Source organism: Xenopus laevis, chromosome 8S (genome assembly GCF_017654675.1).
Source record: "Xenopus laevis strain J_2021 chromosome 8S, Xenopus_laevis_v10.1, whole genome shotgun sequence".
Classification (NCBI taxonomy): Eukaryota; Metazoa; Chordata; class Amphibia; order Anura; family Pipidae; genus Xenopus; species Xenopus laevis.
In genome coordinates, this window is record NC_054386.1 from 20,071,019 (window position 1) to 20,143,107 (window position 72,089).

General features: G+C 37.8%; 1 long non-coding RNA gene across 1 annotated transcript; it reads left to right on the forward strand.

Annotated features, from left to right (window-relative positions):
- Positions 1 to 34,392: 34,392 nt before the first annotated feature.
- Positions 34,393 to 43,804, forward strand: LOC121397679. Its single transcript, XR_005963827.1, has 2 exons — positions 34,393 to 34,707; positions 42,989 to 43,804. It is a non-coding gene; the product is annotated as an uncharacterized LOC121397679 (long non-coding RNA).
- The last annotated feature ends 28,285 nt before the right edge of the window (positions 43,805 to 72,089 follow it).

Sequence of the window (72,089 nt, forward strand, 5' to 3'; positions counted from 1 at the left end):
TCCTGGTCGAATATCGAGGGTTAATTAACCCTCGATATTCGACTCTTGATGAATCGGCCCCTAAAAGTGATTGAGTAACATGGAAATAAAAGGCACATTTTTTCCAACAACTTTATAATTTTTTTCTATCTGGCAATATTGGGACCATTAGCTCAACTTTAGGTGGCCATACACGGGCCGATAAAAGCTACCGACAGACCAAATCGGCAGCTTATTGGCCCGTGTATGGGGCCCTCCGACGGGCTTCCCCGAAAGTCGGCCAGATCTCGATCGGAATGGGACAAAAAATCCCGTCGGATCGCGGCCGCTTCTGTTCGCTGATGAGGTCCCGCGATCTGACCGCCGTTCCCATTAGTTAGGATCCGATCGTTGAGCCCTAGGGATCAGCCCGATATCGGAGAGAGATCCGCTCGTTTGGAGACATCACCAAACGAGCAGATCTCTCCGTGTATGGCCACCTTTACTCAGAAAATACGGCCATAGTTTTATTTTACAAAATACAAAAGTGCAAACTGGGGAAAGTTCAATAAATTATTATTCCATGGAACAGTATGGCATGAACCTAAATTCAAGATTCACATAGTTAACATACTGTATAATGTGCAATGCTGCATATTATGAATTGCTTTTGCAGACCTGTGTATGTAATGGCCAGAAGCATTATCACTACCGCTGCTTTTATTCACAAGAGGTGTGCAGTTTTACTGCCTTGCAAAATAAACTTTACTCTGACTCTGGCATTTAAAGCTGGCAGGATTTTGCTACTTTTTTGTAAATTACTTATCAATCTTTATGGGCTGCTACATGTGTAACAATCCTGCTCTCCTCCAAAGTTAGTCAGTCTTGTTGTAATAAACATTTTTCACAAAAATCTTTTAGGGGCCAATTCATTAACTTCGAGTGAAGGGTTCGAAGTGTTTTTTTGGCTACTTCGACCATCGAATGGACTTCTTCGACCTTCGACTACGACTTCGAATCGAATGATTCGAACTAAAAATCGTTCGACTATTCGACCATTCGGTAATCGAAGTACTGTATCTTTAAGAAAAAACTTCGACCCCCTAGTTCGCCACCTAAAAGCTACCGAACCCAATGTTAGCCTATGGGGAAGGTCCCCATAGGCTTGGCTAAGTTTTTTTGGTCGAAGGATAATCCTTCGATCGTTGGATTGAAATCCTTAATCGTTCGATCGAACAATTATTCCTTCGATCGTATGAACGCAGTATTTGCGCAAAATCCTTCGACTTCGATATTCGCAAAACGGCGAAAAATCTGGGAAACGGTGTCTCGTTTTGGACGCCGCCGTCCATTTTTTTGGCTGGCGAATTTTCATGGCAGTTTCGTGAATTTATTCGCCGGCGGCAAATCATGGGAATTTGGTGCAAATTTGCGCCTGCCGAATAAATTCGCCCAACGTGATGGGTTATACAACTTTATGTAACAAGCATACTAGATGATACTTTGGGTGTGTTTGCATGGTAGCATTTCAGATTTATTTTTGGGGACATAATATGATAATTTTGGACAATGATTATGGCTGAATGGTCCGAGCCAAAAGATTGCTCAGTAATGATAGTTACTACTTGGTAAAACATTATCAGAGCTTTGAAATGTAAAAATTGAATATGTATAAATTAATAGTTATTATTTCCAAACCCCTTCGATATGTATGCAGTTTGCATCTAGGACCAAGAATTCAGATACTGTAGGTGCTTTAGCTATATTTTAAAATAGGACAACCTGTTAGTAATGCTTCAAAATTCCCCAGATCTGCAAAGATCTAAGTCCTAGTTTTTAAACGTATATTTTCAGAGCTATTCTCCGTTTATGTTTTGGAAATTGCAGATACAATTGCATATAAAGATTCACCAGTTCACCAGTTCAAAAATATTATTTGTCTTCTTAAATACAAAAAAAAAAGTTACTTAGCAATAGAAAACAGACGTTTTCCTGTATAAATCCCTCTGTGCAAATGCAAAAGAAAGTCAACTGTCAGGGACAGAATTATTTATTTTCCACATTGTACTTTACCCTGAAATAAAGTTTAAATGATTCACACATTTTTTTAAACATGTGAAAAGAACGGAATATAACGAGGGTACAAATACCCGCACACCAGGCATATAGATAGATACATGATGATTCATCAAAGATGAAGGACAATTCAAAAGAATTCCCAGTAGTTATTCCCCTCTACCTATAGATTACTTGAATTTCCTGTCATTCAGGAGAGTATGAACAAATTGACGTATTTAGCAAATCTGATAAAACTGTCAGTTAATAAGAATGTTTTCTATCCTGTCAATGTGCACAATGTGTGCTGAACTTGGCTCGTTATGGATAATATAATTCTAAACATTTCCAAAGAAAAAAGTAGTTCACAAGATTCGCTTTATTAAATTGACAATATTAGGGGTCACTTTATCAACATTCAAATCCAAGTTTTTAATGCAATTCAAGATTTTTTTGTGCTGAAACTCACAAATTTGATTTAAAGCATCAGAAACTCAAATTTTAAGTGCAAAAAACCTGAAAACCTCAACATCTAAAAGCTGTCAAGTTCATGTAGATGTCAAAGGGCATTGTCCTAGACAAAATTTAGGTTATTTTTTATAGTTTTTCTAAGTTTTAAAAGCTGCTAACCAAAACTTTAATTTTTTTAATCAATCAAGTTTTTTTAAAAAAAAAAAATAAGCACACAATTGAGTTTGGTATTTTTTTTGAGTTTTTCTTCTAATAAAAAATAGAAAATGCACAGATTTAGTGTACTTCGACTTTCGAATATCAAAATTTATGATTTACTGTCTCTTTAAAACTTCGACTTCGACCATTCACCATCTAAAACCTGCCGATTTGCTGTTTTAGCCTACGCGGGACCTCTTAGAACCTATTTGGAGTAATTTGGTGGACTTTGAAAAATCGAAGTTTCTGGAGGTAAATCCTTCGATTCTAATTTGATCAAATGCAGTAAAACTTCGATTTGAACGATTCTAATACAGCCTTTTCACCCGAAGTTAAAAACTTTTATTTTTCAAATACATTTTTTTAATCAAATTTCGAGTTGAAGGGAGTTCAAAAAACGTCCATCACCTCGAAATTCGACCCTTGATAAATCTGCCCCTAACTGTTGCCTTAATATGCCTCCCCGTGTCTTCCATTTGCTGATTATTATTTTTGTAGCTATGGCACAGAGTATTAAAAAGACATTTCTGGAACAAATGTTTCTTCCTGCTATAAGTTATTGTAATTGTTTTTCAGTAATTTGAATTTTGAAGTATAGCAAAGTAGTTTTTTACGCCGGTGAATTTTCACGGCAGTTTCGCGAATTTATTCGCCGGTGATGAAATGCGGGAATTCGCCTGGTGAATAAATTCACCCATCACTAGTAATCATTGAAGACATTGAAGACATTGAATTTCCATGGGCTACTAAATTTATGGTTCTCTACTTTATATCAGTGAAGTAGATTTATTTACAGGGGATATCCACCCAAAAACTGTTATTTCATAATAACTCTAAGCACTTTTCCAATATAAATACATTAAAGATTGTATTGGTTTGATAGTTATTTGTAAATTGCAATTGAAATCTATATTTGTTGATCTCTTTTTCCAGGTCTTTTATTCAGCTGGGTTCTGCTTGGTTCAGAAGAGTGAGAGCCAAGAATGCAAAGAATATAAACAACCAGATGAATACTGATTTCAATATAAATTACATGTACAAATAACTTGACATTTTGTAATTAATGAATATTGGAAAGTTTTTCAGAATGATATTTTCTTTCATTATGCAAAAAACTGTTTTTGGGTGGAGGAACTCTGTAGCATTGATTTTGTATATCTAAAGTTGCAATTGTTTGGGATATGTTGATACTGTCCTAAAATGATAATTTATATGTGAGTTGTATATAAACTGGTTTCTTTAACATTTTCACTGAGAAAAAGTTCAAGAAAGCTGCTGTCCAACTTATACTGGCTTTAATTCACAAATTCACAAATTGGAGTGGAGATGAACTCATCCCCACAAAAAAGGCAAAAAAATCCTTCAACACACATATACACACACACTATGATTTTAAACTATCCACATACAGTATTTAACTTTTTGGTATATTAAAAGACAAGGAAAGTCATTCTGAAATGGTTTATCCCATTAATACTGTATGTAGAGCTTAGCCTAATCAGGATGTGCCCAAAAGGTAGATCGGGATCTTGCAGTAGACCGTTAGCTGGTGATCAGTAGATCTCAAGACACTGTGTCAGGACTTACCCTGGTGGTCTAGTGGGCAGCGGGGTCCACCGCCATTCCTTCGGCGTGGACACCCGCTGCGCAGCTCCTTCAGCTTCAAGTGCCAGTTCCCCTATGGCGCGCTATGGGGCGCTTCCGGGTTTATGCGCCGGCGTGATAAAAAGTAAATTTGCATTGTTCCTGGGTGTTTTATAACTTAAATCCTGATTGATCATTGATGTTTTGACCCCTGCCTGCCTGTTTGACTCTTCTGACCTATCCAATCTTGATCCTGCCTGTCTGTGACTATTCTGACCTCTCCAATCCTAATTCTTTGTCTGGCCACTGACTATTCTACATTCTCCAATCCTGATTCTGGTCTGTCTGACGATTCTCTGCTTGTGCTGGCCCGGCCTGCCTGTTCCTGGTGGTGTTCTTCCTTCCAGTATCCTGGTGAGACAATCGTGCCCAGGGTCGGACTGGGGGGTCCGGGGCCCACCGGGACTGGTGTCCAGGGCCCCCCTCTGGCCCCCGCTACCTACTTGTTAGGCGAATCCCTGCTCGGCGCCCAGGCGGCGCATCGCGCATGCGCAAACGGAAACGGCGCTCGGCGCGCATGCGCAAACGGCGCTGCGATGCGCCGAAATTTGTTTTATTATTTTTTTTAAAACTGTTTGGGAGAGGGGGACTGGCCCGGCGGGGGCCCACTAGGGTCGGGGCCCACCGGGTATTTTCCCAGTATCCCGCCGGGCCAGTCCAACACTGATCGTGCCCCTTTGCTCGTCCAGAACCGTTTGCTTTGCTCAGATAAGACCTGGCGGCATCCAATTAGCAGAGGGCTCCTCCCGAGGTGAAAGGCGGCGGTTAAAGGCAGAAGTGAGAGCCGAGACCAGGGAGCCTAGCTTGGGTTCTGGATATAGGGTGCCGAACGTGACACACTGTCAACAAATAGCTTGTCTAAATCACCCTCCTGTTTTATTCTTTTCATTCAGATATTTATGTTAAGGTTACATATGACATTGATTGTTAAAGATAGCAATATACATTTTCTCATAAATCAATATTTAAGTAACATTTTCCATGGAACAATGCTTTTATGGATGTACATCATAATGGGACAACATCACTAAAAGTCAACCTCGCATTAGTAAAGTATGGGCTCTCCTGCTCTAAGTTATTCTTTATAAAAGTGCCTCCCTGTCTTACATCCATTTGTAACAGTAACCTGTCCATTTGCTAAACCACACCGTCATGTTTCCAATGACATAATCAATATGGCCAATGCTCAGTTTTTGGGCATGCTACAAGTTACCCAGCGTCACTCTCTCTTGTTCCCTGATCTTAATATGTATGTAACAATAGATAGGCTGTGCACAATTAAAAAATTTCTAATATAGTTAGTTAGCCAAATATGCAATGTATAAATGCTGGAGTGACTGGATGTCTAACATAATAGCCAGAACACTACTTCCTGCTTTGCAGCTCTCTTGGTTTCCACGGAATGGCCAATTCTAAGCAACCTTCCAGTCGGTTTTCATTATTTTTTTATAGTTTTGTAATTATTTGCCTTTTTTCTTCTAACTCTTTCCAACTTGCAAATTGGGGTAACTGGCCACATCTAAAAACAAATGCTCTGTGAAGCTACAAATGTATTGTTATTGCTTTTTATTACTCATCTTTCTATTCAGGCCTCTCCTATTCATATTATAGCCCCTTATTCAAAGCAATGTATAGTTGGTAGGGTAATTTGGCCCTAACAACCAGTGTGCTGAAATTGAAAAGGGGAGCTGCCAAATAAAAAGCGAAATAACTCAAAAACTACAGTAAATAAAACATGAAAAGCAATTGCAAATTGTCTCAGATTATCACTCTCTGTATCACACTATAAGTTAACTCAAAGGTGAATAACCCCTTTCAGGTGCTCTTCTGGGCATGCTTTGTCATGTTCATAGGATCTAAAGTGCATGAGCCCAGACTTGGTCTTTCTCAGAGACTGCTGGATTATGATTTGTTCACAGGAAAAAGTCAGCAGTTTCTTTTTCAACGAACTGCTGCAGTTTTTAGTGTAGATAGCCATAGTAAAGGCTCCCCCTGTCTGCACCTCCCATTTGGGACCCATACCACAAGCTCTCTCTTACCACTGGATCTTCTTGTAGAAGGCTCAATGACTCTAACTGGCCCTACTGGGGGTTGGTTCTTCTGGCGGAGAAGGCCTGTGTGCAGTAGCAACCACTATTCTCCCAGTAGCTTCATCACTGTCTTAAAGTGGACCTGTCACCCAGACACAAAAATATGTATAATAAAAGTCCTTTTCGAATGAAATAGGAAATCCAATTTCTATTTTTTATTAAAGCATTCATGGCCGTTGTAAGCTCATTTAAAAATCTCAGCTGTCAATCAAATATTTTCTGCCCCTCCTCTATGCCATGGGCATAGAGGCGGGGCAGGCAATTACTTTCACTTTCCATTCAGCACTTCCTAGATGTCACTGCTCTCCCCACATTCCCCCGTTCTCTTTACCATTTCATTGTGTAGCCAGGGCATGAAGATGAACATCAGGTCCCCCATGCTGCTGCACAAACAAGAATTTGAGATGATACAAGGCTTGTCTTAATAACAGTGTCCACAAAATGGCTGCTGCCTGCTTGCTATAATAATGAATTCCCAGACTGATGGAAGCAAGATTCAAATAATTTATACAGTGTAATTAAAGTTCATTTTGCTTGCTAATGTGATAAAATAGGATTTTGAATAATTTTTTTTGGGTGACGGGTCCCCTTTAAGGTATTATGTTAACACTTTTATTGGTAACCTATATATTCCATAGGCTTTTATTTCCCTTTAAGAGTGAAATATATATATATATATATATATATATATATATACGATCCTCCAATGAAGAAGCCGCACTTACAGGTCTTGTCCAAATGTATAAACCTAACCTTTGACAAAGGCTGAGATGCAGCTGAAACGTTAGTTTCTTAAATAAATGGTTTATACATTTGGACAAGACCTGTGAGTGCGGCTTCTTCATTGGAGGATCGTATGTGTACTGGTGGCACGCACCCAGGCAAGAATATCTGCATTGTCATAAATGCTGTGATTTTGGGGAATATATATATAAATATATGTATTTGTTTTTAAAGGAGAAGGAAGGGTTAAAGGAAAGGTTAAAATGAAGTCAGCCTCATCAGAAAAGTCCACCTAAGTATACCAGTAAACCCTAAAAGTAATGCTGCTCTGCATCCTCTGTCAAAAGAAACACTGCATTTCTTTCCTTCTATTGTGTACACATGGGCTTCTGTATTAGACTTCCTGCCTTCATCTTAAACCTTCTTGCCCCGGGCGTGAGCATGCTCAGTTTGCTCCTCTTCCTCCCCCTCCCTTCTCTGCTGTTATCTGAGCCCAGTGCTATAAGTGAGGAGAGACTCAGGCAGGAAGTGGTGTCACACCAAGCTAATACAGCAGCTGATATCCTAAACAAATAGAGAGCTTCTAGAGCTTTTTACTCAGGTATGGTAAAACATTCTACAGAATAAATCTAGCTTGCACTAATGCAGCTAATCTATTGGCAATACAATGCCTCCATAGCTTTCCTTCTCCTTTAAAGGAACATTTTAAATATGCTATGGGTTATATTTATAAAAAGAATACCATAGAAACCATAATTTATTGCTTCTCAACTAAACAAGTGATTTGTGAGCTATTTGGCTTGCCTGTAAAACAACATCAAAAGCATTTAGTGATATTCCTCATTGAAGAATATAGCAATGAAGGACAACCATCCACAACCTTGAATAGAGATTCGTGACATCTAGTTTTTTCAGAACTTAAGTGGGCACTGACAAACATTCAATAATAACTTAATAAGTTGAACCATTCAAAAGAAAGTTGGACTGTTACATATGCTTATATTCAGCTTCATAAACCAGGAAAACAGCTGTGTTTTGCTCCTGTCATTTTATCTGAAATTGTAGCTTTAGATATTCAAGCATCTAAATTATTCCGACATCAGAAAAACAGGGGAACACTGGTAGATTGTTGCCATATATCCTGGGGTTGTTTTGAGATGTGGCCTTGTAAAGTTCTCAAAATGGAACCATTCTATAACACTTAGGGGATTATTTATTACAGTCCAATTTTTCTGGTCAAAATTTTAAAGGGAAAAACACAGTTTTTTTCGGAGATTTTTTGTGATTTATTAAACCCTGATGCTGCTAAAAGTCTAAATAAAAAAGTACTCCATCTCAAACCTGCTGAGGTCATGTAGAAGTCAATGGCAGACGTCCCGCTTACAACTGGAATTTATCATGATCGTACAAAAACGTTAATGTTATTTATTACCAAAAATTTTAATTCACAACGATTCTAATCAATTTGTTCTGAGTTGATCTAACTTTCATTTATCAATCTCCTTAGAGAAACTTTCAGGAAAGTGTATATGATCAGTATTAATAATGAGTGAACCCACTGCAAAAACCTTTATAATTTTGAATGATCTGGTAGAAAGAATCCCGAAGGCTCAAATTTAATTTTAGGGGCAGATTTATTAAGGGTCAAATTTTCTTTTTGGTCAAAACTCTCAAATTCAAATCGTGAATTATCCAAACTCAATTTGAGTTTTAATTTGAATCGAATTTCGAGATTTATCATACTCCGGCCCTTTTAGAACTCAAATTTGACTATTTGCCACCTAAAACATGAAGAATTACTGTATAAATCAATGGGAGAGGTCCATTGATCAATTTGGTGTAGTCTTCCTGACATTCGCGTTTTTTCAGAGAAAAAACTCGAATTAAATTCGATTCAAGTTTTCAGGTCCTTTAAAATCGTTTGAGTTTAAAAAAATCTATGTTGTTAATAAATTTCAACTCGAATTTATGGGAGTTTAGGGGAGTTTAAAAAACTCACATGAATTCGAAAATTCGACCCTTGATAAATGTGCCTCGTAGGGGCAAATTTGTCAAGGGTCAAATTTTTAGTTCATGGAAGTTTGGAAAAACTCACATAAACTCCCATGAACTAGAAATTAGCAACCCTTTATTTATATTCTGCCTGATAAGTAAGCCCAATCCTTGTCCAGAAAGCTCTGAAATACAGCAGTGCTAATTTTGAAAAACTATTTCTTATTTTTTATATGAAATATGAAATTAACTGCATGTTGCCATGTTGTGGTGAGTATCTCAGTATTTCATGTTTTCCTATTCATTGGCCAGATTATTGAAAGTATAAAGTTATACTATAATTATGCATACTTTCTAACTATCCAGTTTTCCGTTGGACAGTCCCGATTTTGACAGCTCAGCCTACAGTCCCGGGGTTTCTTACTGAAATGTCCTGACTTTCTCTTTGACCTCCTGCACTGACTCAAGAAAAAGATACAAAGTTTCTAAAATCTAATTAAAGTAAGAGACTTTTTGGCAGAGAGCCCAGAGCAGTCAATGGCTGCACTTGGATACTTTTGTAATAATTTAAGATACGCAAAGGAACAATAGTAACTATTTAAGATAAGCAGGTCTCGTGGGAGTACTGAGACTAGCAGTTTAAATGGCAATTTATTCATACCTCCCAACATTTTGGAAGTAAAAAGAGGGACAAAATTTTTTTTCCCGCACGCAGCACAGCAATTTTTTTGACCACACCCCTTTCTGTGGCCGCACCCCCTAATTACCATGTTTGTTTTACAAAATTTGGCAGGTTATGAAAGTTTGAAAATATTTCTCATCTAAACTGTGTTTTTGTGTCTCAAAATTGTTACAAAGTATCTTATTTGCACCTGTTAGCTGTTCTGGGCTCTCTGCTAAAAGCCAATTCAGTTTCTTTTTCTGGCTGTTCAGTGCATAGAAAAGAGGGACTTTCCAGTACAAATGAGGGACTGCGGGTTGAGCTGTCAAAAGAGGGACTGTCCCTCTGAAAAAGGGACAGTTGGGAGGCATGATTTATTTTCATTAGCAAAACTGTTATAACACATAAAACATTGCATTAAAACTCCCAGAAATGTGTTCAAACATTCATAACCTGCCAATCTTGTAAAATGGAGTGGCCCAACAAATTTTGCCACGCTGCGTGTGTCAGAAGTTTTTGTCCCTCTTTTAATTTTTCAAATGTTGGGAGGCAGGAATATGTAAGAGGTATAATGTTATTATCCACCCCCCTAATAGAATGTGTGTAATAGAACAAGTTCAGCCCTTACTTACATTTTGTTTCCTGTAAGACTGAATTTTCCAGGAACACTTCCTGCTCTGTCTAGGGCACCAATGGGCACGGCTGAGGGAGGAACTTTTACCTGATGCACCAGTTCCCATGGGAAGGATTAAGTGAGTGTTCATGTTGTGCTTCAGATAGTATCCTAAGCCTAATGTTTTATAAACTTAATGAAAGCTATTTATATGCCACTGCAAACTAATTTATAAACGAATAAACTAATAAACTAATGCAAAGTGACTAGTTGTCAGCGCATACAGCCTGTAGTGAGCTGCAGCAGCCAGACAGTTACACCTGCAGAATCAGTGCACATGTTGCACAGTAGTTAATGCTGATTACATACCCTTTAGGCAGCAGATATATGGACTGTTTTATAAAAGCCAAACTGTTTTATGTTCCTACACTCACTGAATTCATTCTCATATGTGCAACAATTATAACAGTTGACTGGGCAAGGGTAAGTAAATGGCTGAGCTGAAATATGAATGCTGAAGCTGATTTCACTCTATGGGGCAAATTTACTAAGCGGCGAAAATTCGCCAGCGACGGCTTCGCAGGCAGCTTAAAACTTCGCCAGGCAAAAATTTGTTTACGTGCCATATGTTAGGAAATGTAGGGGGGAAGCCGGTTACCCCCCAAAAAAATGTACACTCTTTTGCAACCTATCACCCTGAAAAAAGGAAAAGACGCCAACGTATTTTTGGACTTGGAAACATTTTCAACTAAATTTTGAGGAACTCCTATCTACTCTATTGCACTTCCTCTGGTCTGAGGTGGTGAAGGCAAGTCTGGTGCAGGTAACGTTCAGTAAACTTAATGAATTTGCAGAGTTACGTCCATTCGCCAGAGCGCAAATTCGCCTGGTGATTGTGTACGAATTTTCGCCAGCGTTAGTCACTTCACCCTTTAAAAATTCAACTTCAACCCTTTCGCCATCTAAAACCTGCTGAATTGCTGTTTTATCCTTTGTGGGACCTCCTAGAACCCATTTGGAGTCAATTGGTTTTGAAAAAACGTTGATTTGAATTTGCAGTAATAGCGCATTCGATTGAAGTAATAGCGCATTCGATCAAATTCGCTATTACTTCGATCCGAATTCAAATGAAAACGCCCTATTCACCCGAAAAAAAACTTAAATTTTTTAAATAAATTTCGGTTGGTCTTTTTTTTATAGAATTTCAAAGTTTTTTTTTATTCAAAATTCGACTCTTGATAAATCTGCCCCTTAATTTATTCAGTTAAGGAAATATTAAGTTCAGTCACCAGGTGACACCAACCCTTAAGGTTGGCCTGTAGGGGAATTCCCCTAATGGAGCCCATATACCTGCAGGAACGTCCTCTTGGCCTCCCACTTGGTCTGGCTCTTTGAAGTTTTTAGAAACTCCCATAAACTTGAAATTCGACCCTTGATAAATCTGCCCCTAAGAAGCTCATTTCTATAGCAAGTTCAAATCAAAGTGAGCACACATACATTACACATACTAATATTATTTATATGTTAATAGTTCAGCCAATATTTCTATAACATTATTATGACATTATGGGGGGATGAAAAATGTTGAACTAGAAATTGGGAGGGGTCATAAATAGTAATTGGAGAATTTGTCCTTTTTCGCTTCGCCATGAATTTCCTGCAAAATTCACAAACTGTCAAAATATTCCCAAAACGCAATTTTGATGTGGCGGTCAAAATGGGTGTTTGTGTCGAAAATGCTTTGACGTCAGTGAATTTAGCAGCAAATTCGCTAACACGAAACACGTAAATTTGCAGCGATTTCGCGCCTGGCGCATAAATACGCCCATCACTAGTCATAAACATGCTATATGTCTGAACTGCACAACTCCAGAACAGGGTATGTGGCTTTTAAAAATAATGTTCAGAATTGCAATTCCATTGAGGTGCCTATATATACACAAATCACTAATCCATGTCCTCAGAGATAAGGCTAAAGATTCGGCATGAATTGCATTTTTGTGCTCTCAATAGTTTTATGAATGTGAAAATTCCAAAATTGTGGAATATAGTATGTAAGCAGATATTATTGCTTGTGCAATTCCCAGTTATAAACTGTCGCTCTTCCAGGTTAATATAATGACTGTTACACTAATACAAATTTCAACTTCATTACTAGTGAAATGTCTTATGACTACCATATCATTTGACAAACTATAATAGTTGACAATTAATTCCAAATGAATTGGTGATTCATTTTACCCACCAGAATTTATTCTTCTAAGTCAAATTTTGTTTTAAATCTATAATTCTGTATTTTTTAGTGATCTAAGAATACTTTATTCCCGACGGGGAATAATTTTGATACAAAAGGGCAGATTTATCAAGGGTCGAATTTCGAGGTGATGGGAGTTTTTTAAAACTCCCATCAACTCGAAATTAAAATAAAAAATTTTTTATTAAAGAAAAGTTTTTAACCAGGTAAATAGGCTGTATTCAAATTGTTCGAATGGATTTTTTTCAAAGTACACCAAATGACTCCAAATAGGATTAATTACAAATTAATTGGTGATTCATTTTACCCACCAGAATTTATTCTTCTAAATAAAATTTTGTTTTATATTTTATATCTGTAATTTTTTTACTGATCTAAGAATACTCAATTCCCGACGGGGCATAATTGATATAGAGGGGCAGATTTATCAAGGGTCGAATTTCGAGGTGATGTGAGTTATTTTAAACTCCCATCAGCTCAAAATTTGAATAAAAAAAGGTCAATTGAAATATATTTAAAAAATCAAAGTTTTTAACTTCGGGTGAATAGACTGTATTCAATCGTTCGAATCGATTTTTCAAAGTCCAGCAAATGACTCCAAATAGGTTCTAGGAGGTCCCCCATAGGTGAAAACAGCAATTTGGCAGGTTTTAGATGGTGAATGGTTGAAGTTGAAATTTTAAAGAGACAGTACATGATAAATTTCGATATTTGAATAGTCTAAGATTTTTCAAGTTCAAATCAAATTGTGGACTATTCAGTAGTCGAAGTACACTAAAAATAGCTCGAAATTTGGTTTTTTAAATTCTAATTTTCACTTGGACCCTTGATAAATCTGATCCAAAATGTCTTAATTGGAAAGTAAGAAGCCTATTCAGGTTGCCTCTTTGTTGCCTTGGACATAACAAGGGCTGCCCTTGAGAGTTGGAGTCCTCTGGAACATGTCTATAGGGTGTAACATTTGGGGTTATAACCTAGCTAAAAAAAATTGGTATATAATTATTTAAAATAATTTCAAGAGAATTTACTTAACAACTAATCACATTAACTCAGGTATGTTCTTTGAAGAGAAATGGAAACTCAAAATAATAGACGTATTCATCGTCCTGATTTCTGAATAATAGCAATGGTGAATTCAAACAAAATCTATCTTGATATTTTGGTAACCTTTATCTTGTAATTATAATGTAATTTCTTTTGCTAATTATTCCAACTCACCGTCCCCTCCTTGTATTTTCTTAACACTCAGTTTTACTCGACAGTACAATTTAAAGGTAATTGAATAGGCCATTTTACTGTGATTAAACTTGGCAGCACCAGGTCATAAAAACATTCACAAAGGAAGGTAAAAGGGGAATTCTTTAGGCAGCCCTAAGAACACAATTGAGGAATCATTTTTCACCTCTTAGGTCAGAGAAGCTAAATTTTACATTCCAACTACTGCATCCTGTGGTTATTTCTTTCTGGTATGTCTGGGTATGGACCATAGTCACATAATTATTTTATAATTCATACATCATATATTGTGCTTCCTAGTTTCAAATGAGTAATCCGTAATCCTTCTAATCCCATTGTTTTTTAGCGTTTCGACTGTGTGAGCCTCCTGAAATTAAATAAATATATAAATATACAGGTAAAGGATCCATTATCGGAAAACCCATTATCCAGAAAGCTCTGAATTACGGAAAGGCATCTCCCATAGACTCAATTTTATCCAAATAATCCAAATTTTAAAAACATATTTCCTTTTTCTCTGCAGTAATAAAACGATACCTTCTACTTGATCCAAACTAAGATATAATTAATCCTTATTGGAAGCAAAAACAGCCAATTGGGTGTATTTAATGTTTACATGATTTTCTAGCAGGCTTAAAGTATGAAGATCCAAATTATGGAAAGATCCATTATCCGGGAAAGCCCCATGTCCCAAGCATTCTGGATAACGGGTCCCATACTTGTATATAATTCTGAACACTGAGCACCATTAAAGCTGGGTGCCAAGAACCAAAAGGTATAAGTACAATAAAGGTGCTCTCCAGTAGTGATGGGCGAATTTATTCGCGGCGAATTTGCGAGATTCTCCACCAGTGAATAAATTTGCAAAACGCCCGCGAAAATTCGGCCGAAAAATTTGCCAGCGTCAAAAAAATTTTTCGCCAGCATTAAAAAAAAATGGACTCCGGTGTCAAAAACGGGCGCCGACGTCAAAAACAAGACGCCGGCGCCGTTTCGCGAATTTTTTGCCATTTCGCGAATTTCACGCAACATTCGCTAATTTTTCGCCGAAGCGAAGCAGTGCAAATTCGCCCATCACTACTCTCCAGTCCTATATCCCTGTTAATTAACATTTAGGGGCAGATTTATTAAGGGTCGAATTTCATGGGAGTTATTTAAAACTCCCATGAACTTGAAATTCGACCAATTAATTAAAAAAATCTAATTTTTTGAACATAGGTGAATAGGCTTGACCCGCAAAGGGCGATGATCCATCATGCGGTACTCGATTTCTCCTCCCTGGCTATCTCCTATAGAAGGCAGGTAGGAGAAATCGAGCATCCGCACGATGGATCGTCGCCGTTTCTGAAGAGGAGCGCAAGCAGATAATCGGTAAGTTATTTCTTAATAAAGACTTTGCGAATTTAAAGTTAAATGTTTCTTGGTGGGGTTTTTTTTCGTTATGTTGAAACAAATTTTTTAAATTTTTTTTAATGTTACTGGTCTTTTAAGGTGGTGAATAGTCGAATTCTAAATTTATTAATAAAATCACATTTTTTAAACTTGGATGAATGGAATTCACCCGAAAACTTGAATCGAATTTGATTCGAATTTTAAAAACCCAATTTGAGTTTTTTCACTTGAATGTCAGAAATGTCAGGAAGGCTGCAAACAACTCAAAATTGATCCCTGGATGTCTCCCATTGACTTAAACAGAAATTTGCAGGTTTTAGGTGGCGAATAGTCGAATTTAAGTTCTTAAAGTGCAAGCGTATGATCAATCTTGAAAATCAAATTCACATTTTTTTAAAAAAAAACTCAAATCGAATTTGAATAAGTCCCTAGTCGAAGGGACAGTTTTGAAAACTCAACTCGAAAACTCAAATTTCGAATTTTAGATTCGACCCTTGATAAATCTTTCCCTTAGTTTATATAAATACTACACTACCCCTTTAAAGCTTGTAGCATATATCAAAAACTTGATCTGCTGCCTTGTAACTTTATTTGGAATTTGTTGCTGAATTCAAATTGTCACAGTAGGGCATATCTTATTCCATTGTTGTGTTCATGTAAAGCAATAACTTAAAAGCTTAGCTGTTGCTCAATAACTGTTAAGTAAAGTCATCATATGCATTTACAGAAAGCCCCTACCCAAATAAAAACTGTATCATATTGTATCTGCTAGTTCTTTTTGTTTGCATCCTTTACTGTACATAGTATGTAGGTTAACCTACTTCAGACATCGTTACAACTTGCTATTTCTTGATAAATGAAATGGCTTTGTGGAGTGTTTTTCTACGTACTGTAGATGATTTATGTCCCCTAATTAACAGCATTTTCTACAAAGCTCATTATTTTACCTATTTCGTAGCTTTTGAATTTCAAAGTTCATTGGATGTAATCCAAGTTTTTCCTGACTGATTTCAGAAATTAAATTTTATTATTTATGTGATCTTGACAAAGTATAAATGGTTTGACAGCTTAGCACATCTGGGGCAGAAAAATACATCAGGGATAACCTGCAGAATTTGGAAACCTGGTATTTATAAGGAAGCCGATAGCTGGCGGTGTCAGTGGTGAAACAGGACCGTAATGGGCATTGTGCAAGATACTGAGATACTGGTGCTGATATATAGTGATGGGCGAATCTCTCTCGTTTCACTTCGCCGAAAAATTTGCGAATTTCCCGCAAAATTTGCAAAACAGCAAAAAATTCGAAAAAATCGTGAAATCAGAAAGTTCACAAAAAAATCGTGAAATTCAAAAGGTTTCACGAAAAAACCGAGCAATTCTAATGTTTTCACGGAAAAATAGAGCAATACAAAGTTTTCACAAAAAAATCGGAAATTGACGTGGGCAAATTTTCGCGGAAGATTTGCGAATTTATTCACCAGCGGCGATATGCGGAAATTTGCCGCAAATTCTTGCCAGGCAAATTTATTCGCCCATCACTACTGCTATATATATGTATATATATGTATATATAGATATATATATATCTATATATATATATATATATATATATATATATATATATATATAGTATGCACTTGTAAATAATGGTACACTGGCTTCTATGAAAACATCCTAAATACATCGTATAATGAGGAGGAGAAGTAGAGGCATTCAGAATACATTAAATACAATGTGAAGCAGTGGGAACATTAGCCCCATGTACAATAAATACACGGAGAGTCAGTGGGAACTTTAGATACAATGAGATAAAACTTTAAATACAAAGAGGAGCAATAATTTCTGACATCCAGGAACCCCTTACCCTTTAAAAAAACTGGTTTCCTGATGACTGGAGAAAATGTAAGCATTGTAATAAAAATGAAGTCAGAAATTGTTTGCATTGCTAAAAGTGCTCCCATGCCCCACCTAGTGGTAGACACAAGGAAAGCACTCAAGCAGGAGAAACCCTGCTTTGCTACTACAGGTATGGGACCTGTTGTCTGGAAACCCGTTATCCAGAAATCTGTGAATTACAGAAAAGCTGTCTCCCACAGACTATGATATATTATGATATAATAATCAAAATTTTTAACATTATTTCCTTTTCCTCTGTAGTAATAAAACAGTACCATGTACTTGATTCAAACCAAGAAAGAATGAATCCTTATTGGAAGCAATACAAGCTTATTGGCTTTATTTAATGTTTACATGATTTTCTAGTAGACCTAAGGTATGAAGATCTAAATTATGGAAAGATAAATTATCCGGAAAACCTCAGGTCCCGAGCATTCTCGATAACAGGTCCCATACCTGTAAATGATTTGGGTCCTATTGAAATACAATGCAAAGGGGAGAAACAATAACTGTCTGAAATGCAACTCTTTTGTTTTAGTGCTGGCTCCATCTCAAAGCTCAGAATCAACCAAAATGACCTGGGATGGTGCCTCCTAACCAATATTACAGCTAAAAATTTGGTTCAAGTGTAAAATTTAAAATGGTAGAGTGAATTATTTGTAATGTAAACAAAAAAATATAAAACAAAATTAAACCATCAAAAATAATGAGATAATTGCTTTAAACATAATATTCCCCGCTATGACACTGTCTCTATATAGCAAATTCTGTTTCACTACTATATACTTTACTACTTATTGAAGTTTTTTTTTCATAGAGAAAGTAGTCTACTGTCTAATAAGCCAGTGCTAACTTTTAGCATTAGTGCTATCCTGTTTCGTCATACTTGATTGGCCTGATGTTCTAATATGCTTCATGCATTTGAACTTTTCACAATCACAACACTGTTTTGTACTCTATTCCAGTATGAAGGTGAAACATAGAGCACCAGAAGTAGAACATACCAAACGGGCCAGAGACAAGCACCTGGGGATATAGACCAAGCCTGTGATTTGTTTGGAGATGTATTTTGCTATATTTCCTAGATAAATAGCATCCATTTGCCATCAGTTGAATTCATGGAATAATTTCTATAAAAAATAAAAAGATTGTGCAGAATTATGAAGGAAAACATAAAGCGTAAAAATGTTCCCCAATCCAAGTAAGCATGGTGTCTAGAGACAATTAAAAAAACACAGCTGCATAAGAATCAACACTAAATACTCAAAACTGCATAACAATGAAAAGTTCAGAAAAAAGAAAATGACAATTTGACAGTGTCCAGATAATAAACCTTAAAATAAAGGAACTGATTGCTGTTAAGCAGCCAGGTCTTAGACCTTTGTTCATCCTATTTAAAGTGAGCATCCAAAAGTTTGTTTTTCACAGATCATCTACTAACTTATTATCAGTTCCGAATGTACAAGAATGTTCTCCCAGTGGCTCCATGGAGCCCCACAAGAGGACAAACATGTATTAATCTAATCGGATGTGAGCTCCGTTTATTGAAGGTGCCTGATGATGAAAAGCAGGAGACAAACATCTGCAATTAAAGTGTGTGATCTTCTAAGCCTCAAATCTGCTTTTTCTGTAGAAATGATATCTACAACGTCACAGGAATTGTACAGGAAACAAACAAACAAATAGGAGCATACATTTTGCGAATTGTCTCAGGATATCACTCTCATCATGTTAAAAATGAATTTAAAGGTGAACAACCCCTTTAACATGGCTCCATAATGTCCAGACCATTGGTGTCCAGGCCCCTCCATAAGTTTAAAAAAACTTTGGTGGCCAGGGTCCCCCATAAAAGTTAAATAAAACACTTTGGTGGCCAGGGTCCCCCATAAAAGTTATATAAAACATTGGTGGCCAGGGTCCCCCATAAAAGTTAAATAAAAAACATTGGTGTTAATCAGAATGTCTTTATTAGATATTTTCCTTTGTATAAATCTATAACATATAACCAGGGCCACCATCAGAATTCGAGGGCCCCGTACAACAACATTTTCTGTTCCCACCTACAGTAAAAAAAAAAAACATTGGCGGTGTGGCCCCCCTTCAAGTAAAAAAAACTTCTTGGTGACCAGGGTCCCCCATAAAAGTTTAATAAAAAACATTGGTGGCCAGGGTCCCCCATAAAAGTTAAATAAAAAACATTGGTTGCCAGGGTCCCCCATTAAAGTTAAATAAAAAACATTGGTTGCCAGGGTCCCCCATTAAAGTTAAATAAAAAACATTGGTGGCCAGGGTTCCCCATAAAATTTAAACACAAAACTATAGGCCAGTTAGTGTGACGTCAGTGGTAGGAAAGCTTTTCGAAGGGTTAATAAAGGATAAGATACTGGACTTCATAGCAAATCATAATACTATGAGTTTGTGCCAGCATGGTTTTATGCGTAATAGATCTTGCCAGACTAACTTAATTTCTTTTTACGAGAATGTAAGTAGAGACCTCGATTCTGGGATGGCAGTGGATGTGATTTACTTAGACTTTGCTAAAGCATTTGATACAGTGCCACACAAAAGGTTACTGGTTAAATTAAGGAATGTTGGCCTGGAACATAGTATTTGTACCTGGATAGAGAACTGGCTAAAAGATAGACTACAAAGAGTGGTGGTAAATGGAACATTTTCTAATTGGACCAGTGTTGTTAGTGGAGTACCACAGGGCTCTGTACTAGGTCCCTTGCTTTTCAACTTGTTTATTAATGACCTGGAGGTGGGCATTGAAAGTACTGTTTCTATTTTTGCAGATGATACTAAATTGTGCAGAACTATAGGTTCCATGCAGGATGCTGCCACTTTGCAAAGTGATTTGTCTAAACTGGAAAACTGGGCAGCAAACTGGAAAATGAGGTTCAATGTTGATAAATGCAAGGTTATGCACTTTGGCAAAAATAATATAAATGCAAGTTATACACTAAATGGCAATGTGTTGGGAGTTTCCTTAAATGAGAAGGATCTAGGGGTCTTTGTAGATAACACGTTGTCTAATTCTGGGCAGTGTCATTCTGTGGCTACTAAAGCAAATAAAGTTCTGTCTTGTATAAAAAAGGGCATTAACTCAAGGGATGAAAACATAATTATGCCTCTTTATAGGTCCCTGGAGTATGCAGTTCAGTTTTGGACTCCAGTCCTTAAGAGGGATATAAATGAGCTGGAGAGAGTGCAGAGACGTGCAACTAAATTGGTTAGAGGGACGGAAGACTTAAATTATGAGGGTAGACTGTCAAGGTTGGGGTTGTTTTCTCTGGAAAAAAGGCGCTTGCGAGGGGACATGATTACACTTTACAAGTACATTAGAGGACATTATAGACAAATGGCAGGGGACCTTTTTACCCATAAAGAGGATCACCGTACCAGAGGCCACCCCTTTAGACTAGAAGAAAAGAACTTTCATTTGAAGCAACGTAGAGGGTTCTTCACAGTCAGGACAGTGAGGTTGTGGAATGCACTGCCGGGTGATGATCTGATGGCTGATTCAGTTAATGCCTTTAAGAATGGCTTGGATGATTTTTTGGACAGACATAATATCAAAGGCTATTGTGATACTAAGCTCTATAGTTAGTATAGGTATGGGTATATAGAATTTAAATTAAAAGTAGGGAGGGGTGTGTGTATGGATGCTGGGTTTTCATTTGGAGGGGTTGAACTTGATGGACTTTGTCTTTTTTCAACCCAATTTAACTATGTAACTTAACTATATATTCGTGGCCAGTCCCCCATAAAAGTTAAATAAAAAAACATTGGTGGCCAGGGTCCCCCATAAAAGTTAGATAAAAAACATTGGTGGCCAGGGCCCCCCATAAGTTTAAAAAAAAACATTGGTGACCAGGGTCCCCCATAAAAGTTAAATAAAAAACATTGGTGACCATTGGTTAGCCTGTTAAAATGCAGTGCATACCATTTAAAATATTTTTATATTTGTTGGGTATTGTTGGGTAAACAGAACAATTTTTTTTTTAAATTAGAGCTAATTGTCTTGGCAGTTTTAATAACTGTTTGATCACATTATTATTATAGTACAGTTATAGCCTATAGGTTTGCAAGTCACTTCATAAGAACTAGTGATTATTTGTCCAATAAGCAGGGCAGGTGGAAGTGCTGTATTTATTTAACCCAATCTTTACTCATTTACATCATTTACTGTGTTGTCATACCTGCCAGCTACAGTCAGACTTAGTGCCACATTACTATAATTGTGTGGGAATCTTTTTTTCCCAAAAAGGCTCTCACATCTGCAGTTTAACTGCCCTTAGAGAAAAAAACAGTTCTTTATTAAAATAATCAGTAATTTAATTCATCTAAAAAAGCAGTCTCAGTGTGAGTATTATAGAGGATATTAAAAATAAATGTTAGTAGAGTGTGGTCAAATTCTGCCATATTAGATATTATCCACTAGATAAAAATAAAGATCCTATGTGACATGGACTTATTCAGTCAAACAGAGGCATTCTGGCCACATCCCAGCATCACCACATCATTTAAGGCAATTCAGCACAGTTCAGCAATCTGTGCTCATGAAAAGCACAAGGCAATCCCAGTTAATGAAGTGTACTGGAAAAGCTGTATGGCAAATTCTGTGCTGAAATTGCTTTAATTGTATGTCACACAAGCCATGCTCCTTATAACCTATCAAAAATAGCAAAAAAAAGATCATTTAAGATTTGAAGAGTGGTCACATTTATAGGCCGATCACTAAATCTAAAGGGAATTGCTCTCGAAGTAAAAAAAAACTATAAAAGATTAAGCTAGGTGTGAACAACAGAAAGCTCCATATTTTAACCAGTAATTGGACAGGTTTTTAGTCTGATTCCCCTGAAATCGTATAAACCACATAGAATGTCTAAGCCAAATTGTCTAAGGACATGAACCTCTAACCTTTGTTAATTGAATCCATTTTGGCAGGAGATATATCCTGCCGTTCACTGTGCCTGTTTGGGTTTCATTGTAAAGCTTTAACACTGAGGGAATGCAGGACTTAAGCATAAAAAAGAAGGGGACAACTAGATAAAGAATTTAAGTGCTTTAAAAAATACTCAGCTAAACTTTTTGTCCAGTAATAATTTTCTGTTTCTACTCAGGGTTTAATATTCATACCACACGGTATCAAATGCTAAAAGCAACCTGTCATAATAGATGAAAAATTAAAAGTTGTCTAATGAATATGTCTTTGGTTTACCAGCATGTGAAAATATAAACCATAAAAATCTCCTAGCTCCAGAGGTAGTAAGAGAAAGTCTAAAGAGTAGTCATGAAGCAAGAGGACCTGAATGAAGCTTGGACTTTCAATGAATGCTGCACATTTGCAAAGTTTGATAGTAGACCTCATGCTGGTCTTAAAGGGGAATGATTCCATAATCCATTTGACTTCTCAATGGACCTCAGACCAGATGAACTGCTAAAATAAAGCTAGATCTTCCTCAATCTCATGTCACTTACATCATGTCCTCTCTGCCGAAAATACATTAAAGTTTAAAAAAAACCCTGGCGACTTGTCCTCTTTCTAAGCGGGATTGCCTGCAAAAGTCCTGACTTGAACTTTTTTAGGTGGGCTTATGTGTAGGGCATTCTATTCTCTTTTGTCTTTAGTCATGTTCTTTGTATATTTGTGGCCACTTCAAGCATTTGCACCATCTAATAAAGACGTCTATACAACGTTAATGTACCTGCCCTATTCAAATTGACCTAAGCGTAAGATCACTAGCGACTTTTCGCTAGGCATAAATGAATGCTAGCAAATCTTTGCTGAAATACTCGCACTGAAGAAGTATCGCTAGTGAAAAGTCACCAACGTTCTGGCGCCCAGGACTCAACTTCGCATTTTAGTGAATTATCGTAGTGGTAACGAATTCGCACCTGGCGAAGTGGTGTGAAGTGTGCAAACCGGTTGCTAGTGACAATTTGCCCTTTAGTTAATCTGCCCCTTATTCTCAAACTAGTAATTAAATGACCTACCCCAAATGTAATAAAAGGCACTACATTTGCCCGGGAGCACTAACCCATAGCAACCAATAAGATGGTGACAGTAAATGCTACCTGCTGATATGGGTTACTATTCCTGGAGAAACGTAGGGGCTGATTCACTAAAGGTTTTGTGCATTATTTAAGACGCATTATTTAAGGAACAATTCATCAAAGTATTTTTGCATGCTCTAATAGACATATCGCAAGAGTTACTTCTACATTTCTGCACAGCTGTATTCTAATCGCAATGCAATACTTATAGAATAGAATTAATCTTAACGCATTATTCACTAACATCTTTTAAAAAAGCATAAAATAGTGCGATAATTACTATGAAATTTAACACCTCCTAGGAGTAGGCTTTACTAAACAACATCAAATGGATTAATAGAGGAAGATGTAGTGAGGAGCTGTAGGGCAGCAATTAAAGACCTTTATGAGTAACTGGAGCCTTACCTTCAGCCATTAACACATTTTCATGATACCAGGGAAAAGAATGACTAGAATACTGTAAAAAGAGACTTCTACTCTGCCAGTGGTATCCTGAATGTTTTAAGTGCTACAGATTGCACTAATAACGTGTGACTATATCAAATGCCCTAAAATATCGCACAAAATAACACATGCTATAAAATACCGCACACAATTCAGCTAAAATGAACGTAAAAATATCAGTTCTTAAGTTAGACAAGTCAACTTTTAGTGAATTCTAAAAATATAATTAGTGATAACATTTTTACGCCATGCTATAAATAACACTCACTTTATCGACCTTTAGTGAATTAGCCCCTATATCTGGAGCAGAGAAAAAAACGAAATGTTAGCTATTCAGAAAACAGATTTCCAGAGTCTGTAAGTTATTTTTACTGAGCTGTGTATCCTGTCAGCACAACACAGAAATAAATGATTATTCTTATTATAAGTGTGCACTTTCCAATCTGACATTTACTGAATTACAGTGCATTTTACTTAAAAGGGATTGTTTTTTATTTAATAAATTCTGTTGTTCAAAATATAAATCAGACTGCAAAGTACCAAAAAAAAATTACAGTGAATACGCCTTTATGGAATAAATGATAAGTCTGTAGTGAAACTTTAAGGCAAACTGTTGGTAGAGGGAATGGAGAGATTTACTGTTTAACTAATAGTTATTTAAAGCACATTAAATTACATGAAATATTGTCAGTATTCTATTGTAATTTATGTGATTAAATAGGACTCGAGGAATACCTTTGCTCTAAAAATGATTTATAAAGTGTTTTTATACTAAAAGCATCCAAAAGGTTCTTAGATGTCAAAGTGGGGCCATTAATCTTTCTATTTGCATTTTAGTAGAGCATATGTGTTGCTAGATTAGTGGGTATGTAGAAGCATTCTGCTTTTCTGTAGGGTATTATTACTTTGACCCCTTTTTCTGTGGGGTTCTGTTCTACTTGGACAAACAAATTTGGTGTCCAACGAAAATTTAGATGGAATTTGTGATTCACTTTCCCCATAGTATTAAAAAGAATTAAAAGCATTAAACCCATTTTTTCATCATGTTTGTAAAATAAATATGAAAATATGTATCATTTAAATGACCGTATAAAGAATTCTTTGTAACAGGTAGTGGTTGAAAGCAAATATTTCTTATAAACAACATGAAAAAGCATTTTAAGATACGTGGTTTTTTGCTTTTTTTTTAATCAATGTAGAAAAAGCGGATGCCCCAAATCCCTGCAATAGGGTAGCCATTACTTGGCTGATAGGTTAGCAGCTGCTCATTGAACTTTATGAAGAAAGAGCTCTAGTTTCAGAAACTTCTTCCATAAGTTCCATCCATATTTTACTACAGTTGAACAGGGGAAAATATCTGGAACCTACCTGTTAAAAAAGCCTCTAAACATCAACTTGCTTGAATTTTCAGATATACTCCTGCTGCTAAGGTTTTAGACATTGACAAATTTAGGAATTGTTATCAACAGGACTGGATTTCAAGACGCTGCGCCCCTGGCCCCCCCCACCACTTGCACCTCACTCCCCCTGAGCTTACCCCTGCCCCCCAATTTCTGCTACCCTAGACTTGCCAACGAATCTGGACCTGCTTATCACTACCCTCTAGATCAGGGGTCCCCAACCTTTTTTCACCAGTGAGCCACATTCAAATGTAAAAAGAGTTGGGGAGCAACACAAGCATGAAAATGTTCCTGGGGTGCCAAATAAGTGCTGCGATTGGCCATTTGGTATTCCATATGTGGACTGGCAGCCTACAGGAGGGTCTGTTTGGTTTTTATGCAACCAAACCTTGCCTCCAAGCCAAGAATCCAAAAATAAGCACCTACTTTGAGACCACTGGGAGCAACAGCCAAGTTGATGGTGAGCAATATTTTGCTAACAAGCCACTGGTTGAGGATAACTGCTTTAGATAAACTACCTCGATATCACATTCAAAAGGAGTCTATCGAAGGAGACTGGAGTTAAAGGAGAACTAAACTGACCCCAAGGTTTAAGCTGGCCATAAATCACAAGAGCTACTTTTTAGGTGAGGTTGCTTTTATTGACCAGTTTAGCCACCTTTAGATTCTCAACAACAGCCTAGTGCCTCCTGGTTATCCTCTATTTATGCCTATTCTAGTATCCAATAATCAAGCAGTATGAAAAGCTGCAGCAAAGACACATATTACAGTATTGGACAAACATGGTGATCAAGCTCCTGTCAAATATAGTTATAAAATATTGATAACATGGCAAGAAACAGTAATCAAGATTTTTTTTTACCTCCACCCATCTTGGTGAACTTTAAATGGCAAGCTCATCTGAATTAATGTGCATTTACTTTTTGAGAGATGAGTAAACGAGATGACATGACCGAGGTTGATTAGATGTGAAAACTGGGCTCAAAGCGTCTCATGACAATTGTTAGATTTATTGTATGTCACATAAAAACAATATTTGTATAAATAAAAACCATATCAGCTTCTTCTTGTTGACCATCAACTAATGAGAAACCCAAATGAATACATTGTCCATATCCAGTCACTATCAACTACATACTTCAAACTACAGGTACTCATGAAATTCATTTGTATAATTATTTTTGGCAAGCAGGATGTTTATATATAAAACAATCAAGAAATGCATGAACATAAGCTTCTGTACAATACAATTGAAATACTATGGTAGAAGTTATGATTTGTGCGAAATAAAGTGAGCACACTTTATGAACAAAGTTTGACATTTAGGGGCAGATTTATTAAGGGTCAAATTGAAAATCCGAATTCTGATTTTTGAATTTTTTTTATGGTCAAAACTGTCAAATTCGACTAGGGACTTATCCAAAATCGATTCGAGTTTTTAAAAAAAAATTCAAATTCATTTTCAAAATTTATCACGCTCTGGCCCTGTAAGAATTTGAACTAGACTATTTGTCACCTAAAACCTGCAGAATTACTGTATTAGTCAATGGGAGAGGTCCAGGGATCAATTTGGTGATGTTTGTAGCCTTCCTGACATTCTTGAATCGAGTTTTGTATAATTCTAATCAAATTCGATTCGAGTTTTCAGTTCGGTAAAATTCATCCATTTTTTCAATAAATTTCCCCAGGGTTGGACTGAGCTGACACCTGAAAAAAACCCGTTTGGGGGGGTGGCTGTTGGACGGGAGGCCCTGAGGCAGCAGCCCCGGTGGGCCCGGGTCCCCCAGTCCGACCCTGAATTTCCCCCATTTGAATTCAATCGAATTTAAGGGAGTTTAAAAAAACTCACATGTATTCAAAATTCGAACCTTGATAAATGTGCCTCCCACACAACGAAAACAATATATTTGTCTTATCTTGCTTACCACATGCTGTAATATTTTAAGGATGCACAAAGTCACAAGAACAGTCAGAGCTTGTTTAATTTTAACTCTCTGACAAATAACAGTGAACTTTAGTATCTGAAACATGTAATACAATACTTTGATTGCATTAAAGGAAAGAAATGCATCCTTTCCATATATTTGTTCTTATACAAACACTGGATGCCCCAACTGGTCTACTCCTCGTCTTCTATCCCTGGAGGCCAGAGTTCAGGCCTAGTTTAGGTCGTATTGACGTATTGAAGATAGTTATTGCTTTTTTTTTTAAGGGGAATGTAAAGTAAGCTTTCATTTCTTGTCACAGCAATTCCCGGACATACTGTATTTCTGGGTACTTGGGTAGGGGAAAGCTTTACAAATTATATATAAAAGTATGTAACGGCAAAAGCACAACTTTCCACAGTTCTCCTGTCCTCTTGGACCCTAAAAGTACATGTGTTTTGAATTATACTTATCATTTAATATTATTTAGAGCTTATATGCATTACTTATATACTGAAAGTACTAAAGCATCACAGGTTTGTAGAAAGTGCCATAATGTAATACATTCTTTTACTACAACTTGAGAATGTGTTGGTCAACTCCCTATGAATGGAATAGGTCACTAATCAGCCATGACATTCCAGCATAGAATAGCTAATTGTATTCCACTTTCTTCTATTGACTTTGACCAAATCTATGGTGAAAATCCGACGCGACACGAGAAAGTGCAAGCATCATGTTGGATGTGCCGAATTTAAGGTAAGTAATAGCAATGTCGGACGTTGTCGCAGCGTGAATATGACATGACACGACGGATGGAGATGCAACATGCAGAATTCGCATCCGAACGTCGTGTTGTGTCAGATGCACACGGCGACAACGTCCAATATAGCTATTGCTAACCTTAGATTCGGGGCATCCGCCGTGACACCTGCGCTTCCTCGTGTTGGAACGGAAGGTATCGGATGTCAAAAAGCCCGTGTAGTTCTACCCAATGCCATTCAAGATCTGAGAAGACATTTCAAAAGTTTGTGCACCTTCCTGTTTGTTGGTGGTCCACTCCAATATCCTTAACAGTTTAGTCTGGATGTACATTGATCTCCGAAGCCTAAGTAAAGTAGTTTGGTGAAACAGTTGTGCAAATCTACAAAAAATTATTTATATTCCACAAGATAATCATACTGTGTCAATACATGGCCACACATGCAATTTATGTTTTTCTAACTTAGGCCAAAAAAAAAAAAAAGCAAATGAAATTCACATGGAACAAAATCAGTTCTAATAACTTGCTTATTTTTTCTCCTTTCAGTTAAAATGAAGTGAAAGCAGATGATGCTCCAAATGGGAATTTAATGATGTCAAGTCTAATGAGACAGCCGGAAGTATATTGTTGACAGAATGCCATCAGAACACATCAGCTATAGTTTTGCTTGAGGAGTATGATCCCTTCTAAGTGTCCTTCAAGCCTGCTGATTGTTGCTACACATCAGTAATCACATACAGGTATGGTATTGGTTATCCACAACTGGTTATCCAAAAAGCTCTGAATTACCGAAGGGCCATCTCCCATAGACTCCATTTTATCCAGATAATTTAGATTTTTACAAATTATTTCCTTTTTCTCTGTAATAACAAAACACTACCGTACTTTATTCAAACTGAGTTATAATCCTTATTTGAAGCACAACCAGCCTTTTTGGGTTTATTTAATGTTTACATGATTTTCTAGTAGACTTAAGGTATAAAGATCCGGATTTCTTAGATTATGGAAAGAGCCCTTATCCAGAAAACCCCAGGTCTCGAGCATTCTGGATAACAGGTCCCAATCCTGTAATAATTAACAACAATGACTAAATTAGTAGTGTGACACATAATTGTTTGCTGCAGCACCTCTGTAACCCTGTGCATTTGGCTCCAAAGCAAGGCATTCCCCCGGGTCGTCCTCTTCTCACAGAGATGAACTGGGGCTCCCAACCAGTTGGATTGCTTTCCAGCCTGTAACTGAGCTGGATGATGTCACAGACAGAAAAACAGGGGAAAAACTTGTCTGATCCCCTACATATACTGTATGTTTCAATTTACGTATGTATTTGCCAGCTAAAGTCTAAAATCTCTATAGTTATTGGTAATATATAGATATTGTAACCCTTCCGATACCCCTTCAGTGTTACACTCTATGGGGCAGATTTATCAAGGGTCGAATGCATAATTCGAATTTGAAATTCAAATTTTCTAAATTTTTTATGGTCAAATCTTTCAAATTCGATAAGGGAGTTATTCAAATTCGATTTGAGTTTTTAAAAAATTTTGAATTCCATTTTCAAGATTTATAATACTTCAACCCTTAACTAAAAAAAACCCTACCACCCCACCCTACATAGGTTTTTTTTTTAGTTAAGGGTTGAATTCTCCTTTAAGAACTCAAATTTGACTTGGTTTCAGATTGTTCATTTTTCATGTCTTTATTTCTGGTGAACGACTGTATCTGAAAAAAAAACCCAGGACTGAAAAAAGTAAACTTTATAGGTTCTACGCACCATATTTTTGATGCAACTTATCAATATGCAACACCCCTCAAATGTGCATATTTATCATTTAAAAATCTCTTCTATGTGTCACAAGGGTTGCATCTGAAATTTCAAATGATGGAACATTATGTGCTGGAAAAGAATAAGAGAAGACTGCCATCTATCTATCAATCACACTTCTATTTCTCTGTATTTTTTCTCTTGCTTTGTTTATACAATTGTATCTATCAATATATCCACTGTGTCTATCTTTTGCTATAAGTAACAAGCAAACCTTTCCACTGTACTATATATATATATATATATATATATATATATATATATATATATATATATATATATATATATATATATATATATATATATATTCCAGAGCTGTTGTGCTGTACCCAAATTGGTACATACCATGCTCTTGAAAGCTTAGTTGTGACCTGACCCATGCAATCAAATTCTATTTTGAGTTCAGATATTGGGGATCAGGCTCTGTTCCCTATCCCTTGTTTGTCCCCTTGCCTTAGAGACTTGCCCTCTAATCCTTCATGAAAGATCTAGACCTTGGGGTCATTTCCAAAGGCCCCATACACCTAAGGGCAAGGCCAGACGTGGCGTTTTTGCTGCGTCTTTACGTTGCGTTTTTAAAAAAGAACAGCCAGGCGTAAATACGCATAAACTGCACTACCACTGAAACGAATGGAAAATGCACTATGGCAATTCACACAGGGCGCTTGCAAGCTGAAATCCGCCACAGGACTCCAGTATTGGCGTTTTTTAGCAGAAACGCCAATACGTCAAGAAACTACCAAATCAGTAGACTCTATGGGATCTGCACGTTTGAAACCACACTTTACGTAAATACGCAGCATATTTTAAATATGTCGTCCAAATTCAATGAGAACAATGAGAAGTGCATGTTGGGAAAATAATCGCACGTGCTGAAAAAGGCATGAAAAACGCATGTTGATGGTCGCGTGTGGTTTCAGTAGCGTATTTACGCCTGGCTGTTCTTTTTTAAAAACGCAACGTAAAAACGCTGCAAAAATGCCACGTCTGGCCTTACTCTTAGTGCTCATTCAATAAACACTTGGGTCTGGGGTGTTGCTGCAATTTGTACCTCACATTGATGCAGTGCGACCTGCAAACAACCAGCCCTCCCTAACTTGCACATCTGAATAATGTGCTTTTAACCTGCCATTCCTCACGATGAATACAAAGCTACTGAAAGCAGGCAGTGAATGAGAGCACCAAGGAACTTCAGAGTATAGTTACTGGCATACAGGCAGCTGTACTTCCACAAAGCAAGTTAAGCAAATCAAAAGAAAATGAGAGTTTTTACTATGTAAATTCTAGGACAGGAATATATTCTGAGGTCATTGCTCGTAAAAAATATTTTTTAGTCCAACAGATGATTTCAGCATTTGCTCTTTAAAGCTGGTGTTGGCTCAGGATTATTAAAACAAACAGCAGTAGTAAACATTTCTAAGAGGCTAAAAATAATTGTCCCTCTACGATCCCTCAAAACGCTTTAAACCGGTGTCTGTGCTTACACAGAAAACTGCTCACATCCAATAAACTAGTGACTGGCAAGTAACCATGTTTATAAGAGTTAATGAAGGATCATTTATTTAGTTTTAAAGCAAAACACAATAGCATTTTGCAGCTATTGTCCAAGCAAATGGTTTCTGTGTACTTTTTCCTGTTGAAGTAAAGTGCATGTGACTCTCTGTGCCAGAACAATTTCAAGAGAGAGCACTGGTCGAATAAACATTAGTGTAATCAGGGGTTGGTTTGAGAAGTTTTTTTTTAAGCATTTAGTGTATTCGTAAGGAAAAATGAACAGCCTGTTTCCTGGAATCATCTCCATAATCCTTCACCATAGAGAATAAATATGCAGAAATGGTTCCAGGTTAAATGTATCCAGTGAGAAGAACCTGCCACACACAAACAGATCTGTAAGCAATAAGACACTCTTGTGTGCAATTTTTAGACAAAAAGACAATGGCAGAGAAAAGACAATCGCAAGTTCATCTTTCGAGTTTTACAACAATTTCTATCAGAACCTGACATACATTATCACCCCACATTCCCAAATCATTGTCCAAAAGTCACTATTTTTGAATATCTGTCGCCGGAATGTTTCCTAAAACGACTGCCAGCAAGATCACATTAACTCCCTATTAAAAGGAATTTTTTCTAGGCACTTAACTGTGGCAAACAGTTCTATCAGCGAGGTGCTACTTAGACCTCATTACACACTCCTATACCTTATTCCTTTGAAGAAGTACAGTACATGCTGAGGCCTCTATATCACAGAAAACAACAAAACTACCACTCAGAAGGAATACTTACACATAGTTTATATCATATTTAGTGGCCTATTAAAGAATCGAACCAAAAATACTGCAGCTCTAAGTGTAACAGGGTGAAGCATGGGAGTAAAGGTGGCCATACATGGAGAGATCCGCTCATTTGGCGATGTCGCCAAACGAGCGGATCTCCCTCCGATATGCCCACCTTGAGGTGGGCAATATCGGGCTGATCCGATCGTGGGCCCTAGGGCCCAACAATCGGATCCTAACGATGCCTAACGGGTGGTCGGATCGCGGGAACGCATCAACGAATAGATGCGGCCGCGATCCGACGGGATTTTTTGTCCCATCCGATCGAGATCTGGCCGACTTTCGGCCAGATCTCGATCGGTGAAGCCCGTCGGGGGGCCCCATACACGGGCCAATAAGCTGCCAACATGGTCTCTCGGCAGCTTTTATCAGCCCGTGTATGGCCACCTTAAAAGATAGAACAGTGTCCATTAATTAGCTCATGTGACTAACACACCCTTAGGGGTGGCCTTTAGTACTTTGAATGGCAGTTTCTATTTAGGATTACACAATGGCACAAACTACAAAAAAGTATTTTTATGAAAATGGTTTATTTAGATGAAGCAAATACAGAGCTGCTTATGCAATTGACTCTGGGTAACATATATGAACATTTTAAATCCGAATTTAGTTCTACTTCGCCTTCTTCACTTTTGGAGCATAGCTCAAGCATTCATAATACATTATGCTTTTGCCGCTAAGTTAAGGAAACACAGGATTGGGTCTCTTAAAGGGATTCTGTCATGATTTTTATGATGTCGTTTTTATTTCTAAATGACACTGTTTATACTGCAAATAATTTACTCTACAACATAAAATCTCTAAACGAGCAAGTGTATTTTTTTAGTTGTAATATTGGTGTGTAGGTCATTTTGCCTGGTCATGTGCTTTCAGAAAGAGCCAGCACTTTAGGATGGATCTGCTTTCTGGCAGGCTGTTATTTCCCCTGCTCAATGTAACCTGGATTTTACTATTGAGTGCTGTTCTTAGATCTACCAGACAACTGTTATCTTGTGTTAGGGAGCTGCTGTCTGGTTACCTTCCTATTGTTCTGTTGTTAGGCTGCTGGGGGGAAAGGGAGGGGGTGATGTCACTCCAACTTGCAGTACTGCAGTAAAGAGTGACTGAAGTTTATCAGAGCACAAGACTGGGGGCAGCTGGGAAACTGACAATATGTCTAGCCCCATGCCAGATTTCAAAATGAACTATAAAAAAATCTGTTTGCTCTTTTGAGAAATGGATTTCAGTGCAGAATTCTGCTGGAGCAGCACTATTAACTGATGTGTTTTGAATAAACATTTTTTCCCATGACAGTATCCCTTTAAGTTAAGATTTACAATGACAGGTAAGAGCTTAGCAGACTTGCAGCAGAATCTTAAATAGCAGCCCCAAAGAAAAATGTAAATATTTACACGAGCAGGTAGGAGCAGGATATTCAGAGGCTGATTTTGATGGACTCAATCCACTACTTTGGGATTTGGCTGAATCCTATGTGAAAGATTAGGGTGAATCCAAACCCTAATTTACATATGCAAATAAGGGGTAGGAAGGTTTTAAAAAAAAAGCAAAATCATTTTTTCACTTCCTTGTTGTGGGATGAAAAGTCACATGATTTTAAAGGAAAACTATACCCCCCCAAACAATGTAGGTCTCTATTAAAAGATACTGAGTAAAACAGCTCATGTGTAAAACCCTGCTTCATGTAAATGAACCATTATCATAATAATATACTTTTTTAGTAGTATGTTCCATTGGGTAATCATAAATAGAAAATTGCCATTTTAAAAAATAAGGGCCGCCCCCTGAGATCGTAAGATTCAATGTGCACACATACAAACCACATGTAAGGTCACATGAGCCAATTAACAGACAGAGTTCTGCCTTTTGCTTCCTCACTTCTTCCTGTTACAGTTACTTGTGTTGTAGTATATCTGGTCAGGTGATCTCTGAGGCAGCACAGATAGAGTCACGAAATGGTGGTTCAAGGCAAGAGATGTAAAAGGGCAATATTTATGTAAATATATATTCCAGTTTGGTAAGATTCTTTAATATGTCATTCAATTTGATATAAACTATCTGTTGCTTAAGTATTCATTTTTGGGGTATAGTTTTCCTTTAAGGATTCAAATTTGCTGAAAAAGGCTGAATCCTGGCCGAGTCCCGAACCAAATTCTGGATTTGGTGCCTCCCTAGAAAAAATCATGATGAAAATAATTCTTCACAAAACTCATGCAACTATTTTTCCCCAATTGGATAGTTCTGTTGCTTCTTAACATTTTTATTGAAGACATCCACCACAATGGGAGAAAACTTTTGATATTTAGATTGCGATGTGGTATTCACTAATTGGAAACATTTTCACAATTTAGTTTTGCTACCAGAGGCACTGCTTTATTCTGCAAACCACCCATAACTGCCTAATATTATTAAAGCTCAGGTTTCTAGAGAATATTCTTAGTTTAAGCCAGGGGTGTCCAAACTACGGCCCGCGGGCCAAATGCGGCCCGATATCCATTTTTAATTGGCCCGCAGCGTGCAAAAATCCCCCCCCCCTAAAAGTCTTTCAGCATCCAGAAATTTTTTTTTCCTACCACACGGCGTCATTGGGGGGCGGAACCTACAGTGCTTCAGTGTAGACTCTGAGAACTTGTCCTAAACTCCGCCCTCCCCTCCCCGTGACTGAAGTTTAGTGAAGTGCGGGGAGGAAGGGGGGCGGTAAACAACTGAAAGCATGGCTCCATTCCCCTTCTACACTGCTGCCTAACCTGGGCTGGATTTCGTGCATCTGATCTGTGAGTAACTGCTTCGTGCTTGGCTTGGGGGAGGGGTGGATTTAGTGAGGCTGCAGCCGGGCAAGGGAGTCAGTTACAGATCCAGTGTGTGAGTTAGTGTGTGTGTGTGTGTGTGTATCTGTTTGTATGTGTCACTTGTGTGTGTATCTGTCTGTATGTGTGTCACTGTGTGTGTGTGTATCTGTGTGTGTGTGTGTATCTGTTTGTATGTGTCACTTGTGTGTGTGTATCTGTTTGTATGTGTCACTTGTGTGTGTGTATCTGTGTGTGTGTGTATCTGTTTGTATGTGTCACGTGTGTGTGTCTGTATGTGTGTCATTGTGTGTGTATCTGTTTATATGTGTCACGTGTGTGTGTGTGTCTGTGTGTCACTGTGTGTGTGTGTCTGTATGTATGTGTCACGTGTGTGTGTCTGTATGTGTGTCATTGTGTGTGTATCTGTCTGTATGTGTCACTGTGTGTGTGTATCTGTGTGTGTGTGTATCTGTTTGTATGTGTCATGTGTGTGTGTCTGTATGTGTGTCATTGTGTGTGTATCTGTCTGTATGTGTCACTTGTGTGTGTGTATCTGTGTGTGTGTGTATCTGTTTGTATGTGTCACGTGTGTGTGTCTGTATGTGTGTCATTGTGTGTGTATCTGTTTATATGTGTCACGTGTGTGTGTCTGTGTGTCACTGTGTGTGTGTGTCTGTATGTATGTGTCACGTGTGTGTGTCTGTATGTGTGTCATTGTGTGTGTATCTGTCTGTATGTGTCACTGTGTGTGTGTGTATCTGTTTGTATGTGTCACTGTGTGTGTGTGTCTGTATGTGTCACGTGTGTGTGTGTCACTGTGTGTGTGTGTCTGTATGTGTGTATCTGTCTGTATGTGTCACTGTGTGTGTGTGTATCTGTTTGTATGTGTCACTGTGTGTGTGTATCTGTCTGTATGTGTGTCACTGTGTGTGTGTATCTGTCTGTATGTGTCACTGTATGTATGTGTGTTTGTATGTGTGTGTTACTTATTTACAATTTGTAAAATGAACATGGTAATCAGGGGGTGTGGCCACAAAATGGGCGTGGCCACAGTGAGTGGCCCGGCTGTCTGTGTATTTTACCGCATATGGCCCTTGGTGAAAAAAGTTTGGACACCCCTGGTTTAAGCCAACCCAGCCTCATAGCAAAAACAGTAAAAAGTATAAAGCCATTGGTCTCTGCAGAGAGATTTTTCCTCTTTTAGTGTTTAATAGGGAGAACAGGAAAAAGGGATTTACATTGTGCCTGAAAAGTACAATCCAAAAATAACTTTGGTTTAGACATAATTCTCACCAAGGTATTTTATCCATTGTAAGTGTTGCACTAATTTATATTAGCAGGAAAATGTATCTTCTTATCATGCAATAACTAAGAGGGATAATTTTGAGAAAAAAAAAAAGTTGTTGCACTTTCCAGTAATAAATTAAAAGCAGTACCATTAGCAAAGGACTTCTGAGTTGAGCCACATGCACTGCAAAGTCTCAATAATAAAATGACTTTATATAATGTATATACTGTAATTTCAGGAGCAGAATGGTTTGTGTCAAATCCAGAGCAAAATGTTTTTTTGTTATTTCTGGAGCAAAACAGCTTTGTATTAGGTCTGCAATGAACCAATTTTTATAAAATCACTCTAAGACAAATCATTTGTCTCACTGTTCCATCATTAGGGGGGTTGTTTAACAAGGTCCGATAATATCCAATAATATCCAACTCCGAGCAACTACAAATTCCCGAATGGACCTTATTTGTGAAAAAAAAAGCCCGAAAAATTAGAGTAGAAAATAGGAAAACTTCAGAGCTTTCCCGGAAAACTCCGAATTGTTCAGAGTTTTCTGAGTTTTTTTTCACCGAAACAATGAAATTATCGGATATCGGTACGGACATCAGCGCAGACACTGGGACCTTCCCCATTGGCTTATACAGGACCTCGAGAGCTTTTAGATGCCAGGGTTTCAGATTCTGAGTTTTTAGACCATCGGACTTTAATAAATCTTGAAAAATTCATAGTTTTTTTTCTCCGAAAACTACGAATTATTCGAGGTTCGGATATTCGGAGCTTGATAAATAACCCCCCCTAGATATCTGCTACAGGTCTGGGATCCTTTATCTGGAAACCCATTATCCAAAAAGCCCACAATTATGGAAATTATGTCTCCCATAGACTCCATAATATCCAAATAATCCAACATTTTAAAAATGATATCCTTTTTCAGCTGTAATAAAAAATGGTACAGCTATGATATAATTCATCCTTATTGGAAGCAAAACAAGCCTATTAGATTAATTTAATGTTTACATGATTTTCTTGTAGACTTCAGGTATAAAGAGCCGAATTACAAAAAGATCTGTTGTCTGGAAAACTCCAGGTCCTGAGCAATCTGGATAATAGGTCCCATACCTGTATATGTATCTGTATATAATAATATTGTACCCTCATGGATCATAGTGTTTCTGCTGCAGGAGAATACTGTTCAAAAAGTAAGAGATCACCACAGTCCTCTAGAGTGAAATTCCTCCAATCTCCATTCATTTCTATGGAATTTGTAAAGGCGTATTTATTAAACGGGGAACTTTCACCCATTGCTGACTGTTCTTCATTTTTTATTTTCCTATGATTCTTTCCAGCTTTCAAATGGGGGTCACTGTCCCCAGCAGCCAAAAACTATTGTTATTGTTACTTTTTATTTCTTATCTTTCTAGTCAGCCTATTTATATTCTCGTCTCTCCTTCAAACCGCTGCCTGGTTGCTAGGATAATCCAAGCGAACAGATAGGTGCTGAAACAGGTGCTGATAGATATTACAATTCCAAACTGGAGAGTTGAAACAAAGAGGAGAAACAAACAATGGAGGGCTTGGGTAAATGCTTATGCGAATAAACCCTACTGTTATACAGGTATTGGACCTGTTATGCAAAATGATCGGGACCTGGGATTTTCTGGCTATGGGATCTTTCTGTAATTTGGATCTCCTTACCTTCAATCTTCTAGAAAATTATGTAAACATCAAATAAAACCAATAGGCTGGTTTTGCCTCCAATAAGGAATAATTATATCTTCGTTGGGGTCAAGTACAAGCTACTGTTTTATTATTACAGAGAAATAGGAGATCATTTATAAAAAATCTGGATTATTTTGCTTATAATGAAGTCTAAGAGAGAAGGCCTTTCCATAATTCGGATCTTTCTGGATAACAGGTTTCCGGATAACAGACCCCATACTTCTATCTAATTCTGCAAAACAGTTGTGAAAAACCTGAATAGCTGGGAAAATATGTGATTTGTAGTTTATAAATACTTCTGAATGAAAGTTGGTGGATGAGCAAGTAAGAATGCTTTACTATTAACAAAAAACATTATAAAGTCTATGTCAGAAATCCGAAATTGGGGATTTGTGTTTTCCTAAGATTGGAAAATAATGACATGAAGGGCAGCAATAAAAGTTATTTAGCTTCAGTCCTAAAGAACGGCTTCAAGTTTAAAGGCAGCATTGAGTCCAACATCGCAGCTCTTACATTACTAGAAGGTGGTCAGGTGATACATTTTCAGAGAAATTGTTGATAAATGGCTTGTTACTTATGAATGTGTGCCTCTCTGAGCCGTCATGCTTGTCACTGATGAATTATAGTCTCATCCTAATTCACTCTATTTTTCATGAAAAGAAATAAGAAAATGTCCAGTAGATGTAAATATACATACCTTCTTTATATGTATATATACATGTATATTTTTTAAATTCAGTTAACTATTCAATAATCCTAACTGTGCAGTTTTTTGGGACATTACAATGGTTAAGGCTAGGGCACACAGTGGGGCTCATTTATTAACGCAGCGCAGCGCTAAAAAGAGCGCAGCCAGACATTTGCCCAGCGCATGCGAGTATTTAATAATGTAGCGCACGATACCTTAACAGTGCGATTTGTGCGCTAATGTAGACACAAGACAGGTGCGACGTGTGAAACTGCGTATCAGCTGTCGCAGTGCTTATAATAAATTGTGCGCACAGGAAGATACCGCAAAGGTAAGGATTAGTTGTGCTCATGTATGAATGCGCTGCTTTAATTAGTTGCGTCACATATTGCGCATATTGCGTTCACTTAGACGCATCTGCATTTGTTTCTGTGCTAATATTTGTTTGGTTGCAAAGGTGTTTAGCCTACCTGATACCCTTAAAGGAACCTTGGTCAATATAAACATGTTGGGTGGAAGGCGTGGTTAATATGCACTTTACAAGGGTTGTTCATCTTGAATATACTAGCGCAGCTGGGCAGGAATGCGCATTTTGAAGAGCGTTACTATTACGCCACGAAGAGGCAGGCGTAAAAATTGTGGTGCTGTTGCCCGGGTGCAGTTTTGCACATATACAGACGCAAATCTGCGACGGCCGCAGTGCAAGCGCATTGTAGCCACGCCCACAGCCACGCCCCTAACAACCACGGCATCGTTTGCGACATAAATGCCCAATCTTTTGCGCAATGCGCATAAACAAAACCATCGCAAAAGCTCTGTGTTATGCGCAATATCACGCAAATATATTAGCGATCACGCTTGTGATGGCGCAGACAACCTTTTGCGTCCACTTATGCGCTGCGCTGCTTTAATAAATGAGCCCCAGTGTGTTTTTTCTGCCGCTGTAAAACAGGGTGATCTGACGGTTGCTGTTTTTCTGAGGATGACAGCATTGATTAGATTAGCTCTTTATCTTCTACTTTATATAATCTATATGTTTTCCGTACATACCTGTCGCCTTTTGTAGAATATTTAGGACTTTTAAAAGACATTTTTGCAAAGCCATCTACATGCAAATCTTTAAGACTACAAGTAAGGTATTATAATAAATTCAGCAGCCACAATTTTCTACATTTCACTGGGAATTAATTCATGAAACTGTGGTGACAATTCCCCGGTGAAAAATCTGCCGCGTCAAAAAAAGATTATCACGGCTCAAAATTATTCGGACGCCCATTGACTTTAATGCATTTGGACCAAATAGTCGCGCATATAAACATTTCGCTTGCATCAAAATTATTTTGACGCCCATTGACTTCAATGCGTTTCGCAAGTTTAGTAAATATTTCAGTGAGATGGCACAGATTCACCAATCACTAATCATGATGAGACTTTAATTACTGGATGGGTAGTTTGGTCATTGGGGCAGGGGGAATACATACTGTACATGGGAGCCTGCAGTGAGCCAAGCAGAAATATTAAATAATTCTTTCCTCCTTAATTCTTTCCTTCACCCGTTACTGGTTACCTTCACCCTAACAGCAAATAACTGTAAAAGGACCCATATTTATCCCCTACTAATTAGACTGGAGTAACCTCAGATATATCACTTTACTAGATCCCTAATTCCAATCTCATTATTCATTGAGCAAGGGCTGAAAAAAACACATACACACAAATGACCCCCAAATTACTAGTTACTTGGGTAGTGATGGGTGAATAAATTCACCAGACATGGATTTACGGTGAATCTCCATGTTTCGCTGCCAGTGAATAAATTTGTGAAAATGCGGCAAAAATTTGCCAGCAAAAAATCCGCTGCCACAATAAATAATTGCAGCACATCAGAATAGCGTGAACATAAAAATTCAGATGGCCATTGACTTTAATGCATTTGGACAAAATAGTCATGCCTATAAAAGTCGCTTGCATCAAAATTGATGCGCCAAAGTTATTTTGACGCCCATTGACTTCAATGCGTTTCACTGTTTAGCGAATTTTTCGTTAAAAATTAGAATTTTTGGGCGAAGCAAAACGCCACCAATTCGCCCATCACTATACTTGGGGATTTGAAGTAAATTCTAACTGTCCTTTTAAGCCTCAGTCTAAAGAGCACGGTTTCGTCATGTAAAAAATTGCAAAAAATGTTTGCGTGTTTTTTCATGGAGTGACTTCCACTGGAAAGCAATATAAAATAACGGCGTCAATTCTGGTGTTCACATGGCAGAAAATTACACACACCTTCATAAACTTGACATTTATTCGACACATTTTTTTTTTCTGCGAATTTCGTATACACAGCATAATAAATATGCCCTCAATTTCTTCTTACTACTAGGGTTGGCACTTGACTAAAAATGAAAAGTTTTACTAACCTTTTCTATAGCATGTCCTGTCGATATCAATAGCACTACAATTTTGCTACCACTGATCAAATACTGAATATACTTCATTAATGTTAATATTAGGAGACATTTTCAGTCTCCTTTTAGTTTTCATTGTGTCCTATTCTTGCAATGAAAAGTTTGTTCTCTTTGTGTTACAAAACTAAAATGTACAGATGTCTATAACATTTACAGACCCTTTTTCCATTTTATTAATGGTGTATTAAGAATCGTTTTCTGTAAAATGGCCTCCTTTTTTAATAGAAGGGTTAAAAAAAAAAATCCTTGTGTCTGACTGAAAGAATTATTTATGACACCAAGTTCTTACTTAGAAGCTGCCAGAAACATTTTAAATGTGCGTCTTTAGTAACCAATTATTTTAAGAATTGGCTTTCTTTTTCCACAGTTGGTTACGAAATGTGTTTCTGGAGTCAATGTGTCGTCTTTAATGACATTTAATTGCATAACCAGAGCAACCAAGCAACATGGGTGTTTGGGAGAGTTTTGGCTGCCAGAGGTGAGGATTTAAAAAGACAACCCTGGACAGAACAATTCGTGAGGATGATGCATTGCACAGTTACCTCCTGACACTTTTTCACTGCGCAGTTTTGTAAACACTGATCTATACCTAGAGGGTATTGACTTTGTATAATCCCAAATGTTGATGTGATTCCAATATGATAATAATAAGAAATAATTGTAGTTGTAGTTTGACCTCTTGTGGCTGCAAGGCCTCCATGATCAGAAAACAGAGATTATCCAGGAAGCTGTCAATGAGAACTCAATAAACCAATATATCAGATAATTTACAATAATATGGTCAAACACTGATCCCAGGTCCTAGTGGGTGGTTTACTTTTATCTCTCAACTGGAACCACCTTGCATTATGGGATTAAAAGGGTACCTTTATTCATCCCATCAGACTTTCTCAGTCTCTGATCAACAAATTTCACTGCATTAACCACTTGGAACTAATACCCCTGGTAATTCTGAGGCAGCACAATGGAGCCATTGTCTTCCTGGTACTTCTTTCTTTGCATGGGATCGTTTGTGCAGTAGAGTGAAAAGCCTAGGTCTTAACAGGAGCACTTGTCTGGGGCATGAGGTAATTAGTTATAATCTCCGAGGGGTCTTAACATATGACAACCCCGGTGATTGAGCCTTTCCTTCTCCTTTAAGCAGAGGAAGGGTAAAGTTTGTTCTACCCCTAAATGTACACTCTTACCCCATTAACCTAGGATCAGTATTGAACCATCTATAGGGTTATTATGTTATAAAGAAAAATTAGGTCTGATGTGATCTTATCCTTGAGCTGCCCCTTGATGATAAATTAAATAGGAATGTGAATGTCTGAACTTAAATGGGCAAGCCTTGTATTTATAGAGCTAATGACTAATTTTTTAAGTAACTGTGCTTTTGAATTAATGCCTAAAGCATTGTGTGAATATGTACAGGTATGTGATCCGTTATCCAGAAACCTATTATAGAGAAAGCTCAGAATTATGAGAAGGTTGTCTCCCATAGAATCCATTTTATCCAAATAATGCAATTTTTTTAAAATACTATTTCCTATTTCTGAATCAATACAACAGTACATTGTATTTGATCCGAACTAAGACATAATAAATCCTTATTGGGTTTATCTAATGTTTAAATGATTTTCTGGTATACTTAAGGTGTGAAGATCAAAACTATGGAAAGACCCCTTATCCAGAAATCTCCAAGTGTTGAGCATTCTGGATAAGAGGTTTCATGTCTGTATTTGCAGTTTTGTGGTATATTAGGCATACCAATTGCCAATTTAAATGAATATCTGAATAAGACATCTTGCATCTAGGTATATCTATATCACTCATTAGTGCAGTGTAAATCTTAGATAATAGATAATGTAGGGACCCATAGTGTTAAGTTCCCCTAGGGTATGAAAATCTCCACATGGTTGGAAATGCCCTGCTGTGGCCAGCTAAGTGTTGGACCTAAACTGGAGAAGAGAGAGGGGGAGTCAGCCCTTTGTCCCTACCAATGCAGTGAGCCCTGGCAGATTCCTGATTTGGCCAGAAGGTGTCACTGTTGCATAGTTTCTTCATATAGCCAAGTTGCCATGTGCTCAAGGTCAGTCTACTTTCAGTTCAGGATGAATTTATTTTTTCCAGCTGGGGTTTAGGCAGCAACAGACCTATGAAGAGAACCACATGGATAGTGATGCCCTTGGTAGGCTCTGGCATAACAGGATCCTGATAATCGTGAGAGAGATCACCCAGAGAGAGATTCCTGGATATGGATTCCAGTGAAAGAAGCTTGGGAGAACTCACACTCTGGATGGAGTTAGCCTGAAGATTTCTGTGAGATGCTGTGGATACCTGTACCAGTTCTGTGTGAGCCCTCAGTAAGTTTTGATCTGAAGAAAAGGAATTGAAAGGTTTCAACATGTGTCCCCTGTGTGAGGACAGGTTGTGCTTGATAACCTACATGGGAGCTACTGCCTCTAACCAAAGGAGAGGTATAGGGGGCAGGTAATGCTACCTGGGGTAAAGAGCTCTTGGGCCTGTGTTTCCACCAGGAGTAGAGTGTGGAACTTTGCCTTGTGAAAGACTGTGCCAAGGGTTGGGCTTACCGCATGGGTACCCCGGGTAGGGTTGCCACCTGTCTGGATATCACCCAGACAGCCTGATATTTGAAAGGGCTGTGAATCCTTCCTTTCTGGATTAGGAAATCTGGATAAGACATTGAAAATCGTCACATCATCAGTCCCGCCCCTGATGCCACTGGCCCCGCCCCTAATGTCATCTGCCCCACCCCAACATCATCGGTCCCACTCCCACCTGCCTCTGACATCATCCAGCCTGCATCCCTTCCCATTTTCCGGCCCCAGAAAATGTGGTAACCCTAACCCCAGGGCAGGGTTGATATTGTTATTGCAATTTTCCTTTCTTTATTTCTATATAAAGTTATGTTTTGTTTGCCATGCTGATTTGTTTAATTATTGTTTCCTAGTGCGGCCATCCGTAGGTATCCCACTAGGTGGAGGCACTGCCGCTGAGAGAAATTCCCAGTAACCTCTCATTTAGCAAAGGGGATTCAGGAGCTGTGGATGGTAAGATATTGATGATGTACATCCTATAATACATGCAGGGGCATAGTTATATTAAGGCACCCGAGGGACTGTGCCTAGGGCGGCAGGTGCCTATCAATTTATTTTTTAAATAAAAAAAAAAAATGCCCAGTGTCTTCCATGGATTTCCATAGGAAATTCTATGAAAACCTGGGGGGGTAAGGGGTATGGGGCCAGGCTGGTTGGTGGAAGTGACATCACGTGCGTCACATAGTGGGTGTGTTTAGGTCCGGTGCCTAGGGCAGTGTGGGACCTAAATACAGTCCTGAATACATGAAGGAGTTAAAATAGGGTTACATATATAATATGAAGCATACCACTGATTGAGCACTCATCCCACAACATTAAAAGATGACACCGTCCATTTTGGATTTCAGCAAGCACAAGCCTGACATAATGAGTAACACTATAGCAGCATAGCTTACAGCATAGTAAGGATCATCCATTTATTGGGATGTTTATGCATCAAGTGAATTCGATGCCAGAATCGTGTCATTTGTTTTCATTTCTTTGAAGTTCCACCTTTAAAAATAGCTTGAGGGAACATCTAAGAATATTTTGAGTCCTCCTCGGTCTGCGCATTTAGTTTTTCCTCCAGGAATGCATTTTATTTTGCATATTGGCATTGCCTTTTTTTGTATACAGTGGATTCCTCCAGGCTTCATTTGACCATGAAGAAACATCCAATTACTCAGACATTTTCTCTTTGGTTTGGCAGCGCACACTATAATGCCATACATCTGTACTCGACTAAGTATCCATCTTATTTGTTTCGAGATGGGGCTTAGAATCCCAGCCAAATAACACTTTGAAAAGTTCAAAAAACAGGAATGAAATAACAAAAAACACCTATGAAAATAATCAAACTACTTTCTACTTTCAGAAGGTCTAATGCTTGTTTGGTGAAATCATTCCACGTTTAAAAACTCCATCTATTTTATTTGAGTAGTCGTAGATCAGATTTCAGAAGATCGTCCTAAAAAATGTAACCACTTGAGCTCTGTAAGGATAAACAAGAAGGGATTTATTACCAAATCCAAGCCTCAAATCTGCAAATATTTAGAGGTGTATTCTAGGACAAAACAAGACAGCCCAGGACCCCAGTGTTTATTACATGCCCACACATATACTACTTCCAATAAGCTCATTTATTATCTCCCATCCTAACTAAGTCACAGTACCTTAAATAAGGTATTTGTAATGCAACCTTAGAAAACAGTGAACATTTTCTTTAAATACTTAAAAATATGTTTAGGTTTTGCCACAATTTTTCAGTTAAAATACCTTGGTAAATGAAACAGTATAAGCTCACACCGAGAAGCAATTGTTATTTTATTTGTAGAATTAAACTGAAGAAGAACTTTTTTAAGCTTAGTTTATGACAGTTAATTTGAATGTGCTACAGTACAGACATGAATGGTTAACGTACAGCTTTAAGCAGCATTCCCAAGTTGGATTTTCAGGTTGGTTCGTCTTACCAAGTACATAGCTTAGGTAGTTGATAAGTATTATAACAATAATAAACACAGTCATGTTTTAAAGAAGGGAAGTTTAGTAAATATTTCTGCTCATAATCAACTCTTGAACAGCCAAAAAGGTAATTTCATGGATATTAGCTGTCATAGTGAATTTAATGTCCTCATGGGCACTATTAATTCTATCACTGAAGACGGACAGGGAATCCAAGTCACCCCGACATAGGAGGAACACGTCATCGATGTACCGCCATCACATGTGTTTATAACAAAAATATTTACTAAACCTACTGATCGTAATAAACTTCTGGCATATAACAATTTCCATCCTCCAGCAGTCAAGAAGTCTATACCGATCAGCCAATTTACTAGAGTTTGCCGGATTACAAAATAACCTTACTTACTTAAACACGATTTAACCAACATGCGCTCCAGAAAGAGTATTGTTAAAGCTAAAATGAAGACAGGACCTAGGTTATATGAGAGCAGAAAAGGCGATACACAGCGCATAACCTTTGTTGGTCAATATCACTCTCAAAGTGAACAGTTTCATCAGATATTATGTAAACATTGGCATCTGTTGAAAGATGCTTATCCCATGGTTGCAGATTTCAAACAGATGCCTGTTTGTACTGTACTGTAGGTAGAAAACTTGTACGAGTGGAAGTATCTCCTTCACCTATGCAATATACCTTCTTCGGTTCTCCCAGGGACTGCATGTTCTATTGTAAAAGTTCTGCACAGTGCCGATTTGTTTTGACAGGAGCCACATTTGAAAGCTCAGTTACTCATAGGACCTACAAAATTAGAGGGCACTTTTGCTGCAATACCAATTTCATTGTATATATGCTTGTATATCCTTGTAACCCTATCAATGTTGGTGAAACGGTCAAAAGAATTAGGGACAGATTTTCCCAACATAGATTTACAGTTAATACCCGCAATTACACACTTTCAGTTTCTAAACACTATATATAGTTAACAAGGATTGCGGCAGTCACGGGATTTTAGTGAAAAAACAAAAAATTTTTTTTATTATTAAGCCTCAACGTTTCAATCCCCCACAGGGATCTTCGTCAGGAGCAAAAAAAAACAAACATTTTGTTGCTCCTGACGAAGATCCCTGTGGGGGATCGAAACGTTGAGGCTTAATAAAAAAACATATGTGGTTGCAAAGGCACAAGTGAAGAAGAGCCTATTTATTAGTTAAGTATTTTGTACCAAATAGTTGTTAATCAATGATAGCATAAGTTACTCTTATTATAAAACTACACTACACACGCTAAAAATCATTATTTAGATCCCTTTAAATAATATTTACTACTTTTGGGCCACAATTTTCCAAAAACGTTAGTCCATTGATGTTGTTGAATTGAATTTATATGGTAATAGGGTCAATCCCAGGAGCATCATTTGGAACACATATATACATGTCTTCTACGCGAACGTAGTTGGCTAGTGCTCGCTTAAGATATGGGTCATAATTATCTAAATAAACATATCGTTTACTCACTTACTTTTCTTTTTAATCTCTTTTTTAATATTAATTTTTTAAGATATGAACAAGTCTTTGTGCTGATTAAATAGATAAAATGCAGTGTTTGGCCACTGGGGGAAGTGATGTTTGAAGAACAAAGAAGTGAGACATAAGCATAGAAAAAATGAAATATTAAAGTGGAAACAATGAGTTTTGCAAGGTTTGATCCTGTCTTGGAAAGCCATTGCATGTTGTAACAAAGTTGTGTGCCCCTTGATAATATTAAAAATTGATATTAATGCCTGATATTAAACAAATATTACTATACCTTGACTGGAAGTCTGGCTTTAAACAGTGCAGCAGAAATAAATATGAGCTGAATGTCATTAGTCCTAAAACCTGCCTGACATCCCAGATTAATCCATGTAACTTCCTGAGACTCACAAAATTCTCTGGTGAATTTGCTGCTCTCTGACTGAGCAGATAAGCCAAAAAGAAAACAACAAATCTTTGCACTCACTTGGAAGATAATACACTGGATACTGTTGAGCAGGCTTTACGCACCATTTATCAAGTTTCCTCTGCAGTTTTAGATCATAGGTTAGTTTCCAAAACTTCACTTGCCCCTCACCTGTTTTTCACAGGGCAGATTTATTAAGGGTGGAATTGAAAATTCAAGTATTAATTTTCACATTTTTATATGGTCAAAACTTTCAAATTCGAATAGTGAATAATACAAACTGGATTTGAATTTTAATTTTAATTCGAATTTCAAGATTTATCAAACTATGGCCCTTTATAAATTTGAATTCGACTATTGGCCACCTCAAACCTGCAGAGTTCATATATAAGTCAATGGGAGAGGTCCAGTGACCATTTTTAAGCTGTTAGTAGCCTTCCTGACATTCAAATTTTTTTGCAGATAAAAAACTCGATTTGAGTTTAGTCGAATTTGATTCGAGTTTTCAGGTCGTTAAAATTCGTTCGAGTTTAAGATATTCTATTTTGTTATTAAATAACCCCCAATCGAATTTCGAGTAAAATCTAATTTATTAGAGTTAAAAAATTCAATGAATTTAAAATTCGACCTTTAATAAATGTGCCTTGGGGCCCGTGTTTGGGAAGCTTTTATTTGTAATGGTTTGATTCTGATTCTGTCAATAGCAGGACTACATTCTGTAAACAATCCAAAATACACTCGACCCCCAAAGAATTTTAGATCATGTTGACTTTCACAACAATTCTACATTATGGGGGTTATTTATTAAGGTCCAAATGCCAAAAAGAACCCAAAATTTAGTTTTTTTACTAATTTTAGTAGAAAAAAAACCCTTGAATTTTATTGGATTTATTATACCCTGAGGAAGGAAAAAATCTAAATTTGAAAATTCGCCATTTCAGACCTGCCATTGTTGCATATAAGTCAATGGGAGAAGTCCCAAAGAAATCTTGATGTGCGCTGGGTTTTGTGCAATAATCCGAAGATTTTGTGGTTTTCGGGCAAAATTCAAAAAAAAAAATTTCAGGAGGAAAATCTGAAAAATTTGTACGATTCGTTTCTTTCATGATTTTTACGGGTTGTTTGCCGAACAGGAAATTTCCGGGAAAATGTATTGATTAATAAGGGGAAAAAAACCTGTGCAGTTGGAGTCGTTTTCTGAAAATATTGAGATAAATTCAGACTTTGATAAATGGGCCTCCCCATGTCAACCTGTATTCACTATGGGGATGATTTTGAACATTCAAAATTGTTACCACAATTCGAATGATGGTTTTAAAATCTTGAATGCCAGTTATATTTTAGGCGAAAAAAATTGAAATCCTTGAATGTGAGATTGAAGTCAATGGGAGCTGTGATAGACAAAATGTTAGAATTTTTTTTCAATTACAGTTTTAAAAAATTTTTGCATTTATCAATTTCTTTCAGTTTGTGGACCCGTTGAAAATGATGAGTATGCATTTGATGCATTCAATGTATCCACTGTTTTGTTGATTGAGTAATCAATCTATATTCAGATTTTTTAATAAATAAGCAAACATTTGGGTTTTGTCGAATTTCAAGTTTTTTCAAATTGGAAATTAAATGGAAAACTTCACAAATCTGAATTCTGATAATCAGGCCTCTGTGTACAGAACTGCTAAGAAATAGAAGTGTTAATTACATGCTTTTCTATACATGTTTTCAACTTCTCTTCAAACCTTTTACAAATTTGTCTTTTCCCAATGATCCCTGATAAACTGGCACTATACAAATGTTGCTATTGCTTCCTAAATGGCACAGAAAACACAATTCCTCTTAAATTCAAAATTTTTAGCGATACAAACTGGTAAATGATTTGTCCCTGTAGCATTTTGTTTTAAAAGAATCAAAATATGTTTATTAACATTAAACATTACACCTTTTCACTTGTCACATCCCTGCACTTATTCATAGGCATCCTGACTATAAAGAAGTGCAAGATACACAGGGGTAAATTTACTAAGCGGCGAAAATTCGCCAGCGACGGCTTTGCAGCCATCACAACACTTCGTCAGGCGAAAAGGTAATTTACTAAAATGCAAAGTTGATTGCAGGGTGCCGAATGCTGGCTAATTTTCGCTAGCGTTATTTCGCAATGAGAGCAAATCAAAGCAAAGATGCTCTAGCGTTCAATTCTTCCTAGCGCAACTTTGTTAAAGGTCTTTCCTCAGGCTAATTTGCATACGGCGGGAAATTTAAAGTTGAATAGGTAAATACATTACATTACACAAGTCCAGAGAACCTTAATAAAGAAAATAGACTTGTTATAATGCCCTACACATGAGCCCAGTGTATAGTTAATGTTCCATATGTTTGGGGAACCCGGTTACCCAAGGAAATTTTTAAGGACTTTTGCAGGCTATCACTCTCAAAAAAGGAAAAGACGTCAGCGTTTTTTGCGACTTAGAAAATGTTTCCACTAAAAATTGAGGAAGATCTATGCACTCCAATGCACTTCGCCTGGTCTGAGCTGGCGAAGGCAAGTCTGGCGAAAGAGGTAACGTTCAGTAAAATCCACATCTGTGGAGTAACTTCCATTCGCCAGAGCGAAAATTCGCCTAGCGATAAGAGTGCGAATGACCACTAGCGTCTGTCTCTTTCGCTAGCGAAGTGACGCTTGCTTCCATTAGTAAATCAGCAAAGTCCCTGAAAACAGACGTGTTGGTGAATCCTTTGCCAGTGTTAGTCACTTCATCCGTTGATAAATCTGCCTACAGCTATTTGAAATTTCAGTGCTCAAATAAAGTTTGATTCTTTCAGACTACATAATAAGGGGACTGTTTTTACGCAGCAATGCCTGGAGATGTGCGCTGAATTTTATAACTGTTTTTTACATAGTATAATAAATAGGCCTCTCCCACCTTCCTACAGGCCTGGAGCAAACTGCAAACTGCAACCTGGCTACCTGTTACTTAATTACCTATTATTGATGGATCTGGGATGTATACTGCATATATACTGCATGCATAAGATTATTTACAGATTATATTAACCTGTTTGGTTAATATAAAATTTGTATCTTTGATTTCAATCTTTTTATTATTTTAAATCACAAATAACAGGACAAGACACAATACTGTAGATTACAGAATAGTATTAATCTTACAACACAAACAACGAAAAGAAAAAAAAAAAAAAAAAAAAAAAAGGGGAGGGGACGGAAAAAGTGAAATACCAAGTTAACGTGACGTTACCGTATTCCCCTAACTAATGACGTTATATGGGGCCTAAGCAATTATTATAGGTATCATAGCAAAGTGTACCACAACTTAAGAGGGTCATATATAACTGACCCATATCAATATTAAATGTGAGGAGAGAATAAAAAGTGAAAGTGAAAAAGGAAAAAAAAAAAAAAAAAAAAAAAATTGTGCTTAGATTCAAACTCGTGCCCAAGTAGAGGCCCGAAAAGGGCGCATGTTACTAACTCCCGTGTCTCTAGGGTTTCTATGACCTTTCTATTAAACTCTCGTTAATCATGGTGATCGAATCTCTATTAGTGCCTAAAGAGGGGAAAAAAAAAAAAAAAAAAAAAAAACCCCAATACAGTACAGTCCAAAACTATACATTTCACCTCAACTGCTTACATTTACACATGAACAAGTATTTTTATACTATTATAATGATAAAAGATTGTCTGGCATTCCCGATCCATACCTATATTCAATCCAAGGATTCCATACTACTAAAAATTTCGAGTGAGTATCCTGGAGGATGCTCATCATTTTCTCTTGGGACATAATCCAATCTATTCTGGATTTAACTGGCTCTATTGGAATTTGTTTTTGCTTCCATGCACCAGCTATCGTTCTTTTGGCTGACAGTAAGATAAATCCAAGTAGGCTAAACTGGGTATTAGTGAGGGCATCCGGTTTTTTACCCAGGAGAGCCACCAATGGATCTTTTGGGATGGAAACCTCGAAGACTGAGTAGATCATGTTGAAGATCCTTATCCAGAATCTCCTAACCTGGGGACATGTCCACCAAGTGTGGATCATTGTACCTGACTCCCCACAACCTCTAAAGCAATTAGGGTCTGCTGTATTGACAAATTTAGCTATACGAGTGGGGACTAAGTACCAGCGAAATAAAACTTTATAATTTGTTTCTAGTAAGGATACATTATTAGATGACCTTTTAATTGAACTCCAAATCTGGTCCCAGTCTTCCAAGGCTATTTCCCTTGATATATCCTCTTGCCAAGCTGACATATAGGGCAACATTGAAGATGGAGAAGACCCAAAAAACTTGTTATATAGCATAGAAACCACTTTTTGTATTCTAGGGGATCGGGCGCACCAGTTTTCAAAAAATGTCTCCCTATTATCCACATCTTGTACCTGCCAATATGTAGAGACAAAATGATACAGTTGCTGTGCCCTAAATCTTTCTGTTAAAGGGACCGAAAACTTTTCTATCAATTTCTGTAAAGACAGAGGTCCTGAGGAGTTACATAATTGCCCCACTGTTCTAATATCCCTATCCAACCACCACTTAAATCGGAATGTTTGTAACCCCGGTGGAAACTGTGGGTTCTGGAACAAGGGCGCCGATAGGCTTCCAGGAGTTTTCAGCTGAATATGTTTACCAACAGCACCCCAGAGTTTCAAGGTATGCTGTAAGCATCTGCTTGTCTGTTTAAATTTCCCATCTGTTCGATTCCAAATAAGTGCAAGAGGGGAGCAGGATCCTGTAAATGCTCCTTCCAGTGCCACCCAATGAGGACTATCCTCCCGGGTATGTAGGGTAAGAATCTGTGCTAGTTGGGCAGCCTGATAATAATAGGATAGCTTGGGAAGACCCAGCCCCCCTCTATCTTTAGGTTGGAATAAAGTATTTTTATTGACTCTTGGTATTTTACTTGCCCACACAAACTTTAATACCTTGGATTCAAACTTCTTAAGATGTCCTGATGGAATTGGGATCGGTAAAGTCCTAAATAAGTATAACAATTTCGGCAGAAGTGTCATTTTTACAGAATTTATACGGCCTATCCATGAGATATGGTGGGAGCTCCATTTCTCCAGAAGAGAGGATAGGACCTTAAACAGTGGGGGATAATTAAATTTAAATAAGTGATCATATGATCTGGTCAATTTAATACCTAATAGCGAAATATAATTAGGATGCCAATGGAAGTCGAAGTTTAGTTTAAGTAACTTTTCCATATCATGGGGGAGATTAATATTTAAGACTTCAGTTTTGCTATGGTTAATTTGTAACCCTGAAATTTTACCAAATCTATCTAATAATCCATATAAATTTGGAAGTGACGTAAGGGGTTTAGAAATGGTAAGGGACAAATCGTCTGCGAAAAGACTAAGTTTGTGTTGGTGCCCCATTACCTCAATACCAGCAATATTTGGGTTGGAACGGACCGCTATAGCTAGTGGTTCAATTGCCAGGTTAAATAAAATCGGAGATAGGGGACACCCCTGGCGCGTCCCCCTGAAGATCTGAAATGGATTAGAGACAAAGCCTGCTATATTGACCACAGCTGAGGGCCTATCATATAACGCAGTCACCCACGACAGTAAATTTGATCCAAACCCCCATTTTCTGAGAACGTAATAAAGATAGTCCCACGATAAAGAATCGAAGGCCTTACATATGTCCAATTTAAGGATCATAGATTTAATCCCTTTAGTGACAGCATATTGTGTTAGCAGGATTAAACGTCTAATAGCGTCTGAGGCCTGACGCCCCGGAACAAAGCCCACTTGGTCCTTATTTATTATAGACGGGAAAAAAGTATTAATCCGTGTTGCTATAATTTTCCCTAAGATCTTAATGTCTGTATTTAAGACCGAAATCGGTCTATAGTTTTTACAGTCATATAAGTCAGAATCCGGCTTAGGTATGGCCGAGATTTTAGCTTGCACAGATTCCGGTCGAAATCGTTGTCCCTCTCTCAGGCCATTAAACATGTCAGTTAGATATGGAGTTAATTCAACTGAAAATTTTTTATAGTACATATTGGTAAGGCCGTCGATGCCTGGAGCTGTATTGGAGTTGAGCTGCTTAATCGCCAATGCTACTTCTTCCACCGTTATACTTTCCTCTATCAAAGAGGATTGCTCAGGGGAGAGTTGAGGTAGCTCAAAATCTCTAAAGAATTTGGGTATTGCCTCAGGTCCAGACGGGCCCGGGCAGGTATATAACTTCTGATAAAACTGCTCAAATGTCTCAGCTATCTTCCGTGGGTTCCCTGATATAGGGCCTTGTGCAGTCTTAATTCTATGTATCGGGGATGGATTATCCCTCTCGTTTAATTTCCGAGCTAGCATCCTACCTGGCTTATCAAGGGAGCTATATAATTTATGTTTAGCCCATCTCAAGGTTTTCTCTGCCCTAGATGTTAAGAGAAGATCTAGGTCCCTTTGGGCTTGTTGCACCTGGGATAAAAGGGCCTCTGTAGGTTTACTCATATACAGTTCTGATATCCTATCGAGTTCTTTAACCAACACATTAACCGCTTTGTCCCTTGTTTTTTTCCTATGGGAACCTATCTTGATAAATACCCCCCTAATTACTGGTTTGTGGGCTTCCCATAATGTTGTTTCAGTTGCCACAGAGGAAGCATTTTCAAGAAAGTACCTTTCTAAATTCTCCCCTATTTCTGCCACGACCTCGGGATAGCTCAAGAGAGACTCATTGAGTCGCCATTGCCCGCCCGGAGCGGTGGCAGAAGCAAGGGACAGACCTATCAATACCGGGCAGTGATCAGACCACCCAATATTAATCATTTTAGCTGATTGGAGTGATGTAACTATAGGAGAGGTAATAAAAATATGATCTATTCTAGTAGAGACCTTATGAGGGGCAGAGTAATGGGAAAATTGGCGGGTTCCCGGATTAATTTCTCTCCAGGCATCTACAAGTCCTGACGAACTTAGGAGATTCTTAAATTCTACAACCTGCTTATTTGTAGTCCCGGTATTTCCCCTATCAATAAGAGATAGATGGTCTAGGTGTGTATTCCAGACCATATTAGAATCGCCACATAAGATCATCTGGGCTACCTGATTTTGCTTACAGGAGTCAAACAGCTTAGTTAAAAACCCCAACTGGTGTAAATTGGGAGCATAATAAGACACTATAGTAAGAGGGGAGTCCCCAATGTGGACATTAGCTATAACGTATCTTCCCTCGGGGTCCGTGATAACCTTGTCTATCACAATTGATAAGCTAGCATGGAAGCATATAGCGACCCCTTTAGTTTTTGTAGTACTCGTTGCTAGTAAGACTCTGGGGTATCTTTTATGAAAATATTTAGGGTGAGAAGAATGCGAAAAGTGAGTCTCCTGTAAGCAAACAATGTCAGCTTTCAAAGCTGCATATTGGGCAAAAGCCTTGGTTCTTTTAACCGGTGAATTAAACCCCTGAACATTGTGACTAAGTATCTTAATTGACATTATTATACATAACGGTATACAGTTTACACTTTTTTACGATAAAATTTGTATCTTTAAAAAAAAAATTAACCCTAGACTTTTCAATGACGGGAACATTTTGATGCCACACGTTTAATGTTATTTTTTTGCCAACAGGGGCAAAACATGTACAGCTGCATCTTATTAGTAAAAAGACGGGTATTTGATTTATGAATTTGAAAATGTGTTTTTTTACTACTGGTAAATTTAAATGGCCGACTAATACATTCCAAGTACAACAGACAGCTTCTTATTAAATAGAACAGTCCCAAAAGAAGGAATCTATATTGCTTTGCAGCCATGTTAAAGAGCATTTTTAAACGCACTTCATTCGGAGAGTGGGTGAGCGTCTGCCAAATTCAAAGCCGGTGAGCCATTTAGAAGCTTCCTGTGAAACATGTTAATTAAGAGTCTGCAGGGCTTCAAGAAAAAATGGAGTCATAGCTGGAGAGTTATTGCACTGGCAGTCTGTGTTTGTCATTGGAATATTGCATTTCGAAAAATGTATCAGTACAGACACAAGGATTTTCCAACAGCGAAACCTACTGCTCTGGTAATGGCTTCATTTGAGTGTTTTTGATTAGCATTGCATCATGTCTGCAGATGAACGGGAGAGGATTAAGAGTCAATATCCAAATCTCGGATGCCTGTAATAATGTAGATGGTGATTTTCAAAATAAAGTTGATCCCATTCCAGTCCTTTTTCTTTCTTGTTAACTAGCAGTTATTGTCGTTATTGTAAAAAAAATAATATCCGTATAGTGTATAAAATGTAGATTCTGCAATTTACCACAGCCAGGTAAAATTTGGATGCAACCGAGGTTCCCAGAGATGAAACGATTTATTGAGGTTATCCAGCCCAGAGACAGCAAATTATCTTTCAAAATGTGCCACATCTTATAATTCCTTCCTTCTCTCCTCTTTCCCTCTCTTCTTTCCCTGATTCCCTCTTTTTTTTCTGATTCCCTCTTTTCTTCTAGAGTCAGCTAAAACCAGCTCCACTGTTATACTGTTTCTATCCCATTGACCAAAATGGGGAATGGTTCTGATTGGCTGGTGACAAGTTAAACAGGTTTTTAGTTAGACCAGCTACAAACAACTGTACAAACAGTTCCTCTTTGTAATGTAAAAGACCCTCTCCAGATGGTTAATAGAGTTTGGGTCATAAAAACTCAGGATGTCTCCTACCTAACTAAGGATTAATTACAATCCTTTGAAGTAGGCAGGAACTAATAAATGTGTAAATTAATATGTAAAGCTGTTATTGGTAAATACTAGAGTTATCAATGATAGGCACCATATATTGGGAAACATATCATATTCATATCTACATAGGTCTATATTACTACAGTTTTCATGTAGCCACTTTCTTTTGCTCAAGACATCTAAGTATTAGTGATGTGCATGCTCCACTATTTGGGTAGAGCTCTTTTGCCTGCTCCGCCCACACGCAAACTTACACTGCCAACTTCCAGATTTATAGGAGCAAGTCTGTCCGCCCCGCCCTTTTGTGTTGTCATTGGCAGGACGGCACGGGTCTATAAAAGGAAGGCAGAAGTCGGGTGAGGGCAGCCGCGGATTGGGGTGCATTGATCTGGGCCGGGTCTGGGTCGATTCTTTCTCGACCTGCAAATCACTATAACGTATCTCTATAGTCCTTAAAGGGATACTGCCATGGGAAAAACATTTTTTTCAAAATGCATCAGTTAATAGTGCTGCTCCAGCTGAATTCTACACTGAAATCAATTTCTCAAAAGAGCAAACAGATTATTTTATATTCAATTTTGAAATCTGACATGGGGCTAGACATATTGTCAATTTCCCAGCTGCCCCAAGTCATGTGACTTGTGCTCTGATAAACTTCAATCACTCTTTACTGCTGTACTGCAAGTTGGAGTGATGTCACCCCCCTCCCTTCCTCCCCCCAGCAGCCAAACTACAGAACAATGGGAAGGTAACCAGATAACAGCTCCCTAACACAAGATAACAGCTGCCTGGTAGATCTAAGAACAACACTCAATAGTAAAAACCCATGTCCCACTGAGACTCCTTCAGTTACATTGAGAAGGAAAAACAGCAGCCTACCAGAAAGCATTTCTCTCGTAAAGTGCAAGCACAAGTCACATGACCAGGGGCAGCTGGGAAATTGACAATATGTCTAGCCCCATGTCAGATTTCAAAATTGAATATAAAAAAATCTGTTTGCTCTTTTGAGAAATGGATTTCTGTGCACTATTAACTGATGTGTTTTGAAAAAAACATGTTTTCCAATGACAGGATCCCTTTAACAGAATTGACTGAAACAGACACAAGAAAGCAACAAAAACTAGATCCATACCATATTATTTTATGTGTGGTTACATCCATGGCAATATGCAAGTTGTGAGAATACTTTTTCTTGTGTTTGGTAAGGTGCCATAGATCTCTTCACCTGACTGACTCAAAACAAAGAGTAAAACTCATAAACACATGACTTGGGGCAGCTGGGAAATTGACAATATGTCTAGCCCCATGTCAAAATTTAAAATTGAATATAAAAAAATCTGTTTGCTCTTACGAGAAATGGATTTCAGTGCAGAATTCTGCTGGAGCAGCACTATTAACTGATTCATTTTGAAAAAAACAGTTTTTTTCCCATGACAGTATCCATTTAAAGACAGGAATAAGATCACTGCACATTTTAAGGATACAGTTGTTAAGCTGTATGTATAACACAACCATAGATGCTGTATAGAAATATCGGGTAGATAGATCGATATTTTTTCCTCTAAACTATTTCCCCAACATTAAAAAAGCACCAATTAAATGAACCAAGACCTGAAAAAGAACAGATGCAAACTGTTTTCTAAAGGGATAAAGCTGTAATTAATTCGAGCATTGTGTGGCATTAGTGTTAGATGCAAACTGTTTCATGCAAAGCCACTTGATACACCTCCTGTGTAACTTCTGATTCACTTTGCTCCACTGAAATGCGAGTCATTTCTGTAACTGGAGCAATTCCTACTTACAGCGATTGTTGTCCTAGTTCAGTAAATGATTAGAGATCCACTTTTCCTATGTGCTGATTTAAGCTCTAGTTTAAAAATGATATACAGTATGTTTTGTCCGGGGGATCCAGGAATGACATCAGGGTTTGGCTGCTTGCTGTGTCTGCAGTTGTGGAAGTAATTGCAGGGGAGTTCCTTGCACTTCTGATCACTGGACAGTGTAAAGCTATTTCAGAGCTGATCAGACCTGACTTTGTATTGTTATTGTGTATCGCTTGCTGCTATTTGTGATTGCCTGGGTTAACGGCTTGCGATTATGAATGCCAAGTACTCGATTTTGGCTATAATTAGAGCAAAAGCCACATGTGTTTTTCTTCTCCCCTATTATATTTGCTATTTCACCTCCACTTTTCCTTGCACTGCATTATCAGGTTTCCAGTTGTGACAATTTTCTTAATCTGCAGTGGTTTTCTGATGTATACACAAGATCTTTGAGGATTAACCTCTACTCCCTGAAAAGCTTGCAGGAAAATGACATGCTCTGTTTTTCAACCAATGTTCAATATATATCTATCTATCATCTATCTATCTATCTATCTATCTATCTATCTATCTATCTATCATCTATCTATCTATCTATCTATCTATCATCTATCTATCTATCTATCTATCTATCTATCTATCATCTATCTTTCTTGTATTGGAATATATTTATAATGTATCTCTCACTGTCATATATCTATAAATCTATTATCTGTCTATCTATCTTTCTTGCATTAGTCTATTTTATTGAAAGAGATGAAAAAACTAACATTTCAACAAAGAATAATTTTTGTAAATTAAAAATTTGTGTACTGATCCAATTTAGTTTTTTTCTTTAATCATATTTAACTGAATTTTGCTTTGAAATGACTGTTTTTTTGGAGGTTCAGCCTAAAATATGCCTAAAATATGCCTATAGTTCTTGCAATACAGGTATGGGATTCGTTATTCGGAAACCCTTTTTCCAGAAAGCTCTGAATTACAGAAAGGCTGTCTCCAATAGAGTCCATTTTATCCAAATAATCAAAATTTTAAAAAATACTTTCCTTTTCTGTGTTATAATAAAACAGTAGCTTGTACTTGATACTAACTAAGATATAATTAATCCTTATTTGAGGCAAAACCAGCCTATTGGGTTTATTTCATGTTTACATGATTTTCTAGTAGACTTAAGGTACAAAGATCCAAATTACAGAAAGATCCATTATCCGGAAACCCCCATGTCCCGAGCATTCTGGATAACAGGTCCCATACCAGTACTAGAAAACCGCAACATAGTTTTAAAGGGAATTCAATTTTAGTATGATGTAGAGAGTGATATTGTGAGAAAATTTGCAGTTGGTTTTCATTTTTTATTATTAGTGGGTTTTGAGTTATTTAGATTTTTATTCAGCAGCTCTCTAGTTTATAATTTCAGCAGCATGATTGCTAGCGTCCCAATGACCCTAGTCACATGCTCTGATTTGAAAAAGAGACCGTGATATGAATAAGAGAGGGCCTAAATTGAAAGATAAGGTACACAAAGTAGCAATAACAATAAATGTGTAGCCTTACTATCTATCTATCTATCTATCTATCTATCTATCTATCTATCTATCTATCTATCTATCTATCTATCTATGTATCTATCTATCTATCTATCTATCTACAGTATCTATCTATCTATCTATCTATCTATCTATCTATCTATCTATCATCTCCTCTTTCTTTTATTGGTACTGTATATATTTCTAATGTATCTCTCACTGTCATATATCTATTATCTACTCTATCTACTCTTTCTTGCATTCGTCTATATCATTGAAAGAGATGCAAAAACTAGCATTTTAACAAAAAATCATTTTTGGAAATTAAAAGTTTGTATAGTGATCCAATTTATGTTTTTTTTTCATTAGTCTTATTAAACTTATTCACTTAAAGTTTTAATTTAAAACCAGAATAATAATAATAATACTCTGTTTTTTAAAATAAAAAATGCTCAGCAGCATTGTAACATAAATAATGCATTTGAAGTCTATTTACAGCTACAATCAATTATTTTGTATAAGGGACGGTAGCAGAGTATTACTTTTAAAAGTTATCACTTACACTTTGTTCTTATCCCTAAAACCACCTTCTCCTCTCCTTCTTGGCTATATAATACTGTACATGCCAATGGAAGGAAGATCCACTGAAATCTATGTCATACATGATACTGGTTTGATGGCTCTTATTTAAAAGAACAAAGCAAATGTTATTTAGACATTTGTCTATTTATCAAAAGCTGTAGGTTGCAATAATAATATCATCAGTCAGATGTATCTTATAATGAATATGCTTTCATTTATATATATTTCATTTATATAATTCGTTTTTATTTACAGCGGGGGAGATCAAAGGTCAAGACAGAAAGTCATTATATAGCTGAGAATAAGACATTGTTTTAAGAACAAAGCTCCCTGCATCTTTTTACACAAACAAAAAAAACATACAAAGCACCAATATGCAAATGAAGCAGAGACTTGTTAATGTAAAACCCACAGAAAACATTAGTATTTGTAATATGAAAACATTTCCTTTGGTGCCATCTAGTGCTGAGCAATCTTATTGCTGTCCATTTTTAAACTAACCAGCAACTACAGCTTGTTCTCGAGTTCTCAGCTCCCTATATCAACACTGGATTTAAACCCAGGTTACATAGGGCAAGAGTAAAAAAGATTTAGGAAAGCTTAGCCAATTCTTATATTTTCATTTATACATCCAAGTTCTCCAGTGGAACGCCTTCCTGTGGTAAATAATTCATCCTTCTCCCCTGGCCTTCTTGACTGTCTGGAGTCTAACCCACATAGAAATTCTTCTGAATTTATTGCACTTGCCACATTATATATTTTAACGGTGCTCATAATCACTTTTAGTTGCACTGAAAAAAACAGCATCTCATTGCCTAACTCCTCCCAGCTGTAGCTGTGTATATAAATACCCCGTCTATAATACCCCATGCCCATTGTAAGTCTCACATTCCTGGGTGTTTTACTATCCCTGGATTCCCTATAAACGGATCCTGTTCCATTTGTCCTGGTTCATGGTTCCCATTAAACACCTCCATGCTTAATCTGAGTTAGCTTCACTTCTCATATATGATTAGACACTATATGGGACATTCACTAAGATTCGTAGTTGCACCAGGCGTAACTTTGCGGCACTTCGCCAGGCGTAGTTTCGCCAGCGCTCCGCAAATTCGCTAAAATCCAAAGTTGCGCTCAGGGGTAGCGTAGGGTTGCGAAGTTGCGCTAGCGTTGATTCGCTAAGCAAAGCGAAGCTACGCTAGCGATGATTAATTTGCATACGGCGCCAAATTCAAATTTCAATGGAGGAATATGTAGCAGAACTACACAAGCATGGGAAACCTTCAAAACATCAAATAAAATTTTTATTTTGCCCTACACATGTGCCCCCTGTATAGTTAAGTTGCCATGAGTTAGGAAATGTAGGGGGGAAGGAGGGGAGCCCCAAAAATGTTTTGGATCTTTTTCAGCCTATCACCCATAATATAGAAAAAACGCCAGCGTTTTTTGGGACTTAGAAAAATTTGTAACTTTTTTTGAAGAAATCCCTATCTACTCTATTGCGCTTCGCCTGGTCTGAGGTGGCGAAGGAAGTCTAGCGTAAAAGGTAGCGTTCAGTACAATGCGCGCTTTAGTGAATTTGCATAGTTACGTCCGTTGCGCAAAATCTCTCTTAACTACTTATTTGTTAAATGGAACAAATTAATTTCCAAATTGGAAACTGTACTCCTAGCCATAGGTACTATCTGGTCTTGGACATAACTTGTCTCTTGCTATCATTATAGAAAGCTCCCACTGGTTTGACACACATACTCACCCTCTCTCTGCAGGTTACAGTGAGCAGAAGCAAGAACTTCAGACATTTCTGCCATTTTTTTTGCTGAATGATCACTAATGTGGCACAGAAGTTTGTTACAGTAGTACCAGAAAGCTTCATAAGGTAAAACAAATAGAAAATCACTTCAGCAATGTAATACATGGGGTAGTATATTAAAAAATATTAAATGTATTCACAGCAACAGAATGGCTGCCAATCTTGTATATAAATGTTACAATGCAGAGATATTATGTGATACAGAAAATTAAAGGGATTCTGTCATGATTTTTATGATGTAGTTTTTATTTCTAAATTACACTGTTTACACTGCAAATAATTTACTCTACAATATAAAATGTAATTCCTGAACCTTCCCATTGTTCTGTTGTTAGGCTGCTGGGGGTGATATCACTCCAACTTGCAGTACAGCAGTAAAGAGTGACTGAAGTTTATCAGAGCACAAGTCACATGACTGGGGGCAGCTGGCAATACTGACAATATGTCTAGCCCCATGTCAGATTTCAAAATTAAATATAAAAAAATGAGTTTGCTCTATGGGGGAAATGGATTTCAGTGCAGAATTCTGCTGGAAGAGCACTATTAACTTAGCATTTTGAAAAAAAAATATTTTTTTCAAATGACCTTTAACTATTCCTAACCCTAACAAATGGAAAAATAACAGTTTGTGCTTTGCCTATGATAAATACACAAGTATTCATTCCTTGGTAAAACCTACTTCAAACTGCCACATATCTTTGTCAGTTTAATAACTGTTTGCTTGAAACCCTAGGTAACAGCTGGAATGGCTTTTACTCTATCATGAAGAAGGAGAACCCCATGTTAACACTGGTCTTCACCCATAACCTTTGTGGCCCCTGGAACTTCCTGCCGTGGAAACTGACAGGGAACCTATCTGATGAGAGAACAATCCAATAGCAAGCTAGAAGGCAAATTGAAGTCAGGGCCAGGCAATGGTCAGGGCTATCAGCAAATATCAGAGATAAGGTACAGGAAAAACAAAATAACAGCAGAAAACTAGCTTAGACAAGAACTGGTAACTCAGAACTAACTTAGTCAAATAAATACTACAGGGAAACACCTTTTAAAACACAATAGGCACCACAGCATAAATTGTGCGTTAGCGCAGAAATGCTATGACGTGAGCAGCCTTGAAAAGACAAAGAGAACACACATCAATGATGTATTCGAGCTGTGAATCAAAAAAGGACAGAATCACAAAGTAGCACATGGAGACCGGGGAAAAGAGAATAGTGAAGATTCATTTGATTATTTTAGAAACGATACACAATCTTTTAGCTCAAAGTTTATTTACATAAAATCCGGCTTGTATTAAAATGTTAATTTTTCTGTTACTTCTTATTATTTAGGTCTGTTAACTGCATAATTTTCCATAACATGCCCTCATATTATACTGTACAGTGGAGGCAACTACCAGGGGCGTAACTACAGAGGAAGCAGACCCTGCGGCTGCAGGGGGGCCCAGGAGGTACAGGGGGCCCCATGAGCCTCTCATTGATGAGCAATTTGAACATATATTGGTAAAACAGGACAAACACTGGATATGTTGGGGGCCCTAAAATTAATTTGCTGTGGGGCCCAGCAACATCTAGTTACGCCACTGGCAACTACTGAATGACCAGCAGAGCCAAGGGTAGACAAGAAATTTCTTGTGAAGGAGATTAATCCATAGATAATAATATAAATTATTAAACACAGTGGTAATCCATTTACGGGCCCATTTACTTAGTTCAAGTGAAGAAATAGAATAACAAAAACTTTGAATTTCAAATGTTTTTTATGGCTACTTCGACCATCGAATTGGCTACTACAACTCAAACGATTCGAACTAAAAATCGTTCGACTATTCGACCATTCGATAGTCGAAGTACTGTCTCTTTAAAAAAAACGTTGCCATCCTAAAACCTACCATAGGCTTTCTAACAATTTTTAGGTCGAAGAAAAATTGTTTGATCGATGGATTAAAATCCTTTGAATCGAACGATTCGAAGGATTTTTCGTTCGATCGAACTATTTGCGCTAAATCCTTCGACTTTGATATTCGAAGTAGAAGGATTTACATTCGGCAGTCGAATATCGAGGGTTAATTAACCCTCAATATTCGACCCTATGTAAATCTGCCCCATAGTGTACATTTACATGCCATTTCTGGTTCCGTGCAGTTGAATGTCCTTTCTGCATTGTTTTAAAACCAGTCCTGCTAGCTGGTCTATTAAGATACCATTCCAGGTTTATGTCATAGGTGTTTAATCATTTACAGAATTATATTTTCAACTACAATTACAGTATATCTTAATTTGGTTTTTGGGACATGTTCAAATTTTCTGTGGTTTTCTGAGTTAATTTTTGGCTCTGCTTGCCCCGTCCTCATCCCTTGGATCAATACTTGCCTTAATAACAGCAAAATGCTCAAAGGGTATTTATTCTAGTTAAGAAGGTGTCTGCTTAATGTAGCTCTGTCCTTAAACACTATACTGAGCAGCACATGCATCACTGAGACAGAGGAAAACATTCAACCTTTTCATATTTACAATTAGTAAAATAATTTCTATATTGGAGCCACAGAAATTTGTTGCAGCCTGCACCCGGCCTGCACCCAGTGAGTGAATTATGTTGTATATCCCAATATCAGAGCACTCTATGGGGCAGATTCACTAACTGGCGAATTTTCGCCAGCGTCCGTTTCGCACCCATTGCAACACTTTACCAGGCGCAAATGCGCTCAGACTACACCAATTCACTAATATGCAGAGTATCGTCCTGGGTACCAAACGCTGGCGACTTTCCACTAGCGTTACTTCGGCTGTGCAAGCAATTCAAAGCAAAGATGCGCTAGTGTTTGTGCCTAGCAAAAATTTGCTAGTGATCTAGTGCTCAGGTCTTTATTATAAATGTTGCTGCAAATAGTTTAAAGGAACAGTTCAGTGTGAAAATAAAAACTGTGTAAATAGATAGGCTGTGCAAAATAAAAAATGTTTCTAATATATTTAGTTAGCCAAATATTTAATATATAACTCTGAGTTAGTCAGCGACTTGAAGGGGGGCCACATGGTACATTTCTGTTCAGTGAGTTTGTAATTGATCCTCAGCATTCAGCTCAGATTCAAAAGCAACAGATATGACCCATGTGGCCCCCCCTCAAGTCTCTGATTGGTTACTGCCTGGTAACCAGGGTAACCAGTCAGTGTCAACCAAGAGAGCTGAAAAGCAGGAAGTAGTGATCTGACTGACATGTTATACATCAAATCACTCCAGCCTTTATACATTACATTTTTGGCTAACTAACTATATTAGAAACATTATTTATTTTGCACAGCCTATTTACCCAGTTTTTATTTTTACACTGAACAATTCCTTTAAGTTACTGGTAGAGATGGGTGAATTTGCGCCGTTTCGCTTCGCTGGAAAATTCTCGAATTTCGTGCGAAATTCGTGAAACTGCGGAAAATTCGCAAAACTGCGCCGGCATCCATTTTTTGACGCCGGTGAATTTTCGCGGCCGTTTCGTGAATTTATTCGCTGGCGCGAGCCCACTGTAAAATGAATGTTCCATATGTTAGGAAATGTCTGGAAAAAAACTGTTTGTAAGGACTTTTGCAGGCAATCACGCTGAAAAAAGGACAAGACGCCAGCGTTTTTTTGAACTTTAATGCATTTTTGGCTCATAGGATATGATGTAAGTGACAGAAGATTGAGGAAGATCTAGCTGCTTTATTGCACTTCGTCTGGTCTGAGGTGGTGAAGGCAACTCTGGTGTAAGAGGCAAGATTTAGTAAAATCCGCATTTTAGTGAATTTGCTGAGTAGCGTCCATTCGCCAGAGCGAAAAGTCTGCTGGCGATAGAGTGTGAATGACCGCTAGCAACGCTGTTTTGCTAGCGAATTGGTACCTGCGCCTGTTAGTAAACTGGCGATGTCCCTGCGGGTGGCAACGCTGACAAAAAGTCGCTAGCGTTAGCCACTTCGCTCTTTAGTAAATCTACACCTATAAGTCTCATTTCTGAATGCAGCCATAAATGGAATAAAATGGATGCAAAACGCTGAGTCTAAAAATGCTCCTTGCACTTCCGTCCAGTCTGCTCTAATGACCCTGGAACTACTGCCCAAATTTGGGTGTAATTCCAGGATTCCCACAAAAGATTGTGTTAATAGCCTCAACAGACTTGTGCTAAAAAAATCAAATGCTAATGCTGTTTTAACCCTGAAGTGATGTAATCCCCACTCTTGAAATATTTGCACCCGATTTGCAAAAATGCACACCAATTCAGTTCATTTTAATGCATTGGGCACAGTCACACTATAGAAATCTGGGGAAATGCTGCATTGTGGGAGTCTTTATATCTCTAGTGTAAAATGGCAAAAACCTGTACTTTCTATGATCACATATTGCACCCAGATGGGAGTAACAGTTATAACTATTTGAGGATTTATATCCTCATACCCATCTCTCCAAACTACTAAATGATGCCATAGCTATAGCACCATAGTCCAGCATGCACTTAGGGAGTGGCGTAGCACAGCCAGAATTTAATGAGCCTTTCCGCACATAAAATTAGTTAGAGCATATTATTATAGTCTATTCGCCATGATCCAGGCTCTGGAGATCTAGTTGGAGCTCTATATGTTTCTGCTGGCACTGGAGGTCTTTTTTTAAGGACTGTTTTACTATGTTCCTTTGTACAAATTGACTTCCTTTTAAATAAATCTGTTTCAGGGTGTGTCTTTAGCTAGCCAGTTTATTGTATCCCGTGCCAAAGATGCAGGTAAAATCTGTTCTCACAGCTTTATTTTATCAGATAAATATATATCTCTGGTTGCTGCTAGGGATGTAGCGAACTGCCGATTTGGTGTTCGCGAACGCCGTTCGCGAACACCGGCAAAAAATGCGAACGTTTGCGGACAGTTCGCGAACTTCGAACACCCGCTAAAATCGTTCGATTCGAACGATCGAAGGATTTTAATCATTCGATCGAAGGATTTTCATTCGAATCGAACGATCGAAGCCATTCGATCGAATGCTTTTCATTCGATCGAATGCTTACAATCGTTCGAACGAATGGAAATCGTTCGATTTTTAGCGGTCGAAGGAATTCGAATGGTCGAATGGTCGAACGACTTGTATTCGAATCGAACGCGAACTCAAAATGCGAACGTTCCCAAACGTTCGCGAACATTCGGCGGACGTGAACGTTCGAAGTTCGCGCGAACTAGTTCGCAGCAGAACAGTTCGCTACATCCCTAGTTGCTGCACTGGTGGAAAAAAACTGAGAGGAACTGATACATTTCTGCAGGGTTAGCCACATGAGATAGCTGAATGTCAGCAAAACAAATAGGATAGATTAAATAGCATTAGCAGTTTATTAAACGCAATAATTCACACATTAGCCTTTAATCATTTTAAACCTCTAATTTCTCCTGAACATGAACTTTACGAATGCACAAATAAAGGAAACACCTGGGACGTCTTCAAGCCATATGTACTTTGACATAATGAGTCATGAATGTATGTTTGATGTTTTTATTGCAAAATTAATAATGGCTGGGGCCCTTTCTATGCTTTTTCCATATAGTTTTCTTGAGCAATTAAGCCGCAGCTTTTTGTACTAACCACATATTTAAGTTCTTCCACTATTATCGTAAAAGCTTTTTCCAAGTATCAGATGACGTCTTTGAATAACTGTGGATTTGATCTCGTTAAAGTGTGTAGCCATAATAATAATAATAAAAAAATTGCCATGATATAAGATGCTTTTGAGGTGAGCCTTGTGAGCAAAGCAAAACAAAGAGTCAATGAGGGTGAATTATTTAGTGCATGCGTTTCTGCATGTTGACGTGTTTGTTATAGTCTTACGATGTTAAAACATACCTATTTTTAATTTCATGAGTTTAGGCTGACTTCAACTTTAGCTCTGCAAAATACAGGAAAATATATATACGAGTATGGAAACCCCAGTATCACACAGATCTCCAAAAGATGCCATTGCTCATACCTGTTTTGTTGTACTCTATAATAAAATGGCAACAATTCTTCCACGCTGAAAGGCAAATAATCTATTGGGTGTTTTCATCTTTCATGTTTTCAATTCGTTTGAGTATATTCCACATTATGCAAGTTATGGATAACATATTTCCTGCCTCTACTGGTAGGGGATCTATAATTTGAAATGCTTTGATCTTGGCTTTTTCTAGATTAGTAGATTTTATTAGGGCCTTGGAGAACTTGGATGTCTTCTTGGATGGCCAAAGTATCTAGTGCAGTGATCCCCAACCAGTGGCTCGTGACCAACATGTTGCTCCCCAATCCTAAAATGTGGCTCCAAGTGGCATCAAAGCAGGTGCTTATTTTGCTGAATTTCCTGTTTTGTAAAAAGTTTTGGTTGCATAAAAACCAGGCGTACTGCCAGACAGAGCCTCTTGTAGGCTGCCAGTTCACATAGGGGCTAACAAAGCCAATAGCTCTATTTGGTAGCCCAGGAACATGTTTCATCTTATGTTGCTCCCTAACTCTTTTTAGATTTGAATGTGGTTCATAGATAAGAAAGGTTGGGGACTCGTGTGTGTGTGTTTGAATATAGAGGGAAGGGCACACACTAGGCCAAAGTAATATTGCTTTTTGTATGTTTTAGCCAAATGTAGGTCATTGATGCTGGGAGATACAATGAAGGGTTGTGATTAATGGACCTCTGTCTAGTTTTAATATTACTGTGCCATGTATATGGATTTTCATGCTAACTTGGAGTACCATTAAGTACAAGGTACCTGTAACGTACTAGTCTGGAACCTTGAAGGCAGCTGGTACACTCAGAGGACCCCTGGGGGTTCCGGTGTTCACCGACGCCCTTTAGGGGCCCGGGCTTTCTGCTGCAGAACCAACAAGGAATTTGTGCGACTGGTAGTAAGAGAGTCCGTAAAGAGGTACCGGCAAGGATCAGGCAAATCGTAGTCACAAAACAGACAAATGGGTCGAGGCAGACGGCAGGGTCGAGAAGTCAAACAGGCAGAAGTCAAAAAACCAGGAAAGTCCAATAGTAAATAACGCTTCAGCAGGATCTGTGAACAGAAGCCAGCTTGTCATTGTTAAATTGGAGAAAGGCCTTTTCAAAGGAGAATTGGCGACAAAATTTGAATCTCGAGTCGAAAAATCTGGTCCTGATGCTCAGGGGCAAAAGGTAAGCGACACGTCGCTCATGAGTTTGTTGTGATTGGCTTGATCACGGAGATACACAACTGCAATAATTCTGATGCTGCTGCATTTTTTTATTATTTCTTTATTTCTCTAAAAAAAAATTTTTCCAAATCACTAGGGAGGGATACAAAAAAAAGAAAAGGGAGGGAGGGATAGGGGAAATGAAAAAGGTAGTTGCAATGTACATTTATCCACATACATACATTTACATATACATATTATACACATATAATATAATACATTTGTTTAATCTCCCAACATTACACGAACGTGGTTACTAAACATTTATGTCTCTGAACGCTTTACTCAATTCCTTAAGCCTGATCTAATGTCTCTACAAACCTATGCCATGGGGACCATATCTTCCAATATACAGTAATGCACTATTATTATTATATATATGTGTTACTTCTTCTAACTGTCTAATTTCTTCAACAGACACCAGCCAATTGGTGTACGTGGGTGGCACTATGGAATTCCAATTCCTAGGAATAAGAGCCTTTGCTGCTTGGAGTAACTGAAAGGTCAAGGGATCCTTAAGCATAGAAGAATTATCTGACATAACATTCAATAAAATAAGGACATAGTCCTCCACATTTATTTTGTTTGTTGTCACTTTATTAATACTTTCCAATTCTTGGGACCAATATTCTTTCAAACTGGAAATGTGACCCAAATATTTATGTGTGTTCCTTCATTTATATTGCATCTAAAACACTTACTAGAGCTTTGTGGGTACATCCTCTTAAGCCTTACTGGTGTATAGTGGCATCTTGTAACCAATTAATATATTGCCTCTTATCTTAGAGGCCCTAGTCATCTTGTGACCATACTTAAATATCTTTCCCCACATTTTTTCTGAAAGGCCCAATTCTTTTTCCCATGATGACCAAAATAAAAAAAAATTAAGTCATTCACTGTTTGATATAATGCTATAGATTTTCGACAATGGTTTAATAATATCTGGGTCTGTCTCTAATCTTTTCCTACTGGGTCAGCGTTCTCTCCCAATTTTGGGATCCCTGAGAATGTATAAAATAATTCAACTGGGTATATCCCCAAATATCTCTGGGATGCTTCCCCCACCAATTTTGTATGTCATTTAGGGAGATCGTCTTATTTCTTTTAATTAGGTTGCGTATTTTTGTTTGTCTATCTCCCCATTTCTTCCACCTCGAATAAGTCCCATTTTCCATACTCGGATTATACATAAGTGGTTGGAGAACAGAGGGGTTTTTACATTTTTTATATTTGTTACAAAAGGCCATGGGTCATTTGTACCTGAATTTGGCAAAAAATCATTGTGTTTTTGTTTGAGGAATTATAGGTGAAGAAGAGGGTGATTAATTACTTTTGAAAACTGGTATGTATCACAGCCAATTAAAACTGTTTGTTATACACTACACAGTCAATTGAGAGGTTTAATGGCAGTAGAGTGATACAAGCAGGCCCGGGCCAAGCCAGCCGGGTGCCCAAGGCAACCCGCCCGGCCGATTCGCCTCCTTGCGGGCACGTCCGGAACTGCGCATGCGAACGAGTCCAGAACTGCACATCCGGAACTCATATTTCAATTCACACTGGGAGAGAAGGGGTCCGAACCAGGAGTAGGCTGAAAGAAGAGGTATGTGCTTGGTGCCCCCATTTCGTTGCACCCTAGGCACGTGCCTCTTCTGCCTACCCCTAGTTCCGGCCCTGGATACAAGCCTATTAAGGGCTTTATTCCAAATGCTAGATGCTCTGTTCACTAAATTGTACCACAAGGGTGCTTAGAATAGCTTTTTAGAAGGAAAACCTTTCTTGTAACTAAGTGCAGTTGCATAACAATATCAGTGGGTCATAAATAACCCTTTGTATGTTCGCAGACTGTATAATGTGAATTAAATGAAAATAAGTCTATAAAGCTACTTACATATTCCATAAAAATTGCTTTGAGGGTTTCATCCAATCAAGGATCATCCTGCTGGACAGCTCTATTTACTGGATTTTTTGACTTAACAACACAAGAAACAATCTATTCAGCACATACTAAAAAGGAAGATACCATACTATCTCCTCTCAGAATTTCAACAAACTTATATAATGGGTAATTTAGGGTGACCCCAGTCACACCCAAAGTGCGACAAGAAACAGGCATAAAACAGGGCCAAAAGACACCCAGGGTTCAGAAAAGGGAATTCCAAGGGGCTATTCTTTTGACTGTGCAGGGAAAAAAAAGGCTTATTCGCCCTTATTTATAGGGTTACTAATAATGACATTGCAAAAAGAGCTTTGTGCCTACTAATAAAATAGCTTTTCCAAAATAGTGTGAAGGTTGTACAAATACCAAGGTTTGATTCCCTTACCGGGTTTTGTCTCTTCTCAGTTTTGTACAGAAATTCTTCAATAGTAACCTTAAAACTAACTAGCAACCCCAGCAGTGCTGTGAGCCAAGAAACACAATTTTGTACCGTCACATAAATCAAAAAAATCCTTTGTTTAATGCTGCCAATCCATGTTTATTTACAAGTTATCTTGGCTGCCTTAAAAATGGCAAACTGAAGCATGAAAAGGCCATTAATGCTTAGAAAAGGGCAAGTGCTGGTGCACTGAGGGCACTTTTTAACTTAGCACTTGCACTTACTGCTCTTGCACCCAGGAATTTTTAGAATGTCTCTTCAGGTTCTATATTCCAGTCTCAAGTTCAGCATCCATATAACAGCAAAGTATAGCCCTCTCACAGCAATTTGCCACACAAGGGGAACTTGACTATGGGGGACAATCCGACCCTGTGGGTGCAGCGGCAGAGCATTCCACCAAACAGTCAGACTCTGACAGTGTGGAGTTTGCACCTGCCAGAAAGGTTGAGCCCTTCTGTGAGCGGGGCCTAGCCACAAATGACACCATTTGGCTCCAGTTTTTTTCCATTTTGGCCAGTGTAATAGGGTGAAAAGACTCCCCCAAACTTATCTGGACTCTCTTTGGGAGGCTTATAGAGTGTTCAGAGGCAATGTGTGGCTAAAATAGGATAAAAATGTAGTCAGTGCATGTCAGTGAGACTATCTTTATATACATGGTCTCCCAAGACCAAGAACAAGGGCCAAGGTTCCAGTCATGGCTCACACTTCTGCCTATAACAGTCGCCTT